Here is a 70,896-nt window from a genome sequence, read left to right as displayed (position 1 = left end):
AACGATAATTCTAATGTCATTTCAGGTTATAAACTGCAGATTGTGTTTAATTAATTTAACAAGAGGATGATGAGGAATCCTTGAAAAATGTTCTCCCTGTAAGAGGTCCCTGGATAAGAAAACTTTGAAAACTTAAGAAATAAAGTTAAATCCAGGTTTTCATTTGTCAGACAAGGATCTTTTGGTTTATTAATAATGTAACATTTGATTTGGAGATAATCATCTTCATTTGCATTTGTTTATTTTGGTATTAAATTAGAGAGTGCTTTGCTTATTATTTTGTTTATTATTTTGAGGAATATGTTGTTATTTTCTGTTTATTTCTTACTCTGCTCAATGTTTGAAATAACGGTTCTGGTTTTCTATTGTTTTGTAAGAACTTAATTGAGACGCAGGTTGTGTGAGTTGATAATAAACCTGCTAAAACCTGTCCTGCTGTTTTGGTGACATATTTATTGGTGTGGCAGAAAGCAAAGAAACAGCGGAGGCCCGGTACCTGTAACCTGCTGAACCCACTGCCCTGGAGACGGAGGAGACGGAGATTTTTAAAGGGGCTGTATCATGCAAAATTCACTTTCACATGTAGTTATGTACTCATCAAAAACACCCCAAAGCGTTTTTTTCCTTCGTGCCTGTGTGTTTGAGCTTTCCTCGTTTTTCTGCTGCTCAGAGAGGCAGCCCCTCCGGCACCCGTGAAAACGGTCCAATGGGGAGAGCGGTCATCTCACAATCAAATGTGCAGGAGTGAAATTAATGCCAAAACCTCTCCAACACAAAAAATGTGTTTTATTCACAGCCAATGATTCACAAACAAACTCAGTGTGTTTTGCAAAAGCAAAATGTCATTCACAACTAATGCACTTCGGTTTGTTCATCAAAAAAAGTTCCACAAATTAAACAAAATATATAACTGCACTTACATTAAAATATCTTTCAAGATTAATTATTTTTTTCCGAGTACAAAAAACAATTCCGCGGGTTGCAGAAACAATTCCGCGGGTTGCAGAAACAATTGGCTCCCCAGCGTCACTGATTTTGCACCTTCCTGATTCGCATCCGCAGGACTTAGGATTTATTCACAACTGACAGTGCGTAATTTGCATGCCACAACAGGAAGTGGCGCTGTTGATGCCGTTTAACACACAGCACCCACCATCCACCATAGCCAGGACCACAACCGAGTCAGTCAGTCGCCCCAGGCACCCTGAGCAGCCAACAGGTGAGTTTGTGGTCATTGTTGATGAAAAATTAAATTATCTTTCGTGGCTACATGCAATTTTTGTCACTGCCGGAGCTAACCCATGTTGCGGTGTCAGTTGTGCTAGCTGGTTGCTAGCGTTAGCCACACTAGCTCGCACTCTTTCAGAATTGTTTTTTTGCACTCGGAAAAAAATAATTAATCTTGAAAGATATTTTAATGTAAGTACAGTTGTATTTCTTTTAATTTGTGGAACGTTTTTTTGATGAACAAACCAAAGTGCATTAGTTGTGAATGAAATTTTGCTTTTGCAAAACACATTGAGTTTGTTTGTGAATCATCGGCTGTGAATAAAACACATTTTTTGTGTTGGAGAGGTTTTGGCATTAATTTCACTCCATATGGAGTTGTCCTCAGTGTCAAGTGGGCGCGTCATTGGTACACGGAGACGTACCTAAAAAAACTCCACTGAGGAGAGCGACGTATTAAAGGGGAACGGTTGTTTTTCCAATCTGGACCTTATTTCACATTCATAACAACAACATTTACTCACCCGTTTGACTTTCGTGTGGTTTGCAGTTGGTCGGAGATAATTAGATGCTCCCATATCCATATAACGGCAGCGGGCGGGGCACCGACATGCAGCCGTTACAGACGCTCTTTTCTCTTATGTTTGTTGTGGGGTGGTAGATACATGTAAATTTATTAAGTCAGCATCACTTGGCGCTATTGGGAAGTCTGTAAACCGGCTAGATTGAGCAACTCTCCGGGAACTCTGAAGCGATGATGTCATCACACTGCGCCGCTGCACACATTCATTCTGTTTGTTTACATGGAAGTAGCGTCTCTGCTCTGCAGTCAGACCACGGCATCTCGATCGGCTTTTTTAGGCAGTCAGAGTTTATTTTCAGCTGGTTGTAACTTTGGTACAATGGTTCCAGTGTGCATATATCCTGGCTGTGAAAGTGAAATGACCAGCTGGACGTCACTGAGCTCACAGGCTCCCACTTCGTGACCGGGATTTATTGAAGCTATGGCTAATAGCGCTCAACACGGACCCCAGCATCAAAGTTCAAACTTTACGATGTTTGGATTATCGGGTGTGTAGTGCCCACTTCACATCTGAGGACTTCTTCCCAGTTCAGGAAAAAAATGAAGGCCAGAAGATCCAGAGTATGAACCTCAAAAAGAATGCCATTCCAGCGGCTGCAGGAGGAGAACAGGTCAAGGTAACAAGACGCTAACGCTATTCATTCTTTTCTTTACTAGTGTTAGCATCTTGTTACCTCGACCTTATAACCTCATAACAAAGTGATTAACCCAAGTACGCACATATGCACATATTTACAAAGGAAAAATGAACATACTGCTTTGGCCTGCTTCTGGCTAAGGCTTAGTCTTCTTTTCGTTCACATCTTGACTTTACAAACAGCTTTACACAGTGAGGCGATCTTCTGCCATCAGCTGTTCAGATGCGTACCTTCTGCTGACATGACACCACCCGGAAGTGAAACTCGTACAGTTAAATACAGTTTTCCCCTTTTTAAATGACTGGTAATTGGACTTCACTTGTATAGCGCTTTCTACCCTGCATGACAGAGCCCAAAGCGCTTCACACTGCAATATCAGATTAACCCATTCACTCCATACTGGGTGGTGGTAAACTACGACTGTAGCCACAGCTGTCCTGGGGCAGAGTGACAGAAGTGAGGCTGCCAATCTGCGCCATCGGCCCCTCCGACCACCACTAACCATTCACTCTCACACTACATTCATACTTGGGCACGGTGGGTGAAGTGTCTTGCCCAAGGACACAACGCCAGTTTTACGCCTGCGGGAGCGGGGATCGAACCGCCAGCCTTCCGGTTATAAGACGACCTGCTCTACCATCTGAGCTACAGTCACCCTAATGAAAATACTTAAAGGTGCATTAAGGAGTTTTACAAAAATCCGGATAAGCGGTAGAAAATGGATGGATGGATGGACAACCTTAAAAATACTTATTTTCCACCATAAATATGTTACACATTTTTAATGATGTGTACAATGTGCCCTGACATATTCATTGCAAGTACCTCTAACAGTGCTAAATTGTCACTTGAAAGTCACAGTGCCGGTCCGGCACCAGAATTTTTTGGGGGAGAATTTGAAAGGAATGACGTAATGCACGCTACGGCTGGATAAGTTTCGCTTTGTCCGCCATTACTCCGCCAGATGTTTAGTGAGCAACAACTGAGCAGGATCTTCCAGAAAGTAAGAACAGACTGGCTTCTAGCACTGCCACAGCTCCAGCACAGACTCCACCAGGTAAAAGACACTTAAATCTTACTTGAGCGCTAGCAAAGACGGAGTTCCCCTCTTCCGTGCACGCGAGCCACAGGGACGAGTTTTTTCACTAAGCTGCGTTACGCCCAAGGCCTGCTGTTTTGCATAAAACGTGCAAACTCCTCAATGCACCTTTAAGTTAATATGCAAAACAAACAATATTTACCGTGACCTTTTATAAATACAACATACAAATAAATGCAGTATAAAATCCCATACAGTGCAACACCACCACCTATTGGATTTTCAATGACATTTCATGCTCTCATAACACCATCAGTTACAGTATCTAATAATATCAGTTGTTACTAGGTAGAATTTTCAGACTTAGAAGAAAACAAAACAACGTTGACCCTTAGCGGGCAGCAGACCCTTCATAATTTTGACCCTGCGATGTTGTGCTGTGGATAGCATTGCACCGACAAGGACATCTCCCAGCCATGGAGGTAGGCTCCTATGACGAGGGGAGAAGCCAGCTCTGCTAGTGTGGCAGCAAAATGTGTTCCCTTAACAACAATAAGATTTCCAGTGGCTGAACTCTTAAAGGAGTCATATTATGCTATTTTTCAGTCACGTCATATAGGTCACGGACGCCCAAAAACATAGTATATAAGTTTGTTTGCCCCAAATTCATCCTATGTCCGGAGTTTGAGCGGTCTAAAAAGTGGCTCTGAGGAGCCTTCTTCAGAACAGCCTGTTTTTGACAGCCTATTTTCCGTGATGAACTTGAATGCATCTGGCCACGCCCACCTCGTAAATTCACTGTCGTTAAGAAAGCACCTTACAGGAAGCTACACCGGAAGTTTCAAAATAAAACACAATGCACTACCTCACGGACGTAAACTTTTTCCTATATGTTTTTATTCCGCCGCCTCGGGAGCAGTGTTGCCAGATTGGGCGGGTTCCCGCCCAATTGGGCTATTTTAAAAGTCATTGGGCTGGGAAAAAGAGCCTTGGGCGGGCATGTAAAAATTGGGCTGGTTTTAACTCCTTGGGCTGGAAAAATCAGACTTGGGAGGGAGCCCAAGTTCCACAATAGCGGAATTTTTCACGGAAATTACGCCTGTCCGCTCTTCCACGGCCGGTGCAGAAACGCGACACGCCCCCCTCCACTGTGTACCTGCCGAGCTGAGACGACTGCAAGGCGGCAGATACGGAAAACCAGTAGTCTGCAGCAACCATTGTCATCCTCCACAGACAGTTACTGTGACGTTCAATGAACAAGTCGTTCGTTTGAACGGCTCTTTTAAAGTGAACGACGAGAGCCGGTTCACAGCTGTCGGAGAGCCGTTCCTTTCTGCAAATTGTCCACGCTTCCTTCTCGTGTCTCCTGAATGTCTCCTGAGTTGAGCTGTGTTATGGCAATTTTATTTAATAAAGGGCATCAGCCGGTGAGTTCGTTTTGGTTTCTTTTATTATGCTGTACAGCAGGAGAAGTCACGCAGTCAACAGAGTAACAGAGTGAGTTCTGCCCTCGCAGGGGCGTGCAAGCCTCTAATAACTATCTGCTACGTTCACTCCCAGGGGCCTTGACTGCACCCAGCCATAGGCTGGACACAGGAAGACTCCCACGAGTGCCCACAGCTGCTACGCTAAGATTATCAGGAAAAGTAAATTCTAGACAAAGCATTCGCGGTTCCCCACACATCTGAGTGTGTGAGAGCTACGGGTATTTATAACAAATAAATCTAAGCACTGCAAAACAGTTAAGCATGCACTCAATAGAAATTTCCACCACATATTCCCCCCTTTTGATTAAATCAATCACGTTTCAATTAACCTTATGGGAAATTTCACCTGATCACCTGATCACTCAACTCCAAATCATCAAACCATCAAGATCATCGGATTTGTGTGTGAAAGAGGAATCAGAAGGTTCAACAGAATGAAACAAAGAATACTGAGCCAATGTAGTCATGTTAGCCATATCAAACAATGAATCATGAGAATAATGCTGCAGGAAAATGAAGACAACACAGATAAGGAAAAAGCAAGCATGCCAGCAATCTTTGTAAGCCAAGCTCGCCAGCTGTCCTCGGTCAGCCATCCCAGAAGTCCCATCCGGACGAGGGGACACCCGTTTCCTGAGAGTGCAGTTCAGCAAGCAGGGAAGACAGCCGAGTGTCCACATTAGTCATGTTCTCTGAGATGTCAGGAACCCAGGAGCAGTGCTGATCACCTATGAGAGGGCAAACCCCCCTTTCTTTTCAAGAAGGAGGTCCAGGGCCACTCTGTTCAGCAGGCCCAGGACACACAGCCTTCTGCTCCTCCATGAGGAGGTCAAATCCATCAGTAACAAGACTAGTGAGGCTCTCATGCTCTCATGCTGGTTATGAATGGTGCCATGCTAAGGGAAGACACCTCCTTAGAATGCTGCTGAAAAGGAGAGGGAAAGGGTAAGGGGAAGACTGAGGCTAAGGGTAAGGGTTAGAGTGAGAACCAAGGATGTTGCAGCTCTGTGCCAGTGCTATTCCTGCCTGCATGCAGAAACGTGTAGAGAGAATCCTGGAGAGGAACAGGAACAAGGAACAAGGAATGGTAAAGTGTAAGCGGAGGCAGCATAAGGCTTAAAGCACAAACAGTACAGTTGGCATCATGTGACTCTGGAGCTACCGTAGGGGCAGCTCTCCACCACAGGCTGTCCTGGAGTCCTGTGAGGTCCACCATACGTCTGCAACGAAGCAGGGGGGCCACTGCGGTTTGGGCAGCAGCACCCTCAGGAGCAGGAACATCTTCACCGTTGCCTGGTGGAGGGTGGACTACCTCACACAGGAGCTGATCTCAGGGATTATTCTGCCCTGTGGCTGGGAGATCAGCTGTTGGAGTCAGGGTGGTGCTGGGAAAGGCTTACAGCGACTCGCCTGGCTCCAGGTAGCTCGCTTTGCTACCTTAAAAGCAGCATGAGTCCAGCAGGACCTGGACCTGGTCACTGCCTGGCCTTCCAGTGTTTCCTGCAGAAGTCCTTCACCTGGATCCAGTCACCTGGGTTCAGCCAGCGAAGAGTGGAGAGGCCCTCCAGCCAGGAGGGGAAGGGCCCTGTGATGGTCTGTCTGATCTGAAACAGAGTCAGCTCCACGAAGTCCACCATCAGGTGGTCACAGGGTACTCAGGTGGCGGTGAGCAGCATTCCCCATGGCGTTCTCCTCGCCTTACCTTGTGAGCTGCATACACCAAACACTCTGTTCTGCCACCACTGAGAACTTCCCAGAAAACCACAATGATGTAACCTGGTGGGAATGATAAGGCCTGATGTACCATTCCCCCCTCAGAACCACCATGTACACCAAGAATATATCACATCAGAATGGGTTAGTCTGTTAATCAAAGCTCCGAGTGAGAAAAAAAAACTGTCCTCATTCCCCAGAAAGTTGGTGAGAGTGTAAAGGAGGGGCTGAGCAGTCTGAAGAGACAGCTCAATGAAAACAACCTCAAACACAAGCTGCATGTTATCAACATGTCCTTCAACGCCGTCCATTCCCCCGGCGCGAATCCCAAACAACCTGAGCCTGGCGGTCAAAACAGCGCATCGTGAAGCAAGCTGCTAATATAGAAGGAACATTATCATTTTACCAGAACTATCAGAACCATAACATCACAGTTTGTTCAATATCAGAAACAACGAAATGACAGGTCGAGACAGAAAAGTGAAGAAAGACTGCAGGGCCCGGGACGCTTCCAGTGCATCTGGAGTCCAGGAAACCTGCAAACATGCAGTCAGAGACCTAATGGGAGCAATAAAATCAAAATCATTTGGAATAAACTGTCGGCAGCAGGAATACATTCCCAGGAAAGAGACAACCTGTTTCCTGGTGAGCGGTTTTGGTGTGAAATCAGGTGTATCATATGGACCGTCCGTCTCAACTAAACACCTTCAGCAGTTATTCACGCCATAACACATCCAATACCTGTAACCACTGTCAACATCCAGGACGTGTTAATGTGACACTTGGCCTCAGTGTTACTCAGCAAGGTTTAGCTGAGCTTATTAAGCTACATAATCTATGTTCGGTCCACAAATATTCCAGCTAAAACAGATGGAGATGGAAGTTCCATCTGTGTCAGTGGATCTTGAAACTGACATTTGATTGAGGGTTCTTGTAGCCAATCATAAACAAACCTTCACTTAAAGGTCTAATACACGATTTTCTCGAAAAGACGAAGCCCCACGTCTGTTACTCACTTTTTGAACAACGCGCATGCGCCAGACCATCCGCCCGGCTCTCCTGCTTCTCCCAGGAAACGCGGAAGTGTACGAGCGCGATCTCCTCTTCTCCGGCGTGCACGGCTCTGTTTACAGTTTCTGCGATCCGCCTCGCTCATAAATAAAGCTTTTTTCCCGAAACAGTTCCAGTTTCATTATGTCAGACTCGCCATCGGTCAGTACTAGCTCAGAAGCTCACGGCTACAGAAACACTCTGAATGCGCAAAAGGGAGAAGCTGATTGGGCGCAAGCACGTAGAACCGCCTTACGAAAGCAGCTCGTCAGAATGATTGACAAACAGAACCACCAATTATTTAGGTGATCCACCCAGAAATCAAAATCGTGTATTATACCTTTAAATAAGTTCTCTTGTGTGTTTAGCATTGGTATATTTTCTCCATAATACGTACAGATAAACATAAAGTTCACAATATTAAAGCCTGACATCTTAAATTTAAGTTTTATATTCAACTGTCCTCAGCTCCTCAGCTGATAAAGATGCAGCTACTGAATGAACTGTTTGTTTTACAGTTCGCTTTGGAGGGTCTGAAATAAAAAAAACCCTCTCAAGATTAAATTAATATGGTTTTACATTCTGATCCTAACAAAGTGAACTTTTGTTCCGTTTGTTCTTGAAAACACAATTGCATATGTGGTTATTCAAGCATGCTCATTGGCATATCATGTCAACAGCACAGATTGCAGAACATGTACTTCAGCGTAGGTCTTACGATATGCTGAGAGAGATGGCGAATATTGGAGGGTTGGATCAGCAGTCGGCTGAAATCACGCGTTGTCGCACGAACCGTCCCAAATCATTCCATTGCCCATCGCGGGGTTTGGCAAGGGAACTTTGGAAATATTTGTGAGAACCTGAAACATTAAACAAAGACATCTGGACAGTAGACAGACATACAGACGCTGCGCTTTGAGTCCTGTTAAAAAAACGTTGATATAGTCAAATCACTGTCAAAGTCCTGGAAAAAAACATTGTTCATAGTCAACATCATGTCCTGTATGCACAGTGCATATAATATGTCTGAAGTTTTAAATTTGCGGTTGATGTGAGCACCATCTCCAGTTTGATCATCGACTGTCAGTCAATCAGAGTCATCGGGCAAAGTTTAGACAATAAGAACATGTCGCATCTCAGTGGACATGGAAAGCTTTCTTCTATTACCAGGAGTCAACATCCAATTCACCATCCCAGAATCAACCAAGTTTATAAAAATAAACTAAAACAAAAATCCCACAGGTTTCCGTGTTATCTTGAGCGTGAGCATGGGAAACCTCAAAACCCCACATCACTAATTGTGCATGAAATACGATTAATCAGTGTGTTGTTGTTTGTATTCTTTTGAAGTCCTGCTATTCTGTCTTGACCCTGTGCAAGCTGTGTATCAGTGCAAAGCGCTTCTTCATTGCGGTTAGCGGGTTGGGTGTTGTTTTGCGTACGTCACCCATGCCATCAGTGAGTGGTGATTTCATCTTCTCAGTCCGAATGTCCTCCGTCAGTCGGATGAGAATTCAGCGTGACCTGGTGTCCCCCCTTCTTGTGCTCCTCTGCCTGGTTCTCCACACCATCGTCCATGTCCACAGTTCTTATGTGGGCAGTTACGGACCCAGTGTCCAGTCTGTCCACCAGCTTCACCCTGGCGTCCTCCGTCCCCGTCAGGGTGGTTCTTGTAGCTTGAGCCCTGAGGAGAGTTGCTTCGGAAGAACCATGAATGATGTTGTGCTGTTGGCTCGGTTTTTACTTCCATCGTTCATCCAGGAGGTGGTGCTTTCCAGCGCCGATGTGTTGGGAGTGTCTGACAGACCAGACCACTCCTTCAGCAGGAAGTCGATGCAGAGGTGGAGTTCGACACGTCAGAGAGGGTGGGAGTAGAGTAGAGCAGAGGCCATGGTGGTTGGATGGATGTTTGAAGGGGAGGAGTCCAGTCACTTTCCTCACACATCCGACGTCCAGTACGAACCGACCTCGAAAGAGAGCAGATGGCACGGAGACACATGTATCTGTAGTAAAACCTTCTCATGTCCCTCACAATGTTTTCTCTCCCTGTTCTCTCCCTAAGCGGATGTCCCTCTGCTTTCTAGCTCTGCTTCCAGCTTCACTCATCCAAAGTGACTTCTCAATCTTATTTTTCTCTTCCCCGGTTTTCCTGTTTCCCGGTAAACATTTTAGCAGAACCAGTCACTGTCTCATGCTCAAACTTCCCCCCTTTGGGGAACCCAAACCATTCACTCAATTCTCTCACACGTCCCACACACTCGGGCCCATACTTTCCTGACATGTCATTACATATTGGGGTGTCTGGAGGACTCTCCACTAGGAGACCAGGTCCCTCCAACCTGTCTATCAGACATACTCTGACAAACAGATGAGCCTGGGCCAAATGACTCCTCTCCCGTCCGACACCGGTACAGGGGACAAATGACCCCTTTCCGGTCTCCTAGTGGTCAACAGATCTGTTATCCATTTTCAATTGGACGTCTCCAACGGCCTTTTCGCCTCTACGGTCCCAGTCCAGACCCGAGGGTGCAAAAGTGCTAAAAAAACCCTCTCCAATCTCTCTCCCACTCCAAACACTAAACACTCTGGGAGGATTGAAGTTTTATGCTGTGTATTATAGTGACCGGCACTACATCAGTCACTCGCCCTCCAACCAGTCCAATATGGAAAGAACTCACCGGGTGCTTGTAGGAGTTTCCCCGAAAAGGAGGGAAACCAGTTCGTGGATCCTAGCGGTGGTCCGGACGGTAGGCTCAGACCCAGTCCCCATAGAGTCCGTCAATGGCGGCGGGGCTGCAGCAATTTGTCCGCAGGATGGCCAATCACCAGGTCTCTGTCCTCCGCCGGATTCCACTCGTAGGATCCTGTTCGTGACGCCAACTGTTATGGCAATTTTATTTAATAAAGGGCATCAGCCGGTGAGTTCATTTTGGTTTCTTTTATTATGCTGTACAGCAGGAGAAGTCACGCAGTCAACAGAGTAACAGAGTGAGTTCTGCCCTCGCAGGGGCGTGCAAGCCTCTAATAACTATCTGCTACGTTCACTCCCAGGGGCCTTGACTGCACCCAGCCATAGGCTGGACACAGGAAGATTCCTACGAGTGCCGCAGCTGCTACGCTAAGATTATCAGGAAAAGTAAATTCTAGACAAAGCATTCGCGGTTCCCCACACATCTGAGTGTGTGAGAGCTACGGGTATTTATAACAAATAAATCTAAGCACTGCAAAACAGTTAAGCATGCACTCAATAGAAATTTCCACCACAAGCTGTCACCGCTGCCTTCATGTAAACGACCGAGTTTCAGTTTTCCGCAGCTCGCTCCAGTCACCTGAACGCAGCAGCTAACTCGCGGAGGAGAAGTGTGCAGAACCCGGAGAAGAGCCCAGCCGGTGTTTCGGAAGAACTGGTTTCCCTATTAATTGGCGAGTTCAACGTTCGAAGTAATAAAAAAGAAGAAATGGAACTTCAGCCCGATTCTTCATGAAGGTAAGATAATTTCATTAGGATGTGCGTGTGTGTCCGCGTGTGTGCGTGCGTGCATGTGAGAGCCGTGCTGTGCACATGAGAGAGAGCAGCTGCTGGTTTTGAAATGCATTGTTTTTGTATTGTGGCAACAGAGAGGTGTCACTTGTGTAGCCGAGTGGCGTCAGAAGTGGGATGATATAAACATTAACTTAGAACTGTAAACAATGACAACGCCAGCTGGTATAACCAGCAACTAAACGAAAATAGCCCCGCAGTTAAATAAGGCAGCACAAGTAGGTGGACTGAAGAGGACAGAGGCAATTTAGAAAAAAATATAACCTTTACTTTACAGTGTATTAATCAAATAAGACATTTCCGGTTGGTTTAAAATATTTTCCACCCAAACACTTTCACACAACAGTTTGTTTTGGTTTCATTTTGTTTTAGAGCGCACACTTAGTCTTTGTGGAAGGCACCAGCGCCCTCAAGTGGTCGCTCGGTCCAAGAGTCTATACGTCACCCTGCTCACAGTGCTCCGCAGCGGCAGACAAGGAGCCAGTAGGAAGTGGGAGAGGAACGCGAAAATCCAGAGAGGAGTACCAAATCAGGGTAGAAGAGGAGGCCCGGTTGGAAACCAAGGCGGCGCTCTGAACCAGGAGCAGCAGGAGGAAAACAAACCTCGCACTCAGCTGTAAGTCAATAAAGCGCTTCACGCAAGATTAGAGAGCGAGGAACTACAAGGCAGCCCACACATACGAGACCGGAGACCACAAAGCTCATGAACAGCCGCAAGGTCACCAAGCCTGAGCTAGGAATCTGTGACCAGCTCTTTTAGCGTTAAGGAGAAGTGTCTGTGTCTCTGGAATCGGCTGCATGGAGTGTGGACGCCAGAGGAGAGGAGATGCACAGGTGAGGCGAGTTACCTTAATCACAACTCCGCCGCAGCGGGATTGGTTACTCGGTGGGCGTGCTGGAGGCCGGTGCACGCCTACCACTACACTTGCGTTGTCTTATACAGTTGTTTATCCTCGTTATGGTCACTATATGAAGGTTTGTATGCTTAGGAAGTGTTTTCTGTTGTGTGTGTAATGTTTTGGCGCTATCTCATGGGTTTGGCCGAATTGGGCTGGTTTTTATAAAAATGGGCAGGTTTTCAGTCGTGCTTGGGCTGGAAACTACCATGAGGATCTGGCAACACTGGAGGCACGAGAATCAGCTGAACAGGGTCCCAGACAGTAGCAAACGCGGAAATTACTGTTTTTATTTAGAATGAACCATACAAAAGGAACTATTGGATAAAGAAAATCACTCATTTGAGATCAAAACATAAACCATGAACTCATCCTTGCTGGAAGTACTAGAAATTACAGATCAATGTGGCTGGACGAGCAGAGCGACCTTGCAGAAGCGGAATGAGGTGTGTTTTTTTAAATTTTCTGTTTATATCATGTGTTGTTCGTGTGATATCGAGAGCAGAGAGCCTCTCAGAGGAGCAGCCCTCCTCATCCGGACGGCGCTGCCGGTGTGTGGTGACTTTGCGCCCCGGGCGCAGTGCGCCTCCGCTGGGCACCGGAGCTTAGCAGCCTCCCTGCGAGGAGAGGAGCGGCCCAGCGGCCGCGCGAGCCGTGCGTCTCCGCCGGCTTCGGGACCAGCTTCCGTGGAGCAGCTCCGGGCCGTTTACCCAATCGGCTCCAACTCGGCTCTTGGAAGTCAGACGCCCGGGCGCCGTCACAGCCGCGGCCGACTCAAAGTGCCTCTCTGCTGGGGAGAGGAGCTCCGCTACGCTCCCATCCGAGCTAATTGTGGCTAAGTTAGCAAAAACTGTCGGGGGGGGGGGGGGGGGGGGGGGTGTTCCTCTTCCTGACGTCAGAAAGAGGGATATTTCAGAACCGCGTGTTTGAGTGTATATTTTCTTAAAAGTGGAGTGTGCAATTGAGGGAGGTGACTGAATTTTTCACTTCTGGGGGATCATACAGAGGCTCTGGAAGGCAATATGACTGTAAAGACACCTTTTTAAAGTGAATTTTGCATAATATGACCCCTTTGAAACGGCGGTGGTGAAGCCCCTTCTGAAGAAGAGCAATTTACACCCCAGTGTTTTTAATAACTACAGACCAGTATCCAACTTACTATTTTTAAGTAAAGTTTTAGAAAGACTGCTTTTTAACCAAGTCAATGACTTTTTAATGATCAATAACATTTTAGAACGACATCAGTCTGGTTTTAGAGTGAACCACAGTACCGAGACGGCCCTTTTAAAGATTTTAAATGATATCAGGTGGAATTTAGATAATAAAAAACTCACAGTGATGGTTCTACTGGACCGAAGTGCCGCTTTTGACACAGTAGACCACCACATTTTAATAAACAGATTGAGTCACCTGGTGGGCCTCTCTGGTACTGTTCTTAACTGGTTCAGTTCTTTTCTCACAGATCGATGTTTTTATGTAAGTATGGATACTTGTTCCTCAAGAACCCATGAAATTAGGTGTGGGGTTCCCCAAGGTTCAATTTTAGGTCCCATACTTTTTAATCTCTACATGCTTCCACTTGGGGACGTCATCAGGAGACACGGCATCAGTTTCCATAGTTACGCTGACGACACTCAGCTGTACATCGCTGTGTCTCCTGATGACTCAGGGCCAATAGAAACCCTTTTTAACTGTATTTCTGACATCAAGTCATGGATGGCAGTGAATTTCCTACAGCTCAACCAGGACAAGACTGAGGTTTTAGTTAGCGGTCCTGAAGGTCAGAGAGAGAAGATTTTACCAAAATGATCAGATTTTAAACCAGAACAATCAGTTAAGAACCTGGGCGTGATTTTTGACTCTGAGCTAAATTTTATTCCACACATTAAAAACATCACTAAGATTGGATTTTATCATCTTAAGAATATAGCCAGAGTCCGCCCGTTTCTCTCTCAGGCCAGCAGGAGGCGCTAATGCAGCTTTTATCTCCTGTAGGTTAGACTACTGTAATGCCTTGCTCTCTGGTCTTCCCAAAAAGAACACTTCAAACCTACAACTGTGACAAAACTCAGCCGCTCGCGTGTTGACGAGGACCAGGGGGCGGAGCCACATTACACCGGTTTTACAGTCGCTGCATTGGCTCCCTGTCCGCTTCAGGATCGATTTTAACTTCTCTTATTAGTTTTTAAATGTATTAATGGCCTTGCGCCTTCTTATTTAGCTGATCTGTTTTTACTCTATCGACCCTCGCGGCCCCGAGGTCCTCTGGCAGCGCCTTATTGTGTGTTCCTAAAGCCAGAACCAAGACTCATGGTGAGGCGGCTTTCAGCCACTACGGCCCCCGCCTGTGGAACAGCCTGCCGGAGAACCTCAGGACCGCAGAGACTGTTGATATTTTTAAAGGGAGTTAAAAACACACCTTTTTAATCTGGCTTTTAATTAACCTTTTATACTTCTTATCTCCATCATTTTTATTTTTGGTCATTTTAATTTTTAATCTACTTATCCTATTTATTCATTCTATTTTTATTATGTACTTTTAATTCATTTTACTTTTCTATTTTATAATCTTATCTTACTTATTTTTTATTAACTTCGTATCATGTCTTTTTATGTTTTTAGCTGTTTTAACTCCAGTGTTTCCTCAGGGGGGGTTCTTTACTCCGGGAGTTGGTCCTGGTCCTCTGCTGGGGTTGCTGCGCTCGAGTCCTCTGGTCCTGGCTGACCTGGGGGTCTCCACACCTTGGTGTGCGGGGTCCCCTTGGTCTGATGGGGTCGGGGGTCGAGTGCTGGGGCCCCAGTATTAATGACCTTCGCCTTCTCCTGGTGTGGGCGGCCCCACTGGGAGTGTTTTCTCATGATGCTTAGTACCATGCCATGTCTCCTCTGCCTTGCTATGGGCAAAAATTGTGTGTGTGTGTGTGTGTGTGTGTGTGTGTGTGTGTGTGTGTGTGTGTGTGTGTGTGTGTGTGTGTGTGTGTGTGTGTGTGTGTGTGTGTGTGTGTGTGTATACTTATTGATGGTGCGGTTTTTATTCTTTGGTTTTTATGACTGTTTTTACTGTTCAGCACTTTGCGTTGTTTTTATTATCATGAAAAGTGCTGTACAAATAAAGTTTGATTTGATAATGTGATCATAAATAATCCAATCAGATTGTTTCTCTGCTGCCCCCTGCTGTACATGTGTGCTTACTGTCCTTCATCGACACAACAAACAGCTTAATCATTACCTTCTACTGAATCATATACGCTTTAATGCTGCTTCAGGTCAAAGTCATGACCCAAATCAATCATTACCTCATGAGATCTCACCTTCAGCTGATATAAAACTGTGTCTGATGACCCACTTAGAAGGTTTCAGCACAGATCATTAACAAAGACAACGATACATGAGAACTGGTGGCAGTTAAACCTGTTCCTGCTGCTCATTCTAATCCAGGTTTTTCTGCGTCTTCAGAGCCAAAAGCTTCAGAGAAAACTCCTCCAGACACTGATCAGGTATGAGCCGCTGTGAAAACACATCCAGGTGTGTTTTCCTGTTTGTGTGACTGTTTGTGTGACTTCCTCTGATAAACGCTGTGTAACAGTGACTGATCTGTTACTGTCAGAGTTTAGTTGACTTCACGTGTTTTTGTCACTGATTCAGTGTGTGAAACAGCCACATTTTAACTTAACACGATGTTTCCAGCGAAATCACTTCATTTTGAGGTTTTTGTTTCAGAAGATTTCTGTTACCATGGCAACGCTCTAAAACCTATGAAACAGCAGAAACACTGAAGATGATGGAGTTAGTTTGTTGAGCAGGTGACGCCTGAACTCGTTCCACATATTTTGGTTGTTTTCATGTTTCTTCCAGAAGACGCAGCGTTCAGAGAGTTTTTACTGACATGAAAAGATTTTGTTATTTGGATCATTTGTATGATTCATATCTGTTAATCAATATCCAATCATATCAATTTGATGAATGAGGAAGGGAGGTGAGACGGACTCTGGTCAGGTGAAGATCACCGCCCTGAACATGGAGGGAGGAGGGGCTGCTGGGAGGAGGAGCTGCAGAGTGTCCACCATCTGCACTGAGCAGAGCTCCAGCATCTCCAGAAAGTTTTGTTTTCCTCAGAGACGGAGTCAAAGCGTTTTGAGAAAGTTGTTTTCAGCGTCTCCGAGCAACATTTCATGGAAACAAACAAAACTCTGCTGAACTTTAGTCTTTTCCCCCTAAATGGTTGCAGAGTGAAAGCTGCTCTGAGCGTCTCGTTCAGGAATCCACAGTGTCCACTCGTCCACTGCTTCTCCAAAGTGGAGGACACAGCTGCTCACAGTTTTCTTTAACATGGAAGAATGTCCTGTTTATCGGGTTTATTTCAGTTTTCAGGATGTTTCTCTGGTGGACCAGACGTCTGTGGAGCTCCACTGTCAGTGTGTCGGTGTGTTGCCATGCAGCTGTTTTTCTTCTTCTGACAAGAAGCTGTGAAGGTCAGTAGAACTCTGAGAACCACTGGGGACTTTCTGGACTCTCTTCTGAAAGAGATCATGTGATCTCAAACAATCAACTGGTCAAACAACAGGAGAATGATACACTTTCTTAACACAATTGTCATCCAGATGATGGAACATCTTCCTCCTCTAACTTATTTAAATTCTCTGGATCTAGATAAATACTAAAACAAACATTTCAGAACAGACCTCCACACCTTTCCTTTGCTCCAATAATCCATCTCCAGGACTGAACTCACCACCATGAGCGTCCGGCTCGTCTGTTCAGTGGCTTCTGATCTGTCCAGTTCACCTCCGTTGCACCTGCAACCGTAGAGTCTTTAGAGAAAGGAACCCAGAACATTTCTGTTTGGTGCTTCTTGTGACATGGGCTGATCTTTATGGTTGTGATTCTTGTTGTTTTGATGAATAAACTTTGTCTTCCTGTTGCATGACTGCTTCCTCCTCAGGTCAGTATCAGATGGTCGGCCCCTCCACGCCGGTCCTGGCAATGCTGGGTGTGGATGTGGTTTTGCCTTGCCACCTGGAGCCTGCTGCTGATGAGACTAAAAGCACAGTGGAGTGGTCCAGGTCAGACCTCAGCCCTCGATTTGTCCATCTGAGACGTGACGGCGTGGATTTGCCGAAAAAGCAGCATCTGTCGTACGCTGGAAGAACACATCTGTCCTCGAGCAGACTGAAGCATGGAGACCTGTCACTGCGACTCTCCAACGTGAAGCTGTCCGATGAGGGAAAATACAGCTGCATTGTTCCAGGAAAGACTTCCACCGAGGTTCATCTGCTTGTTGGTGAGTGGAGTGAGGAAGCCTTGACCTCACTGAGTCTTTACCAGTCACCATGAGGAAATAGACAGATCCAGAAACACCTGGTTCAATATCTCTGTCTGAATGAGTAGATTTCAAGAAATAATACTCTTCATTGTGAAGTAAAATGACTAATATGATTTTCTTCATGATCAGTGCACCGTTTGTGCTTTTTGTCTTGGAATTTGCTTCCTGGTATCCAACTGGGTCATTCTGGAGTTAAAGGGATACTTCAACATTTTGGCAAATTTGCCCATTGAGCGCAATTCCTTCGTCATTTCGAACAGCATACTTATTGTTTTTTGTGAGGGCGAGCTGTTGTTTATTCTGTGGTGAGCCGATGAGGGCTTCACGGCGGACATAATGGAAGTGAATGGTATTTTTGCTTCCCCTCGTCAAAGTCATCAAATACACAATCTAAAAACCCCAAATGGAACCTCTTGTTCCATGTGTCATGTGTTTTGTCTTCATTTTGTTTCAACTGTTAAACTTTAATGTAAATGTTTGTTTCTTTTATGTATTGTAATCCCTGACCCCAGCCCGTTGGGACTACAGATGGAAATTAGCCTCTTGGCTACAATCTGGCATGTTTACTTTTATGTTCATTAACATGCACTGTCCCAAACAAATAAATAAATAAATGAAATGAAAATGAAATGAAATGAAAACACTTTGGTGGACACGTTATAATCTGCACTTTCACTACGCTGTGAAATATTAATGTCAAATTACGAGATTGAGTTGTTTATGCGACGATTGCTAAGACGGAACTACTTACTAAACATGGCGTCTGGGCGTAGTGATTTCAAAAGAAAAAGAAGTTCCCAGTATTTGCTGCAATGTCGTAACGCTACAATATTATTTGTTGGTGTTCCTGAGTGTAGTGAATGTGCAGATTATAACGTGTCCACCAAAGTGTTTTGGGGTTGTAGGATTGTGTATTTGATGAGTTTGATGAGGGGAAGCAAAAATACCATCCACTTCCATTGTGTCCCCTGCGAAACGCTCCTCGACTCACCACAGAATAAACAATAGCTCGCCCTCACAAAAAACAGCAAGTATGCTGTTCGAAATGACGAAGGAATTGCACTAAATGGGCAAGTTTGCCAAAATGTTGAAGTATCCCTTTAAAGCCACCACCTGATTGGAGACATGGATTTCCTGCCTTGAAGGAAGTCCACAGCAGAGATCACATGGACTGATTTTTCCATTTGAATGAAGCTGATTGAATCCAGTGTCTGTGCTTCATCTGCAGGCGCTGCCCCCCCGAACGTGGCCGTCTCAGCAGAGGCTGATGGATCCAGTGGAGGAGTGGTGCTGTGCTGTGAGTCTGCCGGCTGGTATCCGGAGCCCGAGCTGCTGTGGCTGGACAGTGAGGGGAAGCTGCTCTCTGCTGGACCTCCACGGACCCTCAGAGGTCCTGATGGCCTCTACTCTGTCAGCAGCAGAGTGACTGTGGAGACCAGACCCAGCAACACCTTCTCCTGTCGAGTCCAACAGAGCAACATCAGCCAGAGCAGAACTGCACAGTTCAGCTTTGAAGGTGAGTCTAGTTTGGTTTCAGTTCGTCTGAAGTCTTCCTCTTGAAACCTCCTGCTGGTTTCTGTCGTTTCAGGGGAGTTTTTCAGGGATGAATCCAGCCCTGCTGCTCTGGCCATCGTCGTCGTGGTCTTGGCTGTTTGCTTCATCATCTCATCTTCAGGTTTATTTGCCTTTTGGAAGCTGAAACTCCACAAAAAGAGTGAGTCACTTTCAGTTTAGTTTATTTACATTAGTACTGACCTGCATTGATGCTGCTCTCGCACTGTTAAAAAGAAACATAAAAAACGGTAATTTTCTGGCAGCTGGGGCGCCAAAAAAATACCTTCAAATTAGAGAAATTTACTTTCTCATCAAAAAACTAGGGCTGTCAAATGATTACAATTTTTAATTAGATTAATCGCAGCTTACAAACTAATCATGATTAATCACAAATAATCGCAATTTGCAACTATGTCTGAAATATACCCCTTTTTCCTGTATTGCATTAACAAAAACAACATGACATGTATATATATCCTTTATTCTTTTACCTGGAGGTTACCCACGCACAGACGGGGAGAACATGCAAACTCCACAAAGAAAGGCCCGGATCCTCGGCCGGTTCTTCAACTCAGGACATTCTCGCTGTGAAGAAAGAGCGCTAACCATTGCTCCACTGTACAGCCCTGCAGGTATGAGTGAGAGGTGTGTTTACACCATTAGTTCTGATGTAATTTTAATGACTACATATAATTTAATGATTGTAATGATTTTTCCCTCTTTTTCTCAGAGCTGTAAAGTGTAATTTTACAGTTAATTTCCATAAATAAAAGAAAAATATTTCTGAAATTAACGATATTTTTACTTTAAATTTGTATGTAATTTTAAGAGATTTTTCCTTTTTTTTTTTTTAGAGTTGTAAAATTTAGTTTTACAGTTTACTCCCTTAAAAAACAGAAACATTTTTGTGAAATTATGACACACTTGTTAACATATTTTAACAATAAATATCCGTATTTCTAATTGGGTTTCTTTGTAAAAGAACAGAAATATTACCTTTTTTTCACAGTTACAGGGATTTCCTGTTATATTACATATGACATGTAAAATCACAGTTATTTTTTGTGAATTATTGGCATTTTGAAAATAAAAAAAAGTAAAATAAACAGTAAAATGCTGTTATATTATAATATTGTTTTTTTGCAGTGCAGTGTTTTCTCTCTTGGCCTCAGTTTGTGGGTGGAGCTCTCCTCGGGAGGAGCAGCAGCTGGTGGTCAGCAGTCTCACATCACAGTGGAAAGATCCTCGCTTTGACTTTTCCATGTGAACATCTGATTTTCTCACTGCATGTTAGAGTATCTGGGCCCGACAATGTTTCAAGTGAAAGTATTTCACAGTTTTAAGAAATGTTCTACATTTACATGAGGTTTTCAAAATGATGTCCATTGACATGGAAATGGCAGAAATTGAAGAAAACGATGACTTTAGCATGCCAGGCCATGAGGTGGTGCTGTTTATGTAATCAGACCACAAACTAAGGGAGTCTGCAGAACCAGACTCAGGTCAGTGCAGGTCTCCCAGCAGTCTAAAGCTGCAGCAGCTTCTCCAGAAAACGGTCCAGAGTGTCTTGAAGCAGCTTAACTCCATAGAAAACCTGACAGCAGAGACTGTGTCAGCCTCCGTAACTCAAACTGGGAGCTGGTTCCACGTGAGAGGATCCTGAGAGCTGAAAGCTCTGCCTCCTGTTCTGCTTTTAGAGAACCTGGGAACCTCCAGTAGGCCAGAACTCTGAGAACGGAGTGTTCAGCTGGACCATGTGGGAGAAACTGATCTTTAGTTTTCTCCTGTTTGCAGGTGACAACAAACCACAGAAGGATGAAGAAGAGCAGCTTGTTGATCAAAGCTCAAGAACGAAGGATTTGGAGGAAGAAAATTTGAGACTGAATGAAGAGATAAAGAAGAAACAAGAAGAAGAGAACGAGTTGGTTGGTGTGATGGAGATGATGGAGAAGATGGAGATGTTGGAGAAGTGGGAGAAGGAACTGAAGAAGATCAAAGGACAGAAGATGGTCCGGCTGACAGAGGTGGAGAAGACGATCGAAGAGAATAACCAGAAAGTTCAAAAACTCAAGGATGGTTTTCATTTGTGGAAAGATCAGCAAAGAAATCTTGCTTTACAAGGAAATGAAGTCCTGAAAAGACAACAGAAGGATTTGAAGGAGTTTTTAGAGTCCACTGACAACAAAATAAAGCTCATCGAGGACATAATAAAAATGTTAAGAAAGCAGAAAGAGAGAGCTGAACCTGAGAGCAGCATTGCTGCTGCAACAACACATCACCAGTAGGGTGAAACTAACCTGTCCCAACACGGTCTGATCCCAGCTCATGTTCCCTGTTAGTTCTTATAAATAAATAAAGCTGAAATGAACCAAGATCCAGAAAATGAGACAACAGATAGAAACGGTCAGAGAGAGAAAACAGGAAGCAGTGAAGGAGTCTGATGGAGGAAACTGCTGAGTCAGCAAACAGGGAAAATCATGGAGTTCAGCCTGATGAGAGTTCATTCCAGACTTTAATGTCATTTCTCCAGTTTTTAGAGACAACATGTCAGAGTGAAGAGATGTGGAGAGCCTGGCTCTCCTGGAGGTTTGGTTTCTCTGTGGCGTTGTCAAGAATTCAGCTGACTCAGATGTTTTCAGAGCTTCAGAACTCCTGAGGTGGAAACAGAAAACCTTTGACTCATCCAGAATGGGACGACCAGGAGGATTTTTAGTCTCCTCTGAGTAACCTGTAATGGATAACATCTTTTTCTTTCCTTTATCTTTCTGAGTAGGGCTACACTGGTTCAGCAAGTATAATCAGCAACGTGCTTTCGAGCAACCAATCTGCTTTGGTGATCTCTACGGGAATCTCTGGGACACATGCTAAATGAACTTTTCTTTGTTTTTTATTCTTTATAGCTACAATAGGTGGAGGTGTGATTACAGGATGCATGGGAGAGGTCACCGACCTGTCTGGTACTGTTTTAAGTGACACAGATTTGGAAGTGATAACTGTGACCTCTGACCTCTGTTGGGCTGAGAAGGCTGAGGCTCAGCGAGCTGCAGCCAGGTTAACAAGTCTGTTAACATTGAGCAGTTAGAGTGGATCATTGGAGATTCTTCTCAATTTACATTAAATGGAACAGTATAGTCAGACATGAAAGGTCTAATACAGGATTTTCTTGAAAAGACGAAGCCAAACGTCTGTTACTCACTTTTTGAACAACGCCATGTGCCAGACCATCCGCCCGGCTCTCCTGCTTCTCCCAGGAAACGTGGAAGCGTGCGAGCGCGATCTCCTCTTCTCCGGGCGTGCACGGCTCTGTTTACAGTTTCTGCGATCCGCCTCGCTCGTACATAAAGCTTATTTTCCGAAACAGTTACAGTTTCATTATGTCATAGTCGCCATCGATAAGTACTAGCTCAGAAGCTCACCGGCTACATAAACACTCTGAATGTGCAAAAGGGAGAAGCTTATTGGGCGCAAGCACGTAGAACCGCCTTACGAAAGCAGCTCGTCAGATGATTGACAAACAGACCCACCAATTATTTAGGTGATCCACCCGGAAACCAAAATGTTGTATTACACCTTTAAATGTCAGTGTAATCTGTTTTGGAGAGCTTACCTCTCACATCCGTTGGCTTGCTCTTCCCAGCATGCATTTGGTCACGTTAGATGTGAGACTACGAGCTCTGATACCTGAACACTCAGTGGAATCAGGCACAAACATAACAGTTGGTTTGGTTTAGAGAGCAGGACGTGTAGTTACTGTGTCTCCACCACAGATTCCTGGTGAAATGGTGTTTGGCGTTGGCGGCTCATCTAAATAAAACTGGGTGAAAGATCTTTGGGGAATCCAGTGGAGTCACAGCATTTTCTTATATTGTTTTATTTAAGCTTGTAATCTGAGCTGTTTCATACCGAGCCTTGTAAACCAGCCCCGCCTGCTCCACATCCACATTTGGATTTTAGAGCTGGGGAGGGTCTGGAGACAAGCCAACACAAACCTTTGTGCAGGGGGCGTCGGTTACTCCTGTGACTGACAGCGCACTTCAGCCAATCAGAGCTTCAAAACCAATACATCATCAAAATGTGTTCGCTTCTCTAAGGTTCTACGCTTCTTCTTTAGCTCTTTAGCTCTGGCTTCTCTACACGCAGCGACACGCGAAAACGTCTTTTCCTGTTACAAACTCACCAGGCGCAGACTCTTGCTCTTGCTTGATTGTTGTAAAACTTGGTATTTTGGCTGTAACTTTACGTATTGCAGCTTTCAGACGATTGACATTACTCAAATTCAATTTTGTTAAATTCATTTGTACTCTACAGATCTTTAATATTTCGGTTTGAAAGTTAAAAAAAAAAAAACGATAATTCTAATGTCATTTCAGGTTGTTAATTGCAGATTGTGTTTAATTAATTTAACAAGAGGATGATGAGGAATCCTTGAAAAATGTTCTCCCTGTTAGAGATCCCTGGACATAACAGCTTTAAGAAACTCTGGTTTATAAAGTTAAATCCAGGTTTTTATTTGTCAGACAAGAAGCATTTGGTTCATTAATGATGTAACATTTGATTTGGAGATAATCATCTTCATTTGCATTTGTTTATTTTGGTATTAAATTAGGCAGTGCTTTGCTTATTATTTCATTCATTGTTTTGAGGAATATGTTGTTATCTTCTGTTTATTTCTTACTCTGCTCAATGTTTAAAACAACGATTCTGGTTTTCTCTTGTTTTGTAAGAACTTAATTGAGACGCAGGTTGTGTGAGTTGATAATAAACCTGCTAAAACCTGTCCTGCTGTTTTGGTGACATATTTATTGGAGGCCCGGTACCTGTAACCCGCTGAACCCACTGCCCTGGAGACGGAGGAGACGGAGATTTTTAAGGTTTTCAGTAAAATGGGACTTTCTGCTGTTAGCTGGAGATAACTAGCTGTGACTAGCAGCGGTGCTTACTTTCTTGAAAAAGTTTCTCATATCCATCTATCACCCATCTATCCCTGTTCTTTTCCAAACTTCATTTATTCGGCTCTTTGTGTTTCACAGTCGCTGCAGCCTGTAAGGTCACCGGGAAAACCTGGACTGGATTCCCAGTGTTGTTGTCCTTCTCTATGACTGTGTCTGTAAGATTCCGGTCAATCCAGTCTAAATTCTTACTGTGCATTCTTTAGTTGGGGAGAGAACCACCAACAGCAGATCTAAAACCAAGCTGACATTTACTCAGCTCCATACAACAACACCCAGAATGTCGAAGCCCAAATTTCAGGACTCGATCTCCTCTGGCGTCTCCGATGGTGCCAGAGCACAGAGAGCCTGATCCTTTTATAGTTCAGCTTAAAAACCCTTTTGTGGGAAAAGTTTGAATGTGTTTTTTGTTTCTTCAGTCACTCCATCTGACTCCATCTCCAGTTGAGACAGATCCAGCAGCAGAAAGAAATTGGGGGCGGGCATTATATTTTTTTTCAGGGGGGCATACTTTTCCAACCTACATTTTATCTGCTCCAGTCCGAACTGTGGCTCTGAGGCCACTCCTAGAGTATGTTTTCTCAGTTAAACAGGGCTGTTCACCCTAAAATATGTATATCTATATATATTTTTAAAAAATAAAGCTGTGATTTGGTCACAGAAACTTGGTGAAAAGTCATGGAAAAGTCACTGGAAATCACTGGTGATAAAGAGTCTGAACCCTGATAATAATGCCCCCGATAGCGACACACGTTATGCGCCAATCAGAACATTGAACAATCAAAATAAATGCTTTCGTAAACCAAATCATGTTGGGCGTGATGTGTGTTGAGTTGATCTGCCTGGATGAAGGCTTGGAGCTGAAACACATCACAGCCGATGCCTCCTCAGTGTTCCTCTGTTTCTGTGCGACTCTGAGTCTCTTCTTCCTTCTGGTCTCCCATCTTTCCCATGGCCTTGCCTTTCCCCGGTTTCCTCATCTTAGCCCACCTCACTCCTCCAGTCTTCCTTTGATGTCCTTGTCCAATCGTCTCTCGTCTCCTCCCCCTTCCTGGAGGACATAAGCAGTCTTCCTCCATGTGCCGGGTGCTTGGACGTCGGTGTTCTTCTGTTCCTGCTTCCTCATGTTTTCCAGTGTTCTGGACTTCTCTGGTTTTTGGGCTCTGGTTGTTGTTTTGACCCGCCTCAGGATTCTCCCCTGGGATTCAATCTAGATATAATCTGTCCAAGTTTGAATTCAGGTTCAAATCAACTAGAAAATGTTGAGTTTTAGACAAAATTAGTTGAAACCAGACCTTATACTGCCCAATAATAAGCAGAAAAGGGAAAAAAAAGGTTTCTTTCAAGAAATACGTATATTTCCTTATCTGTGGAGAATCGAGCTTTAAAAACACGACATGTTTTACTTTTCAGGTAAAAATGACAGCATTAGCACAGTGGAATTCCACTGAGTCTTGATCAGCATTGAGGAAGTTACTTTAAATTAGTAACTTAAATACAGAATTACAGATTTACTTATTTCAAAAGTATCCCTCCACATCTGCTGTTGTTGATGTTTTTGTTTTTTTTATTGCACAAATATGCCTGTCTGTTGCTGGGTTTGTTGTTGTGTGTAGTTTGTGTTTCTGTGTTGTGAGCAGGAGCTGTGGCCCAGTCCAGCCAGGTCCCCTGGTGGTGGGGGTCTCCTGTGGCTCTGAGGTGTTCTGGGTTTGTGGTGTGTGGAGCTCCTGTTGTCTGCTGGCTGCCTGGTTACCAGTTAACCCAGTCCTGCTGCAAATAGACAAATTATTGGGTTAACCAGCGATTTCAGATGTTTTAAATCTGCTTTTTTTTTTCTTGGGAATTTACTTTTTAAAAGTGTTCTAAATAAAGGTTACTGGTATTTTGGCGATCATGTCTCTGGCCCTTTCTCACTTGGGAAATGAACCTGTGTAATGTTTCTTTTTTCTTTTCTCTGTTGGTTAACATCCATGGTGAAATTCCCCAGGTGGCGTTGTCTGAAGCTGAATCCCACCTCCTTTCCATACATACCTGGATATGAAAATGTTTTTCTATTTGTTTGATTTACTAAGTGATTTCCATTGTCACTGTGAAGTTTCTCTGGAAGGTCAAACGGTTTTATTCTTCTTCTCCTGAAGCTTCTGTGGCTGCTGGAAACACTTCAACTGGAGAAAGAGTCAAAGGTCACTGAACAGTGTTTTTTACCTTGATGCACACATGTTGGGACGGATTCTGAGGTTCAGGAAGTTTACTTCTCTTGGGTCTCATAAATCCTCATGACTTTATTCCACCTCCTAGAGGTCAGTCTAAACTAAATTTATTTAAAATAGATGATTCTTGATCCCATCCTTCCTGCTGAGACATGGATTTATTTATTCATTTATTTTTGGTAAAATTGGTCGTCGTCTGGTCAGATGTGTCCTCTTTTTTCTCCTCTTGTCTTGGTCATTTGTTTCTGTAGCAGTTTCATCTCAGTCTTTAGATGTTCTTTGGATTTGAGTTCAGTTTCTTCTTGAGTCACATTGTAGTCGAATATATTCACTTTATTCATTCAACAGTTGTATCTCATGATTTAAACCTTTTGACTCAGTTTTTGGTAGATACTGAAGTGTTTATTAGCTCAGTGAACAAATCAATAAATCAAGTACACTTTACTCTAAAAACCATAACTCAGTACAAAAAATTAAAAAAAAAACAATTTGATCAATTCATAATCAAAATAATCCATCACAATTACAATGAGACACCTTTGTTCTGATTTCATGACATTCTGCAAATTTAGTGTCAATCTGGGACCATCAATAGTCTTTTTGACTTGCAAAGTGGAAGAATTAAAGACAAGGATTTGATCAGTCAATCAGGAACCATTCATGATTACTCATTAAATTAAGTTTTCAGGGCTCCTGTCTCATGAACACTGTTCTCACTGCTGTATTCGTCACAGTTTTATGTGCTATCATTTTTCATCCTTGTAAAAGTTTAACTATTTGTGTGTCGGGAGACACGAACATGAGCACAATCTGTGGACATTTCAGAGTGTGTGTGTGTGTGTGTGTGTGTGTGTGTGTGTGTGTGTGTGTGTGTGTGTGTGTGTCCTCTACTGAGGCTTCAGGAACTCTACAGACGTTCCTTTCCTCAGGTTCCAGAAGTGCACGGCCCAGGGATAAATGTTCACTCCAGCGTAGACAGGCTGCGTGAAGGCGACGTGGACTCTGTGGAGGAGAGTCATGGTCGCCATGGAGACGCTGTAGAAAGCCAGGACCCCTGCTCTGTGGTCCAGGTACACTCCCACCCTGGAGGAGGGAGAGCGGGGACCCGAGAGGGGAGTTCTGATCTTCTTGTGGCGGAATGTGAAAGTTTTGTCGTAACAAATTAAACCCCAAGATTTGTCGTTGCATCTGTTACGGGTACCGGGCTGCGGCTCCCGTGGGCAGTTATATGTTGCTGAAATGATAAAGACGAAGTGATCACACGGGAGCCGTGGCTTCTCCTTCTCCGGATCATGCAGCTATCTTTATTAAACATGTCATTCTATTTACTATTCATTGACATTGTCCATTTTCAAAGGTAACAGCAAATCACTGTTTCTTTTTATCTCTGAAGACATATTCACAAGTTCACAGAACATGTGTTTCTTACACCAGGTCTTTTGCAAAATATAAACAAATCTTTCACATCTTTCAAAGTCATTCATCCAAAATCCACATCACATAATGTCATGGCAACACATGCACTTGATATGCATCTCATTAAATACTGTAAAGTATATTCATGGACTTTTGCAACACCGAATCATGTAAATAGATGCAACCTTGAAACTTTTTAACCAAATCATCTTTACAACAACGTGAATTTACTTCTTTTTAATCAACATTTTACTATTTAACCTCTTTTTAACAGTTTCTTTAAATGCACACCGATTAAACTTTATGAAATCATGTCATGGAGCCAGTCAAATCATGAAAAACACTCTTTACCCAACAGAAATGAGTCGTGCTGCCCATATAAAGAAATATAAAGATGTCTTTTAACTCTATCTGCGTGCCACACCGCCATCTTTGTCACTTCTGGCTGACATGTGGTCCCAAAAACACAAGATTAAGCACTCTACTGATCATCTGAGTCAATTGCATCTCGCCCAAACCAAACTCAAAATATTTACAAGTCTTATGGACACTTTCACTAGTTTTTGATCATGTTTCATACCTGAAATGATAAAGACGAAGTGATCACACGGGAGCCGTGGCTTCTCCTTCTCCGGATCATGCAGCTATGAGAGTGAACCGGAGGGTGAGGCGACAGATACCACAGGCTCACAGTACCTCCTACTGGTTGGAGTGCTGCGACTACATGTCAGTTTCACAGATCATACCTTTTATAGGTCTTTTTCACAAAATAATAAACACATCAATGAGAAAAACTCAAATAGACACAAAAATATATTCACACAAGTGGGCACACACTGGTGGGCGTCACACATCCAAACCCATATTCATGGTCCGCCTTGCTGATGTTCTTGTACGTCACTGCTACATCCACTCCTCTCGCCGTCCACTCCACCTCCCAGTAGTGACGTCCGGTCAGACTCTGCCGGCCCAGAACCTGAAAGGTTCCGATGAATCTGTCTGAATGATCAGAATACGGCTGATGCAGCAGCACTAAAGTGGCTTTTCTGTCCCCGCTGGACAAAGACAGCCTGCTGTTTAAAGTGTTTCCATCCAGAATGATCTGAGTCGAATACTGCAGGAAGTCTGCTCTGCTCTCTGGCTGAGGCTGCAGCAGTGAAAGCTCCTCTTCAGAGGTTCTCAGTGAGACGTTTGTCTCCGTCTCTCTCAGGACGTCCTGCAGTTTGTCTCTGCTCTCTGCTGCAGCAGCTTGGAGTCCAGTCTTCTTCAGATCCTCCACTAACTCTGCTAACAGGAGGTTCTTCTCCAGGTCAGGTCTCTGTCTGAACTCCTTCCTGCACTGAGGACAGCTGTAGATTCCCTTCTTCTTCTCTTCATCCCAGTGGCTTTGAATACAGCTGCTGCAGTAGCTGTGTCCACAGGGAGCCGTCAGCGGATCCTTCAGGAGATCCAGACAGATGGAGCAAGAGAACTTTAGTGGATCCAGCTGAGATCCTCTCTGAGCCATTTTCTCCTCTCAACAACAGCCAGAGTTTGAAGAGTTTCTCTTCCTGCTCAGCAGGTTGAAGCTGGACCCTCCTCTGGTTTCCTGTTTCCTGAGTGAGTAAAGCAGCTGCTGTGTTTCTGGTAAATCCCCCTCAGTGAGTCCTGTCCTCATCCAGCTGCCAGCATCAGTTTTACTCACATCAGTAGAAATCCTCAGAAGAGTACAGACTGTCTCTGCTGTGGCTCCACCTGTGGAGAAGTGAAAGTAGTTTGTCGTCTCACATGTTTGCTCCACCCACTGCTGATCTGAAGGGAGGGGCGGAGCAGATGAGGAGAGGAGTGTTTAGACTGTGAGACACACTCCGGGCTGAACTGCGTCACTTTGTCTCCGATCTTTGAGAGTAAATCAATACAAGAGCAGTTTAGAAAATAAATAAGTTAAATGTGGGTAAAATGGTGACTTTATTTCTTTTAAAGAGATTTTGTCAGATTTAAATATCAGGAATTTATTTCAACACTTAAAACCTTCAAATCACTGTGTGTCTGAGTACTCGGGGTGTCAGCTGGGTGTTAATTCACCCAGATTCCAAAATAGACCTTCTTTGGTGTCGGTGCAGGTTCAGTCTTTTCCTGTTTCCTCTCTCTTCCTGCTGTGGTCACTATGTTGATGACTGGCTGTTTGAACGTCACATGAATCTCAGAGGATTTGCAGCTTTTATGATGGACTGTGTGGTGAAACTTGTGAGGCGGATGTTCCCGACATGTTTTACCCACAGAGTCAGATTCTGACTCCAGGTCAAGCTTCTCCTCAGTCTCATCCGTTGAACCAACCCAGAGAAACAAACACTACGTCCAGCAAGTCTTTTATGTTCCTTCGTTATTTTATTTTGAAGCCTCACAGTAGAGATGTCACTTCCTCTCTGAGTCTGTCCTCTGTTCTGGTTTCTCAGTTTGAATCATATGGAAGCAACAGTCACTTTACCTCTTTGTTACTTTGTGGCTTTCAAACACTGCTGGGTGGAACTGGTGACCCATTGTGTGTTTTCTGTGCATGTCTGAATCCAGCTGAGTGTTTTCAGTGGTTCACCAGGTTCACACAGTCTGGGCGGTTCTTCCAGCGTTCAGCTTGATTTCCAGCTCTTCTCTTTAGCTTCTCTTTCTGAATTCGCACCGCTGCATCGTGTTTGACCTCCTTGTTGCCGCAGACACTCCTCCAGAGGAATTCAGCTCCTCTGATCAGACTCAGCTCACGAGACAAAGGTGATGTCGCAGTCTGCGTCCACTAGAGGGAGCCAGAGAGCAAAGGGATCAAACACATCCTGTACAGCCCGACATGACCACACTGCTGTTGGTTTATTGTGTCTCTGTTTGATTTGACTGTTGGCAAAGTTCTTGTCAGATGTTTTCAATGTTTATTGTTTTATTGTCTCTCTCTGTGCAATTATAGTGTTATTATGAATATTAGTAGTGTTTCTCCTGTATTGACAGCGCACACAGACACTGTTCTGAGTACAGTATATATCTAAAATTCAGCACATGCTGATGTAAATACTACATTTTACTCATTGACATTGAGATCTGTTCCAAGTTGTCCCTAAAAGTCCTATAAAAACCTGCATTTAACTTGTCAAAACCTGTTCGCTTTCTCAGGGTTTTTATTGAAAAAGTTTTGTCAGTCGCCGTCCAGTCCTCCCACTTATGATTTTCCTAATTCTTCTCGTCACGTTATGACGTGACTGTACTGTATGATCGATCAGAGTAGACTACATCTGACTATCAGATCTAAAACTGAAGTTGATCCAAGAGAAGCGGATCCACTCAGGTGATATTTTCAGTCTGCTTGACCATCTGCTTGTAAGGAGGCTTTTTGGAGCCAGTTAAAGGGAGACAGCTGATCAGTACAGAGCTTCAGGGTGGATGAGAGAAGTTTTTTCTTTTAAATAATCACATCAGGTACATCCTGTGTTTCTGATACAAGCCATGGTGAACAGACAACAGTACTGTGAAGGTGATGCATCCATGTGGAAGATGTGACAGCCTGAAAGATTAGAGCGCAGGTTTCAATGCTTCAGTCCACAAACGCGTGTGTCCAATGTGTGCATTTTTGTGTGTTTTTTTCTTGTTCTCATTCAAATGTGTCTTTCTTGTCTCCGTCTTTGTAGCCTGCTGACCCGGGCTGAAGCTAGCAGCAGCTAACAGCAGCAGCTAGCTTCAGCTAGCAGCAGCTAACAGCAGCTAGCTTCAGCTAGCAGCAGCTAACAGCAGATGGCTTCAGCCCGACGGCAGATCGGACTGAATACATGAAGTCTTCTTCCTGGAGTCTTCAAAGTAGAGAGTAAGATAAATTAATATGATTCATTACATTGTGTGTTTTCTGTACGATGTGGTTAGAATTCTGCTGCTGGTCCCTCAGACTGTTTTTCTGTTCCAGCAGCTCCGCGGTGCTGATAGAGCTTCATCTTCCCTCAGAAAGAAGCAGCAGCCCGGGAGCTGCTTTCCAGACCCGCTGGTGGGAAGAACAGCTTTCTTCAAAATCTTTGTTTTCGTTGAGACTATTTAATAGACCGAAGCCAGCGAGTGCTTTATAACGGCTCTCTGTCTAGTAGCACTGGTGTCCACTGCGGCCTTCCCCAAGACAGTTGTCTGGGGCCATTTCTGTTTTCTGTTTTTACGAATGATCTACCTCATGTATTAGAGAAGGCATCTGTTGTTATGTATGCGGACAATTCGACAATGTACGATGCTAATCCTGACGGAAATGTGATCTCTAATGTGCTGGAAGTGGAGTTGTCAGCTTATCTCAGCTCGAGGATTGTCATGTCATTTGGTCCGCTGCAAATAAAACTGACTTAGCTAAGTTGCAGGTTGCCCAAAATAAGGCTGCCTGTTTAGTTCTGAAATGTCCTCATACTACCAGAGTGAAAGACATGCACTCCACTTTGTCTTGGTTAATGTTTCTTAGTAAAGTGCAATATAGCTTGTTAATGTGGTTGAAGAAGATCATTATAACTAAACAACCTGACATTTTATTTCAGAGAGTAACGTTTGTAAATCAGACCCATGTTCATCCCACACGAAGCACCTCTGGAGGAGACATGGTTGTTGACCGCCCCAGAACCTGTTTTTTGCAGAAGTCATCTTTATACAGGGCTTCTCAGCTATGGAACAAACTACCTCATAGAATTAGAGACTCCAAGTTACAAGCATTTAAAACATCTGTCAGACTTCGGGTGAGTGACATGCTGATTGAGTTGACCTAAAGATTTGTCAAGGTGTACGGCGAGAAAGGTCTATGTAAACTTTTGCCATACTTCTTTTTTATTGTAATTTTTAGTCAATGTTTTTAATTGGGACCCCAGGAAGATGAGCAACCATCACGGTGGAAGCGAATGGGGATCCCTAAACAACAATAAACAATAAACACCCAGACATCTGCAGAGAGAACAGCCTGACTGGGTGAAGACTAATAAACACGACTCATGTCTCAATGTCATTGATTGTAGGATGTAAGTTAACTGTGACACATAATTCACATCGTGCCTTTTGAAATATAGAAAAATAATTTATTATATACTGAAATGGAAACACAAAAAGAAATGTTTGAAATGTGGAAACAGTTCCTCAGTTGCACCTGAGTAAAGTGGTATCAGGAAGAGTAGAACAGATATAAAGAGCAGTGCTGATGGTCCAGGTCCTGCAGCTTCTGTTACTGAAGCTTCTGTAAATTTGCTCCTCAGCTTTCAGCCCACCATTCTCACTGTTCTTCATCACGCTCACACTTTCTTTCCTCGAGCCCCTCAACAGTTTCTCTGAACTATTTCTGCAGCTCCGGTTCTGGTTTCCGCTGCATGTTCACCATGGCGTCACGTTAGCAGTCGACCACACGTTTTAAAAAGTGCTTCATAAAACCGGAGCTGTTTCTTCTCCTGTGAGTCTCACTTCATGAACATTCACACCGATGCAGAAACCACAGTGCTGATCATAAGAGCGGCGAGCGCAGATGGTGATGATGATAGAAACAAAAATGAGACGCTGAGACGCTGCAGTTGGTTTCAGGCTTTTATTGGAATGAAACTTAAAAAAACGGATCTTCAGTTTTAGAAGAAACGACGTCACCAAACAGGAAATTCAGTCAGACGTCGTCTGTTCTCACAAACTCTCCAGCCTGGAAGGTTTGAATTGAAATGTTTCAGAAACAAACAAAGATTCCAAAAACAGAATTTAGCTTGTTTCTTATCTTTACTTAAGTTTTAATTTTAAATTGTAATTGGTGAGCAACATCTTGAATTTCACAGAAATGTATATAATTCTAATGAATTAATGTTTATTAATGCACTGAGGTTGATCATGTTTCGGCTGTTTGTCACAGCTCAGCAAAAGTAGAATTAAAATAATAAAGTTCAGAACACTTCATAATACTACAAAATGAAGTCAGACGAGAAGCAGATATGAAATAACTCAAATATAATGAAAAGCTTATCGTTACATCTAATCATTAAATCATTGCAGAGTCACTGTGTTGATTCAGTTCATAAAATGAGTGGTTGATGTGATAACTGAAGGCACTGGAGAGCCGTCTGAATGACTTCCTCACCTGAGCGACGCTGTATCAAGGATAATCTTCCACTTCCTGAAATTGGTGGTCATGTGACGAGGGAGCGCTGGTGGCTGGCCTCACTCGGGACTCTGCCATTGAAACAAGTGAGATTAGCTTGTTAGCATGCAGCTATTTCCCTCATCAGAACTCAACAAATTCAAGAGGAGCTTATCCAAGCTCCTCTTGGAAAAGCAAATCTGTCGGGCACATAACAGCAGCCAGACTCCCATTCTGCTGCTTCCATGCTGGAAAGGACAGGTTAAAAAAAAAGAACTCGACAAATTCTGTGAAATCATCTTAATCTCATGAATGAGCATTTCACCCTGTCTTCTCCGAATAAACTGATTCTGCACCTTTTCTGTGCTGAGTTTGCAGGTTCTCCCTGTGCGTGACTGACCAGGTAAAAAACAAACCGCAAACAGGCTCATGAGGCGGGCGTCCATTTATATTTCAACAAGAAGTGTTTGAATGGGCTCAGAATCAGCAACACATAAGAGCAACAGCTGGATTTGACCAAATGAGTTTGATAGAAACACAATAGAATCCATTGGAGCTGACGAGACAGTTTCAGCTTCATCCAGCAAACAAAATTCCATAAATGGGCTCGATATTGGTAAATACTCAATGGAGCCACATGGACGAACCATGTCAGTGCAACGTGGATGGATCCCGTTATTACCTGATTAGATGGATTTAAAGTAGTCTACAATAAGGTTACCTGCAAATGGGCTTAATATGGGTCAATACACAATGTTCCCACTTTCCTCTGGTGGCTCACATCCTGCTCCTCCCAAAACTCTGCTCAGCCAGAAGGGCCATGACGCAGAGTCCTCGTGGGTTTTAGAGGAAAATCCAGTGATGACCTGGTGAATATTCCTCAAATCCCTCAGCGACTGGTCCACTGAGGTCTGAACTGCACTGTCAGTGTCATGTCACCCAGTTCTGATCTTTTACGCCGGGCTCACACTGGCTCCGGTCTGTCTCCAGTACAGAATTGCCACAGCACTGTCACTCACACCGTCTCCGGTGCGTCTGCGGTCTGCTCCGATCCAGATCCGTCGCTTTCTCAGCCCAAACAAAATGTAAGACCCGTTTACCTCAACAGAAAGCATCCCAAACCTCCACCTCTGTTGAAAATGCACATTAAAACCGTAAAAACCGTATTTTCATTATAAAATCATGTCGCAAGCACAGAACCATTTCATCAACCTGCCCAACGTGTTCAAAAGAAGCATGATTGTGCAGAAACCCTCCCAATCTGGCAACACAGAGCTGCTCTGGGTCTGCAACGTTTTCTGTGCCATTTTGGTGTCGTTTGACTTTCCTGCAGTGACGAAGTACAAAACCGTTCATTCTTCTACTGCTGATAATGACGACATTACGTTGTTTGTTCTGTATTCTACCAGAAGAATTAAAAAAAATAGAATATTAAGGGAAACACGACACACACTTTAGTTTGAAATCACTAATTTTGGAAGATGTATCGACTTTCTTTCCGGCACCCGACCACTCGTGTCCAGATTGACGCAGTAGGGCTCCGGCATCCGGAAAAATAGGATAATTGCAGAAAGTTACCGGGCTGCCAGACAGGCTCTGGAGGAGGACCGGAGCAGGTGTGAGCCACAGCACTGATTTTAATGACTACTGATTAGTCGCGGTGTCCGGACCGCAGCCGGAACGCATCCAGTGTGAGTCCGGCATTACTCTCATTCATCACAGATGGGATCTGCTTCTGCACAGTATGAGCAGCACAGAGACACATGCACTCAGATACTTTGAGATCAGACACAGGCCTCATTCATATGTGTGAATAAATCAGATCTGAATCAGATCTGTGTCGATGTGACCGCCCTGTAACCAGGCTGATCTCATTTTCTTAACACGGCGTCTCTAATGTCATCAAATCTGTCATAATCTAGATTATTTGGTCACATGGTGAACACATGACGAAGAGATGGCCTCAGCATCAAACATCTGTCATCATCCCTTCTCTGGATTCACAGTTGGTTCTTTGTTCAGAAGGATCCTGAAGTTTGTGAAGTATGAACACCTGAATAGAGCTTCAGTCTGGAATCAATCCAGGGTCTTCTTCCTGAGTGTCAACAACTGCAGACTTCCACCACTCGACAGACAGAAACCACTCCAGGACTCGTGATCATGTGGTCTGTGTCTGTTGAGTCGTGTCAGTTCCTGAAATAAACCCAAGCTGCAGGTGAGAGCCTCAACCACAGACCTCAGACCTTTGTGACGCCTCCGATAGAAACAGCAGCTCGCTGAGTTTAGACAAAGTGAAAAACTTACTTTTGGTGGTGAAGTCAACTTCATCGTCGATGGTTTGTTCTGGAAGGTTTTTGTCGTCAGGGAGTCCAGACACTGAAAAAAAGAGAGCCACGCTTCAATCAGACTGCAGAATGAGCTTTGTTTGGGGATGTTCACCATTCTTTACAAGGTTTTGATGCCTTTCAATGATCTATGAAACCAAATTTGAATGATTTTTATGACAGATGAAAACAAAAGATCCATTGAGGCTTCAGTCCAAAATACTGGAGCATCACTGCTCCAACAACTGACCACCTGGACATCAGATCTCCTTCTCATCGTCACTGAATGACAAATGTTTCATATTTTTATCAGACGTCATGACAGTCGGATCTCAGCTGTAGGTGGAAGCGCTGCTCCTTATCCTGGTTCTCTGACTCTCCAGTCCTGGTCCTGCTTCTGGTCCTGCGCCTGATGGCTGTAGTAAACTGTTGTTGTTTCAGCTGCTGGTGCATCCAATCCCAAATTCTTATGGTCTGTGTTTTTTCTTAAATTTGTTTTGTGTTATTTTTCAATCAATCACAACAACGCTCAGAATCACTGAAAACAACTTTTTGCAACCAACTCCCGAGGTGGAACTTTTAGAAAACACCCAGATCCCATCCTCAGTGGATGGCGGAAGGCTTGCTCCTGGTCCTGGTCCTGGTCCTGGTCCTGGTCCTGGTCCTGCTCCTGGTCCTGGTCCTGCCCTTCATGTCCGCAGTAAACGGTTGTTGTGCACTTGCTCAGTTGACAAACATTAAGAACTTTATTTTCCTCCTGAACGTCATGACTCCCAGTCCAGATTCTCCCAGACTGAGGATTTTATCATTGACAGTCACCATAGCAACAATCCAACTTGGTGTTCTGTCTACATGAATGTCAGTGTTCTCCATTCCTAATGTTTGGAGTGTATTGTTCTCTGCAACATGTGCAACAAAAACAATCAGCAGCACCAACTAGTGGACCAACATGAAAACTACAGCTTTCAGTCTTGCTGCCGTTGTCATGCCGTGGCGATTTGAACGCACACACACAAGAAAATGAAGATTTTGTTCCAGTCTGATGACACTGAGGAAATCACAAATGACCTGGGGACTACAGACCAGTTAAAGAAGTTTAACATTCCATGACAAAGATAATCAATTGATAGGGATATAGATTATGGCAACGATGGCAAAGCATTACTAGAGTTATGTAAAAAACTTCCACTGTATACTCAACGGGAGGTGTGGCGGTGACGTGCACCAAGCAAAAGCAACAACTACTGAAAATAGTGTGATCGACTATATGATGGGGTCACCATTGATTCTAGGTAAAGTTAAACATTTTTATGTACATGAGTTCGACTCCCTTTTGTCTGATCAGCACTGTCTGGTGGAAATCACTTTCAATGCAAATGTCTGTAGTCAATAGCGGAGCAGGTGGGGGGGCGGAGGGGGCGGCTGCCCCGGGCCCACTGTTGCGTGGGGGCCCATGAATGGGGGGGGGAGAAAAGAGTGCTGAAGAAAATGGTACGAAAGTAAAGTTGGACTCTTTAACAGTTGCATTAATGAGGATAAGGTATTAAAAAAAAAGAAATGAAAAAGTTCTCGCCCATGTTGTCTGTTGTTTAGTTTTCCCGGAGGTGCAGCCTGTAATCCTCTCGGTTTCGCTTTTACCGTAATGCGGAGAATTTGTGCGCACCGCGACCCCCGCTCTCCTCTCTCCACCTGCCCGCAGGTAAGCACACCTTTTTATAACTTCCTGACAGTCACCGCCCATCACCGCATGCGTCACGTGACCAAGCACCCGTGCATCACCATAGAAACCTTAAAGCAACACTAAGGAACTTTCAGTTTTCGTTGATTTTGGCGACACCAGTGGACAAAAGCGGTAGTGTTTTGCCTGAACGAATACTCCAGTTCCCATGAGGACTAGCGCGTGGCGTTGTAAATTGCTGCTCCCGGTGGTGTGCTGTCGGACTGAACTCGCCTACATTTGTTTCCAGTGGCTGTGTGAAGAACAGATAGCGACGAGGTAATGAATCTAATGATGGCTAAACAATGTTATATCATGATGTGACGCATGCCGTAAAGCAGTCCGCACATTTGGAGTTTTTTAGTGTGCAGGGTTCCTACCACCCTCCTCACAGCTGCTCAGTCCAAGTGAAAGCAATACTGACGCCCTCAGCCCGTGACAGAGGGGTCATTCAACTAGTGAAAGTCGATGTATCATCACAAAAGACATTAAAATGTTTTATTAAGGTTGAAAATTTCCTTAGTGTCGCTTTAAACACCCAGTGACACATACACACCCCATATTATGGCTCCGACAACGGTAAAAGCCAAAACGAGAGGATTGCAAAACAAACGTTGATCACAACCTTATTCATAATTAATAGAAGATGCATGAATAATGTTGACAAAAAACTAAACTGAACAACAGAGTAAATTAAGGAAAGCTTGTCCTAATGCTGCTTTTCAGTCAACAGGTCAAATGAACTGAGAGATATTGAGCTGATACTGCATTTCTCTTACAAATATGAATTTTTTTTTTTCTTTGCAATATTTAAAGCGAGAACAAAGAGGTGTGTCTGAAAGAGACACTACAGTAATGGGATTCACAAGAGATTTGGAGTCAATAGGTCAAATAAACTGGGAGCTTTTGATAAAAAAATCAATTTTTTATACAAATATTAATAAAAATTATTGAAATGTTAAAAGCTAAAACAAGAGGTGTGTCTGAACCAGACAATGTAGTACATTACGTACATTGTACGTTGTACATTAAATTATCTGCGGCATTTTTTTTTGAAGCGATTATGATTTAATGGGGATGTTTAGGCCACAAGGGCCCATGGAGAATTACTTCGCCCCCCCTGGGCTGGGACCCCTGCTCCGCCCCTGTCTGTGGTGATCCTGAAGTGAAACAGGCACATACTGCAGTTACTTCACACTTGGAAAGAGGCAGATGGGCGAATGAAAGAACATCCATGTCTGTTGAAAATATAGAGATTGAGCAGGTTGATGAATGATAATTTGTAATAAATTATCTAAATAAATTATAATAAGAAATAAAAAAAGTATTTGTGAAAAAACAGTTAAAAGTGCAGAAATTACATTTCCAAAAAGAAGGAAGAAAGTGAAAACCTGAAATGAATCAAATAAAGGCTAAATGGTTTAACTGGAAATGTAGATTAAAAAGAAAACATCATAGAGCTAAGAGAACCAATTGGAAGCAAAAAACAGTGGCTCGTGGTGAGCAGGTTGAGCATGGATGTAAAGAATTTAAGAGAACGATGCGAAACGCTAAAAGAGACGACTGAAGAAAATTTAACAGAGACCTATCAAAACTAAAATCAAAAAAGCCAAAACTTTATTGGAGGAAACCGAATGAATAATCCATCCATCCATCCATCCATTTTCTACCGCTTATCCGGGGCCGGGTCGCGGGGGCAGCAGTCTCAGCAGGGATGCCCAGACTTCCCTGTCCCCAGACACTTCCTCCAGCTCCTCTGGGAGGATCCCGAGGCGTTCCCAGGCCAGCCGAGAGACATAGTCTCTCCAGCGTGTCCTGGGTCTTCCCCGGGGTCTCCTCCCAGTGGGACATGCCCGGAACACCTCCCTAGGGAGGCGTCCAGGAGGCATCCTAAACAGATGTCCGAGCCACCTCAGCTGGTTCCTCTCGATGTGGAGGAGTAGCGGCTCTACTCCGAGCTCCTCCCTGGTGACTGAGCTCCTCACCCTATCTCTAAGGGAGCGCCCAGCCACCCTACGGAGGAAGCTCATTTCGGCCGCTTGTATCCGGGATCTTGTCCTTTCGGTCATGACCCAAAGCTCATGACCATAGGTGAGGGTGGGAACGTAGATTGACCGGTACATCGAGAGCTTCGCCTTTCGGCTCAGCTCCTTCTTCACCACGACGGACCGATACAACGACCGCATCACTGCAGCCGCTGCACCGATCCGCCTGTCAATCTCACGCTCCATCCGTCCCCCACTCGTGAACAAGACCCCAAGATACTTGAACTCCTCCACTTGGGCTAGGGTCTCTCCACCAACCTGGAGGGGGCAAGCCACCTTCCTCCGGTCGAGGACCATGGCCTCGGATTTGGAGGTGCTAATCCTCATCCCTGCCGCTTCACACTCGGCTGCGAACCGGTTACGTCGCCCGGTATGGCGCAGCCGGGGCCCCACCCTGGAGCCAGGCCTGGGGTTGGGGCTCGTAAGCGAGCGCCTGGTGGCCGGGTCTTTGCCCACGGGGCCCGGCCGGGCTCAGCCCGAAAGGACGACGTGGGCCTGACCTCCGGTGGGCTCACCACCCACCGAGGGAACCGTAGGGGCCGGGTGCAGTGTGGATTGGGTGGCAGCCGACGGCAGGGTGCCCGGCGACCCGATCCCCGGACACAGAGACTGGCTCTAGGGACATGGAATGTCACCTCGTTGGCGGGGAAGGAGCCCGAGCTTGTGAGGGAGGTTGAGAGGTACCGGCTAGATATAGTCGGGCTCACCTCCACACATAGCCTGGGCTCTGGAACCCAACCTCTTGAGAAGGGCTGGACTCTCCACTTCTCTGGCGTTGCCCGCAGTGAGAGGCGGCGGGCTGGTGTGGGTTTGCTTGTAGCCCCACAGCTCAGCCGCCATGTGTTGGAGTTCACCCCAGTGAACGAGAGGGTTGCATCCCTGCGCCTTCGGGTCGGGGATAGGTGCCTCACTGTTGTCTCGGCTTACGGGCCGAACAGCAGTGCAGAGTACCCGGCCTTCTTGGAGTCCCTGGGAGGGGTGCTGGACAGTGCTCCGACTGGGGACTCCATTGTTCTACTGGGGGACTTCAACGCCCACGTGGGCAGCGACAGTGAGACCTGGAAGGGGGTGATTGGATCGCACGGCCTCCCCGATCTGAACCCGAGTGGTGTTCTGTTATTGGACTTCTGTGCTAGTCACAGTTTGTCCATAACGAACACCATGTTCGAGCACAGGGGTGTCCATAAGTGCACTTGGCACCAGGACACCCTAGGTCGGAGGTCGATGATCGACTTTGTTGTCGTGTCATCTGACCTCCGGCCGCGTGTTTTGGACACTCGGGTGAAGAGAGGGGCAGAGCTGTCGACCGATCACCACCTGGTGGTGAGTTGGATTCGCTGGCGGAGGAGGAAACCGGACAGACTTGGCAGACCCAAACGTGTTGTGAGGGTCTGCTGGGAACGTCTGGCGGAACCCTCTGTCAGCATGGCTTTCAACTCCCACCTCCGGGAGAGCTTCTCTCATGTCCCGAGGGAGGCTGGGGACATTGAGTCCGAGTGGACCATGTTCTCCACCTCCATTGTCGAAGCAGCTGCTCGGAGCTGTGGTCGTAAGGTCTCCGGTGCCTGTCGTGGCGGCAACCCCCGAACCCGGTGGTGGACACGGGAAGTAAGGGCTGCCGTCAAGCTGAAGAAGGAGTCCTATCGAGCCTTGCTGGCTCATGGGACTCCCGAAGCAGCTGACGGGTACCGGCAGGCCAAGCGAACTGCAGCCCGAGCAGTTGTGGAGGCAAAAACTCGGGTCTGGGAGGAGTTCGGGGAGGCCATGGAGGAGGACTATCGGTCGGCCTCGAAGAAATTCTGGCAAACCGTCCGGCGCCTCAGGAGGGGAAAGCAGGTCTCTGCCAACACTGTTTACAGTGGAGGTGGGGAGCTGCTGACCTCAACTGGGGATATTGTTGGACGGTAGAAGGAATACTTCGAGGACCTCCTCAATCCCGTCGCCACGTCTTCCGTGGAGGAAGCAGAGGCTGAGGTCTCAGAGGTGGACTCGTCCATCACCCAAGCTGAAGTCACTGAGGTGGTTGGCAAGCTCCTCGGTGGCAAGGCACCGGGGGTGGACGAGATTCGGCCTGAGTACCTTAAGTCTCTGGATGTGCAGGGACTGTCTTGGTTGACACGTCTCTGCAACATCGCGTGGCTGTCGGGGACGGTGCCTCTGGATTGGCAGACCGGGGTGGTGGTCCCCCTGTTTAAAAAGGGGGACCGGAGGGTGTGCTCCAACTATAGGGGGATTACACTCCTCAGCCTCCCCGGGAAAGTCTATTCCAGGGTACTGGAGAGGAGGATCCGACCGATAGTCGAACCTCGGATCCAGGAGGAACAATGCGGTTTTCGTCCTGGCCGTGGAACAGTGGACCAGCTCTATACCCTCCATAGGGTGCTCGAGGGTTCGTGGGAGTTTGCCCAACCAGTCCACATGTGTTTTGTGGATTTGGAGAAGGCATTCGACCGTGTCCCTCGTGGTGTCTTGTGGGGGGTGCTCCGGGAATACGGAGTCCGGGGCCCCTTGTTAAGGGCCGTCCGGTCTTTGTATGACCGGAGTAGGAGTCTGGTCCGCATTGCCGGCAGTAAGTCGGACCTGTTCCCGGTGCATGTTGGACTCCGGCAGGGCTGCCCTTTGTCACCGGTTCTGTTCATAATCTTCATGGACAGAATTTCTAGGTGCAGCCAGGGGCCGGAGGGGTTCCGGTTCGGGAACCACAGGATTTCATCTCTGCTTTTTGCAGATGATGTTGTCCTGTTGGCTTCATCGAACCCGGACCTACAGCATGCACTGGGGCGGTTCGCAGCCGAGTGCGAATGAATAAAAAAAAAAAAAAAAACAGAACACTTTCCATTTCTATTGAAGCGTTTACAGAGTATTTCAAAGATTCAGATGTAGTGTTGTAGTACTCGAGATCGGTCTCGGTCTCGAGACCACTTTTTGAGGATCTCGGTCTCGTCTCGCACTCGACCACATTTTCACTCGGTCTCATCTCGGTCTCGGGCACAGAGGACTCAGGATTTTACGGCGAGACCAGCCGAGACCACGGCTACAAAAGCGCTGAACTGGCTGTCAGCTGTCTCGCCTGTTCAGTGATTGTACGCTGTGGATGGACGCGCGCGAGCTCCATTCCTCTGGCCCGCGATTCAAGTGCCCCAAAAAAAGGCCCGATGCCAAATCTAGTTGCCGACCGCTGCACGCCAGGATGATCGGGCTGAATTTTGCTCCGATCTTCTCCTCCCGATGGAAGCCGACAAGGTCTGATTGTCGCGAGTATGCAAATGAGTTCGGGTCCGACCTTCATGTGGTGTGCGGTGTGTTCAGAGAGATTTTTTTCTGATCGGAGGCGTCGGAAGGGGAGATCGTAGATAATGAACATGTTTAATATTTCCAATTGCAAATCCTGTGGTGTGTGGTGCTCTGAGAGGAGATGATCAGCTCTCAGAGCCGACCTGTCCACACCCTCGGAATAGAGCTCCCTGATTGGCTCCGTCTCACCAGGTGTTAATGCGCTGCTTTGAAAAAAAAAAATTCCGTCTCAGCTGTCAGAGCTGGAGACATGAATATATATCAGTGAAATATATTCATTATATGACAGTAAAAAAGAAAAGCCAGAATAAAGAATAAATGAAATAAATAAAATGAATTTCTTGGGTAAAACTCAGAATATTCTGTGTGTTCAAGTGAGCATTAGCATTACTGGAAACATATTCCAGCTGTTTATTTTCTCACCTGTTGGAGTTTCAGCTGACCGCCCTCTGAGTCGTCGCCTCTTTAAAGAAACGTAGGCTACTGTTAAAGAGAAATCCTGTCAAACAGAAATCTTAACAAATCAAATCAAAGTAATTTATAAATGTCCAACGCTACCTCCCAGTGTCAGCAACAGTGGAGCTACGATGGTCACACTGATCCGCCAGGAGGAGAGACGCTGGTCAGAAGGAATGTGGTCTGTGAGGAGAGATGAGGAGGCTGAATATGTGGAGCATCAGTATTTACTCTCATAGGAAATGAAGCTTTAAAACAGAATATCAGGAGTCTGCTTTTAGAGTTCCCCACCTCGAACAACCAGCCAGCTGGTTGCTGACTCTCCACAACCAGACACGGCACACTGGTAGAATCCACTGTCCTTCACAGACACCCTGTAAATCACCATGGTTCCTCTGTAGCCCGTTTCCAACAGACTGCCGTTCCTGTAGAAGTCCGCTATCAAGTCCGATTCATTGGTGTTGGTGTGGCACCGCAGGGTCACATTTTCTCCTGCTGTCACAGGGAGGACAGGACTCTCCAGGATCAACGGACCAACTGAACGGGCAGGAGGACAAACTTTTATCACAATGAGACAGAAAGATTCTGATTCTGAATTTGACATGGACAAGATAGCCTTCGCATGTCATTTGTTTATGGAGTATGAATTAGGCTCTATAGTATTGAGTAAATACTCATGATCCGTATTTGATTTTGGAATGTAGACAACAGTTAGTACTCATATTAGTACTCGTCCTTTAAACCAGAGGTATCTGTGCATCCCGGGTTTTGACCATTTCGTACCTGTAACAGTGATGTTGACAGAGTCGCTCCTTTCTCCTCCTTTGCCGAGGCACCAGTACTCGCCACTGTCAAAGATGAAGGCTGGACAGATCTCACAGTGTCCCTCTGAACTCTCCGGATCCGACCCACAGGAGGTCTCCACACCTTCGACTCTTCGCCTCACCGTCCCCGGGCTGGACGGGCCGAGACCCTCGCAGTCAAAAACCACACAGTCGTACTCGAAGAGCTGCAGCCGGCTGGGAATGATACGCAGAGAAGACTCACCTGATGGATGGATGGATAGACAGATGGACGGGCAGAAAGACATCCAGGTGTACCGGCCAATGGAGGGACAGAAAGAGAGACAGGGACAGAGTTTTTTTTTTTAATCAAAAGAATTCAATACAATTTGTTTAATTCATTTTAAAGGGATTTTTTTTAATTAAAATAACTATAATTGATATAATAAATATAATTAAATGTAATTTTAACAATTATATGAAATTATATTCATTTCATAATTTAAATTGAATGCCTCACTGCCTCAGTAACGCAGTTTTCTTCATCAGTGCCGCTCACCGTCTCTGTGTGCTCCACAGCAGGAACCTGCCAGCAGAGTCTGGAGCAGCAGGAGGAAGTCTGGAGACACAAGAAGAAGAGAGACGAGTGACTCCAGGCTTTGGTCAGTGGCGTTGTGAAGAAGGAGAGTACTCACACACTGCTGGGACGTCCATGCTGCCTCGCTGCCGACGGACGGACTGAGGCTGAGAGAGAAGCAGCTCGTCCTCCAGTTCCTCTGAGCTCGGTCTGTGGTGAAGAGCTGCTCTGCTCAACCACACAGACAAACGTGACACAACCACAGCTGTTATATATACCATCACCTCATCTGTCAGTTCAGACATTTACACACACAGAGAGTCATTATAAGGTCATTCAACCACAAATAAATATACAGCAACCTTTCTCTTCTTCTACAATTCAACTAATGTTTAATGTGTTTATAATTAAAATTTAATGACTAATATAAATTTAAAGACTTTAAAAAATCTTTCCTCTTTCCTCCGCTGTCTTTACCACTCATTTAAGGCTTTTCCAGTCTCTCTCTGTACAGCTGGTACACCAGATTGTCAGGACACTTTCAGTGCTGCCCTGGTAAAAAATCTGCACTGAAGTTGTCCAGACTCTCTGGTGTCTTAGAAAACAAAGTCGCTGTTGGGCCAACATCCAGATTATAGAGCATCTTCCTTCCTCTAACATCCTGATTATAGAAATGCAAAACATGCAGAGAAGCTCTGAAATGAATTGTTCTTCCTCAGTGTCGTTACAAAATAAAGTCGCTGTTGGGCCAACATCTCGACTACAGAGCATCTTCCTCCCTCTAACATCCTGGTTATAGAGCGTCTTCTTTCCTCTTATATCTGTCAGTGTTTCTGCCATGTTCCAGTGAAATATCTGAGGGGTGCTCATTATTCCAAAAGGGAGACGGCGGAAAGCGGATCTCCTGACCAGGCCAATAAATGTTGTGAACCTCCTGCTGTCCTTATGTGGGGGAATTTGGTAAAATCCACTGGCAGCATCCAGCGAGGTAAACACCTGAGACCCGACAAGACGTGACATTATTTCCTCCAGTGATGGCAGCTTGTATTTCTCCCATTTCACTGTTCGATAGAGTCGTCAGGTGAGCACAGCTCCTGACTTCCTTCCTGTTGGGTTTAAGAACTGGCACCGCTCTGTTGGTTCAGTTACTTCATCAATGAACCCGTCACTTTCCATCCTTTGCAGTTCATTCTTTCCAACCCACTGTCACGCCCTGTGCCCCTGCGGCCATATGCGGGCACTCAGGGTCAGTTTTGTTCTTTATGCTTGCCCTGCCCCACCTGTTTCTGTCTGCTTCTCATGTTCTCCTGCCTCGTTACCACCCTAATGTGTGACACCTGTGTTGCCCTCTATTTAAGCCCTGCCTCCCTCTCTGTTTCTTGTTGGTTCCTTGTGGGTTTGTCAGCATGTCCTGTCTGTGTTAGTCGCTCAGCTCAGCTCAGCTCAGTTCGTCCCTGTGAAGCTTGTTTTGGGAAATAAAGAAGTTCTACAAAACCTGGGCTGCCTGTGCATGGTTCCTTCCACCCCTGCACTGTGACACCCACTGAGCAAAAGTGGTTCAAAACACAGTAATAAATCCCGAAGATTCCTGGCAAATCAGTTTAAAACAAATAAGGAGAAAAACACAATCTCAGCTATCAAGGATTATACCAATCAAAAATAGACACAACAGATGAGGAAATAAAAACTTTTTTTTAATGATATCAATCTTCCAAAATCTAAAGATGAAAATAGAACAGTGCTGGATTCTCCTCTTTCACTGGGTGAAGTCCATAAATCTTTGCAGCATATGCCCAATAATGAAGCTCCAGGTCCAGATGGCTATCTAGCAGAATTCTATAAAGTATTCTGTACCATGTTGGCTCCGACTTTCCATAAAATGGTAATGTAAATAAAAAAATTAATGAAAAATACCCTCAAATATGAACCAAGCCAAAATAACTTTCATACTTAAACCAGGGAAAGACCCCAGACTTCCATCCAGTTATCGTCCAATTTCATTAATAAATATAGATCTCAAAATCATCAGCAAAGCTTTATCCAGGAGAATAAAAAAGATAACTTCTCTCATAATACATCTTGACCAAACAGGGTTTATTGAAGGCAGACATTCATCCACTAACATGAGCAGATTAGTTAATATAATAGATTACTCTACAATACATAATCGAGAATCCATAATTATCTCTTTAGATGCCGAAAAAGCCTTTGATCGAGTAAACTGGAAATTTTTATGTGTAACATTAACCAGATTTGGGTTTGGGACGTCTTTCATAGACTGAATCAAAATCTTATATGACAACCCAGCTGCATGTGTAAGACCAATTAGCAGACTTCTCCAAGATTTTGTCTGCAGCGAGGAACCAGACAGGGCTGTCCACTCTCTCCCTCACTGTTTGCCATCTTTATTGAACCTCTGGCAGCTGCTAAAAGACAAAATAAAAACATCAGAGGGATCCTGGCTAACAACACTATAGAACATAAAGTAAGTCTTTATGCAGATGATGTATTCCTTTTCCTGCAGAAATCTCAAACCTCTATCTCCCAGACAATCACACTAAAATTCTCACTAATATCTGATTCTTCTGTCAACTGGTCTAAGACAACAGTCATGCCTACAAACTGTGAGTTACAAAGCAAACCCAATACGACAATCCAGTCTGGAAACATTAGATATTTAGGTATAAACATTTCTCACAGGATATCAGAACTTTCAAAACTAAGTTATGTTCCGTGACTGAAATCAACAGAGGATGACCTCTTACGTTGGAGACACTTACCTATATCTCTTATGGGGAGGGCTGCCACCATTAAAATGATGATTTTACGTATTGATACCAACCAAACCATCTTCCGGTTGGGGTGGCAGTCGTGGGTGGTGGGGGGTCTGGATGTGGGGTTCAGTGTTCCCTTGCCTTTCCGGGGGGCGTGGAGGGCCTCCCACAGGACGTGACGGATGTATGACGTGGGAATGTTAATGTGCTTGGCTTAGGGTTGACTGACTGTGTGATGTGTGTGTGTGTGTGTGTGTGTGTGTGTGTGTGTGTGTGTGTGTGTGTGTGTGTGTGTGTGTGTATGTGTGTACACGTTTTTCCATCCTTGTGGGGACCAAATGTCCCCACAAGGATGGAAATTCCAGCAAAATGTGCCTCGTGGGGACATTTTTTGGGTTCCCATGAGGGGAAACAGTGTTTTCATGACCATGTTGTTGTTACTGAAAAAAGTAAAAGTGCAAAAACGTTTCTTTAGGGCTACGCTTTGTTTTGGTGTGGGTTAGGGTCAGGGTTAGGAGTTAAATATGAATGGGAGTCAATGGAAGGTCCCCACGAGGATAGGAAGACAAAAGTGCATGTGTGTGTGTGTGTGTGTGTGTGTGTGTGTTGTGGGGGGGCTGGGCTGGGTGGGGTTGTGGGGGAGTGAGGTGGGGCAGAATGGGAGTGGAGGGGAGTGGGTGTCAGAGGTGTGTGGGGGATGAGGGGTGGATGGGTGGTGGGGGTTAGAGTTAGGGTAGAGGGATGGTGATAGCCTGGATCTCGGGATACGTGGCTCGGGGATATTGGCCTGGGGCGAGTAGCCGCCTGTGTGGGCTGGTTCTCCTGGGTATGGCCGTAGCCCTCTGCCTGAGTTGGGGGGTTCGGCTCTTGGGCCCTGGGCTCTTGGCTCTGCCAACCCCGGGCGTCTGGCGCCCGGGTAGGGGGATGGCTCCTGCCAGTCTTGGCTCACCGGGGGTCCCGGCCGGAGCTTTCCTCTGCCCTCTTCTGGACCGGCACGTGGGCGTCTGCCTGGGGGAGAGGCTCGGATCTGGGCTCTGGGATGGCCGCTGGTTATCTGGGCCCTAAAGGCCTCTCTGACCTGCTTCTGGTCTTCTCAGGGGTCAGAGGTCATATATGCATGATCAGTATCACTGTCACATTTCATGATCACGCTGATTTTTGATCACTCTTCACATTCTACCTGTGGACTCAGTTAGCTTGTTCTCTTGTGGAGGGTTAGACTAATGGTGATCGGTAGTCGACCTCTCCTGATGTTCTGGTGTAATTTCATACTCGAATCTTCAGTTTGCACGCCCCAGTTCACTCCCAGCTACATTCTACAACAAAAAGTCAGTAAGTTGCCCTCTGTCATGTCTTTATGTAGGTGCAGTAGCTTATTGTCTGGAGTTAAAAAAAAAAAAAAAAAAAAGATTGTCTATCATTGCACTCTCTTCCTTTTCTTCACCCCCTGTTGGTGTTGTTAGCTTGTCTGTTCCCTCATTTCTTTCACTTTCTGTTTCTTTAACTTTCTGTCCCCCTGTCATTTCCAGCAATATCATGTATCAGCATTCCAAATAAATCAATAAATTTCACATCCAGAAGATGTCCTCAGAGGAGCAGAACAAACACACTGCACAACAACACAGCCCAAAGACGTCTTTTTGAAATCATTTTCTGCACATCCAGTTTTGGTCCCACGAAGGCAGAGGTGGTCATTAACCATGTAAATTTACTTAAGTACTTTACTTAAGTACATTTTCTGAGGATCTGTACTTTACTTGAGCATAATTTTTTCTGACTACTTTTTACTTTTACTCCACTACATTTGGCAAAAAAATATCATACTTTGTACTCCACTACATTTCAGGAAAGGCTCTCATTACTCGTTACTTCATTTTTTCTATTTTAGATCAATCACAAAGCAGTGTTATTCAAACTCCAGACCAGTAGGTGGCACTGAAACATGGATTGTGAGCAGGAAGTGTTGCCATCTGGCTCGAGCGTGCGCTGTTTGAGGCATGAGCTGTATACTGGATGAAAGTATCAAGGACCCGAAGACAACGACTTGTGTTGTTTTGGTGGTGCCATTTGGTGAATTGTTTTATTTACTGGTGTATAAGACCCCTCACTGGCTTTATTTGTCTATTAGCCTTATTTGTAATATGTTGCACAAAGTTGGAGGTGGGTTATCTGGTTGTGATTACCACTGGCTGGTAATTGACAAAATATAAATAAATTTCTGTTTACAGTTTACCTACATTTCTTCTGTTCATATATATATATATATATATATATATACAATGGGGGAAATAAGTATTGAACGCATTAACTGTTTTGTCATTACATTTATTTCCAAAGATGCAATTCATGTGACATTTCTTCCAGACACTGGTATTAACTCAAATAATCCACACATGAAAAGAAATCACAACATTCAAATCCATAAATAGTGATTATGTGGAATTAAGTGCAATAACACAGGAAAAAAGTATTGAACACACTATCTGAGACTCGTTTAATACTTTGTGGAGAAGCCTTTGTTTGCAATGACTGCTTCCAGACGCTTGTTGTATGTATGAACTAATCGCCCACACTGCTCAGGTGTGATTTTTGCCCATTCCTCCGCACAGATTGTCTTCAAATCCTGAATATTCTTTGGTGCCCTCTGGTGAACCCTTATCTTTAGTTCTTTCCACAAATGTTCGATCGGATTTAAGTCAGGTGATTGACTGGGCCATTCTAACACATTGATTTTCTTTTTTTTAAACCATTCGAGAGTCAACTTTGCCGTGTGCTTCGGATCGTTGTCCTGTTGAAAGGTCCAGCCCCGTCTCATCTTCATCATCCTGGTGGATGGCAGGAGGTTCATCTCAAGAATTTGCCGATAGATGTTTCCATTCATTGCTCCTTCAATTATATGAAGTCTGCCAGTACCACGACATGAGAAACAACCCCATGCCATGATGTTTCCACCACCAAACTTCACTGTTGGTATAGTGTTATTTGGGTGATGTGCAGTGCCATTTCTCCTCCAAACATGGTGTGTAGTATGACAGCCAAAAAGTTCAATTTTGGTCTCATCTGACCAGACAACATTCTCCCAGTATTCCACAGGCTTATCCAGATGCTGTTTAGCAAACTTTAGACGAGCTTCAACATGCCTTTTTTTGAGGAACGGAGTCTTGCGGGCTGAGCGTCCATAGAGGCCATGGCGGTGGAGTGCATTGCCTATCGTTTTCTCTGTAACACTTGTACCTGCTGCCTCCATGTCTTGCTGGAGTGCTTTCCGGGTGGTCCTTGGCTCTTTGAGAACTCTTCTGACCATCTTTCTGACTCCCTGGTCAGAAATCTTGCGAGGAGCTCCTGTGCGCGGCCTGTTGATGATAAGGTGATGCTTCTTCCACTTGCGGATAATGGCCCCAACGGTGCTTACTGGAATACTCAGATTCTTTGAGATAAGTCTGTAACCAGTTCCATTCTGATGCTGAGCAACAATCAGGCTGCGAAGGTCTTGAGAGAGCTCCTTGCTTTTACCCATCATGAGATGTGTCTTGTTTGACTACTTGGTGAAAAAACAACCTGTTTATAGGGCCATCAATTAGCACTAACCCAGCTGATGTTGGTTTGCACTTATAGGAAGTACAAAGACTAATTACTTTCAGGTGTGAGATGGTATGGTGCCTTTCCTTGACAAACTATACAGCTTTCCCATGGTCTGTTCAATACTTTTTTCCTGTGTTATTGCACTTAATTCCACATAATCACTATTTATGGATTTGAATGTTGTGATTTCTTTTCATGTGTGGATTATTTGAGTTAATACCAGTGTCTGGAAGAAATGTCACATGAATTGCATCTTTGGAAATAAATGTAATGACAAAACAGTTAATGCATTCAATACTTATTTCCCCCATTGTATATACATATATATATATATATATATATATATATATATATATATATATATATATATATATATATATGTCTAAAGTGAAGTGCTGAATTATGTTTGACAGTATTAAACGATTTACTTTTTGTACTTAAGTGTTTTCTAACGCAAATAGCCTACTTCTTTCCTTTTACTTAAATTTTGTAAATTTTTGATTTGCCAACTTTTACTTTTAGTGGACTAGTATTTCACTGGTACACTGGTAGTATCTGTACTTTTACTCAACTAATGAAATTGAGTACTTTGACCACCACTGCATGACGGTAACTGTAACATCAACATTAATGTTGTTTTCACTGTGATTAGTTCATATGAGTTAAAAAAAATCATAGTAAGTTCAGCTCACTTCAAAAAAGTTGGACAGTGAAATCAGACTGCAATTCTTTTCCAAGTTGTGTTTATTTTATGTCTACAAGCAAGGCCGCTTTAATGCTCGGGCTTACCTGGGCTGAAGCCCAAGTTCAGGGGCCTATTAATAAGCTGGAAAAGTCGCATTGTTGTTACTGGTCATTTTTTCTATCAGTCATTTTAGACTTCACATTTGTGGCTGCAGATTGATCCAAATTAACCCTTCGCTAGACCCGGCCCGCCTCCCTGTTTACTGACCGTTTCTACGTCTATCAAGCTTCACCCCTTGAGTGTCAGGTAGAAAATGACGGGGAAAAGAAATTTGAGAGCGGTGCTCACAAGCAAAAGGTGGTTCGCAAGAAAGAATCAGGAGAAAAGGAATTACTGAAGAGCATCCTAAAGCTCTCAGAATTCTTTGTGACTAATTTGTGGCGAGACCGTAAATTTAATAAGTAATGACAACAAAAACTAAAACAAAATCTCTGGACATTATGAACTGACGAGTAAAAATGTGACAAAAAAGCTGTCGCTGGCTGCCGGACAAGCTGGGTTACAACCATCCTCACGCCGGACTCTCTGGCTCCGGTCCGGCTCCGGTATGGAGACGCAGCACCGCAGCACTGTCAGTGCCGTGTCTGTTGTGCTTCTCTTCTTCTCCTTCTGTGATGTTTTAGGGCAGCTTGCATCCCGCTGGTTACATTACCGCCACCTGCTGGTCGTTATGATTGGAGCTTTTTTTCTTGCAGGCTTTCATTTGTTGTAAGAATTTACAGAAAGAATCTGAAGTTCATGTATTTAATTTTTTTCTAACAAGCCGTAGATATTGTTAGATATCATTTATGATACAAGAGTTATATGATACATTCTAAATTTAAATATCTAAACATAATTAAAAATATGCTTACAACGGAGTTTTTACAACAGTGACAAATATCCTTTTGCACTTCTGCTACTGTGGTTTTACGTTGTGTTGTTTTTATATGTATATGTATGTTGACGTAGCACTTTGCCCAAGACACATTTCCCACTGGGACAATAAAGTTATCCATCTATCTATCTATCTATCTATCCATCTATCTGTGGCAAAGCGGGGAACCTAAGTATTATATAGGTGTTGCCAGACAACGCCACCTGGGGAATTTCACCCCAGGAAATAAATTAAACTGTAAAAACAAAAAGGCTACACAGGTTCGCCGGATGATAAAAAGGAGTACAGAGGTTCCAGGTGAAAATAATTTATTCTATTCCTCGTTAAGTTCAGTTACATTCGTTCAAGTTATTGTGTCAAACAAAAACACTTAATTGACAGGAGCGCGCGCATCATTCCGGTCCAAAGTCCCATGCGTGTTTGGGCTGGCCCACACCAACACGCCACCGTGCGGAGGACACGACACAGAATAACATTTAACATGGCAGCAGCTCCAGGACGGACAAACACAAGGACAAAGAACAAGGACAAAGACAGCCGTGGTGTGTCTGCGCTGGAAACAGGGCTTGAACAGAGCAGAACCTAATAAGAAAAGGGTTTGTTACAGTCTGCACACCTGTTGATTACCAGAAAGTTAAACAATGACATACCGCTTCCGACTTCCGTTAGCGGGACAAATGCTCAGACCAGCACCGGACCATCGGGACCCATGCGCCCGATCTACAACTGCTGCGGCATGCGCTTGACGCGCTCCCCCCGGAGCCCTCGTGACACTGCAAGGCGTAACTTTCATCAAAACCAATACAATACATTTCATGTGGGATGTTAGCCTTTACCTGCGCGCACGAACCACCGCTACCAGCCAGCACCAACCCGGAAGTGCAAGAACCAGAGGGCGGCTCAGACGTGGGAGGGGTTTTTATAGCGCCCCCAGCCAATAGGCTGAGAACAACCACAAACACACCCATCCTGCCACACATCTATCTATCTATCTGTAACCCCTATGAAATGTAGCATTTCATATTTTGGGGTTGTTGTTTTTTTACATAATGGAAATTCAGCATATTTATGTTGTAGTTGCCATGCATTTCTTGTATTGTATTTTTTTATGTGTACGACAGTGCAAAAAACGGGGGCTGTGTTCAAACCCGCATACTGCCTCCTACATCCTTCCATACTCATACTATCCATCCTGCATCCTGCATACTCAGTCCATCAGACAGTCTGCAAAGCGTTTACACTACATTCATAATGTTATATTGTTTAATATAGTATCTTATCCGACTGAATTTTGTATTATCATACATCATGTGATACTTTACTATATCAGATTGATTACTGTTTTTTTTCTGATTGGATTATAGCATCATGGGTGGATTTTATGAAGAGAAGACAGTGACGTGCAGTCAGGGTAGACAGGGTAGGCACTGCCTACCCTGGGCTGATAGGAAAATGAAATCATTCCATTTTAATAATTAGTTTTTCTAATTTTTTTCAATTGCTTTATTATTATTATTATTTTATATATAATTTTTCAAATTTTAATTTCCGATATAGTACTATATATAGTACCTTTCGGTTTGAAAGTGACAGCATTTCGTGCTTTTCACAGCCCAGTAAAAATGGCTCAACACCGCCTCCTCCTGGCCAAACAGAGAAGCTGCACAAGTAACTTGCCCTCGCGCTGTATTACAGTGAAGGCCACGCCTTCTCCTGAAGGCACAGCGCTGCTCTGCCTTTATCTGTCATGTCGTCGCAATGATTTGTGTTCGCGCAGGCGCAGTCAGTTTCACCATCTAAAAATCATATACGCAAAAAGGCAGATCACTGCGCTGCCTTTTTTACGTTACTCTGCTATGCCAAAGCTCTACGTACGTTCACAGAGAATTAGTGAATCGGTCCTTTTCAAGTGACGTCACTCTGTGCATTGTGGGATTGAATCACCATTTCACAGGCCACGGTTTCACTCTGTGATTCACGTCTTTGAGTGCGGCATTATTTGTCAGAAATGGGAAGATCATGCTGCGTGACAGGCTGCCATAATAAGTCGCATCGACGGAATGGGAGCAGGACAGAAGGCAAGCTCCATTTTTTCCAGTTTCTCACCTGGAAAAGAAATGACGTGGAGCAGACTGAGGAAATAAGGAAGAGGCGTCAGACGGCGGGGGTCGCAGCACTTTCGACTCCATATCTGCCAACATGGTTGTTTGCTCTCGACATTTTCATAAAGGCAAGTAAGCGAGTTCATTTGTTTTTAAGCAGTGTTACTGAAAATGTGGTTTCTCTCTGAATGAAGTCACGTTAGCTGCTAACGGTTAGCGCACCTGCGAATTAGCTTCATCCAGCTGGGAACCAACTTCACTTGTGAAATCCAGTCAGCGGAGGAGGGCAGTGGAGAATCACTTCATGCTACAGCTGTTCACTGTGATAACTGTGTGAATGGCATGAATTAGGGGCAAGAGGAGCGGCACATATGTGCAGTAGAGCTTTGAGCATGTTGTTTTTGGTTGTTGCTTTCAGGTGTTCTTTCATTAAATGTGTGTTGGGGTGTGGGCCCTGCAGAGAGAGACGTTTCGGCACCGCAGACAGCTCCGCGTCCGAATTGTCATTTTCTCACTCATTTTGCGTCTCGATCACAAAGAATGCGCTGTGTGGTCATGAGATATAAAGTTAATTGGGAGAGTTTTGGGACTGCTATTAAGTCATTGTTTAAGCTTTTTTTTTTAATGGTGTTATGCATCTTGATTTTGTTAGAGTAAGCTGGCACTTACCTGCCTACACATGTAAATTGTCATTGGCGTGTCCATCGCAATTTGCTACTGTCTGCCTACCTAACCCTGGAGCTCACAGCACGTGCCTGAGAGAAGGTCGTACCGCCTTGATGATACCCACTCCTGTCAGATCTGGGAAGCTAAGCAAGGTAGGGCCTGGTCAGTTCCTGAATGGGAGAGCACGAGGGAACACCAGGGAACCTGGGAGAATGCAGTGTGAGAGCGAGTGGTTGGAAAAAGTCCGATTGGTGCAGCCTCGCCTCCGTCAATCTGCCCCGAGGCAGCTGTGGCTACATGTGTAGCTTACCTATAAGTATGGAATGAAATTCATAATGTCAAACCAATGGATTATTATTATTATAATGTGATCGTTAATGATCCAATAAGACTGTTTCTCTGCTGCCCCCTGCTGTACATGTGTGCTTACTGTCCTTCATCAACACAACCAACAGCTTAATCATTACCTTCTGAATCATATATCCTTTAATGCTGCTTCAGGTCAAAGTCATGATCCAAATCAATCATTACCTCATGAGAGCTCACCTTTACCTGATATAAAACTGTGTCTGATGACCCACTTAGAAGGTTTCAGCACAGATCATTAACAAAGACGATACATGAGAACTGGTGGCAGTGAAACCTGTTCCTGCTGCTCATTTTAATCCATTTTCAAAGGTTTCTATTTCCTTTATCGGAAGGTTTTTCTGCATCTTCAGAGCCAAAAGCTTCAGAGAAAACTCCTCCAGACACTGATCAGGTATGAGCCGCTGTGAAAACACATCCAGGTGTGTTTTCCTGTTTGCTTGACTTCCTCTGATAAACTCTGTGTAACAGTGACCGATCTGTTACTGTCAGAGTTTAGGTGACTTCACATGTTGGCAGCGGGGCCATTTTGCCTTTTGGTGCATATCTTCCACAGCGGGGCCAAATGGCCCCAAGGAAGGTGTGAAGGTGCTTTTGTCAAGAAAACAAGGCTCTTCAGCAGAGGACAATGGGGACATGCAGAGCCACTGCAAGGCAACTTCTTTTGTTCGATTGACTGACCAGTGTGTGTGGGGGAGGGAGGCAAACTTCCCTCCCTGCTCTACTCTGCATGTTGTCTGCAGAAAGTTAGGAGGAAGAGCAGCGATCCTGTGTGTCAGTGTGCAGCCAGTGACACAAACCGTTTTTAGAAAAACAACAAAACGAGTTTTATAGAACACCATCGACTCACACCCTTTTTTACATTATCATGGAGTCATAATACCAGGAGTGGTTTTACTATTTTAGATATTTTCATGTCATTTATTTCAGCTCCACCAGCTGTTTGTCTGCTCTTTTATTACAGATTATTTAGAGAAAATGAGGCATATACATTGTTGGTTTATCATTATTTAGTATGAAGAGCTTTTTTTTCTTTTTCTTTTTGTGTGTGTGGGGGCATGCGGCACATCATACTTAATCAATGAGTAATCTATACAAACACACATGCATACAGTCAAGTTACCGGTTGAGGGGTCTTCCACGGTACAAAACAGTCTTTCATTTATGAGCAACATGACTCTAAACCACAGATTTGCAAAATCACAAAAACACAGAAATCAGCCTCCTGTCCTCTGTCTGTGGGCCGTGGCAACACAGCATGTTGTTCACAGCAAAACGTAGGAAAAAGGAGTTAATCATATCTGCTTAATAAAAATTTCAATACAACAGTATTTTGACCAGAATTTGTCCTGAAATGCATCTTTTGGAAAATGATCCGTCTGATATGGACGGACTAATATTTAAATACTGCTATTTTTAAGGCTTCCTGGTAATGGGCCGAACAATTCAACAATTCTGCTGAATAAATATATGATACAAAAGTATTTTGACCAGAATGGACCGGTCCGTCTGGGATCATATCTCTCTGTAATGTCTGTAAATTCAAGTAAAACTCAGGGTTTTCTTGAGAATGCACTGAAAGAAACAGACGTGTTGAGCCACCGGCCACTGAAATGTGATTCATTTCTTCCCCTTCTTTATCCGTATGGCTCATTAAAACGTCTCCCAGTCACAAATGTTAATTTAGCAGGATAACTTATTTTATCACAACATTATCCAGCTGACAATGCAAGATCAGGACAAACTCAACAACTGGTCAGTGAGGCTCTTTCTGCAGTCAGGTTCAGGCATCCGTTGGGTTGGTAAATTAATTATTCCTCCATAGGTAGAGGAGAAAAACCTGAGACTTGCAGTTTGCCAAAACTAGTTTTGGTCATGCTTTTCTGTCCCAACAAAAGTAAAAAGGAAGGTGATTATCTCTCATTGCAAAACAGGATATCTGTACAATATTTCGATGGCTCTGCAAACTCTCACCACTCAAACCACACATGTTCAAAGCCGAATCACAGGTGTGGAAAAAATGTTTGAAACAGTCAATAGTTTTTTTAGACTATTTCTAATGACTAAAAAAGTTCACTGTGTTTAGAAAGAATCTTCTCTGCCATCCTCCAGAGGAAAGCTCTCAGTCGTTCCTGGCTCTTTTCACTTCAAGCTTCCCCCTCCCCCTCAGAGGTCTGCATGAACCAACAAACTGGAAGGCATCGACTGCATTTACAAATGAAAAGAAGGGCCAACAGTGGCTGCTGAGCTGCGCATTTAAAATCAGGGGCCATTTGGCCCCACTCTGGGTTGAATGCGTTTTCAAGAAAAACGTGGGAGTTCTCGTGTTAACACGTTTCCAGTGAAATCGCTTCATTTTGACGTTTTCTTTTCAGAAAAGATTTCTGTTACGATGGTAACGTGCCTAAACCTATGAAACAGCAGAAACACTGAAGATGATGGAGTCAGTTTGTTGAGCAGGTGACGCCTGAACTCATTCCACATGTCTTGGTTAATTCCATGTTTCTTCCAGAAGACGTCGCATTCAGAGAGTTTTACTGACATGAAACGATTTGTTATCCGGAACATTTGTATGATTCATATCTGTTAATCAATATCCAATCATATCAATTTGATGAATGAGGAAGCGAGGTGAGACAGGACCCCTGTCAGGAGAAGATCACCTCCATGAACATGGAGGAGGAGGAGCTGCTGGGAGGAGGGGCTGCTGGGAGGAGGGGCTGCTGGGAGGAGGAGCTGCTGGGAGGAGGGGCTGCTGGGAGGAGGAGCTGCTGGGAGGAGGGGCTGCTGGGAGGAGGAGCTGCTGGGAGGAGGGGCTGCTGGGAGGAGGGGCTGCTGGGAGGAGGGGCTGCTGGGAGGAGGAGCTGCTGGGAGGAGGAGCTGCTGGGAGGAGGGGCTGCTGGGAGGAGGAGCTGCTGGGAGGAGGGGCTGCTGGGAGGAGGGGCTGCTGGGAGGAGGGGCTGCTGGAAGGAGGGGCTGCTGGGAGGAGGAGCTGCTGGGAGGAGGGGCTGCTGGGAGGACGAGCTGCTGGGAGGAGGGGCTGCTGGGAGGAGGGGCTGCTCGGAGGACGAGCTGCAGAGTGTCCACCATCTGCACTGAGCAGAGCTCCAGCATTTTCAGAAAGTCTTGTTTTCCTCAGAGACGGAGTCAAAGCGTTTTGCGAGCGTGTCAGAGCAACATTTCATGGAAACAAACAAAACTCTAAACTTCAGTCTTTTCCCCCTGAATGTTGCAGAGTGAAAGCTGCTCTGATCGTCTCGTTCAGGAATCCACAGTGTCCACTCGTCCACTGCTTCTCCAAAGCCAAGGACTCAGCTGCTCACAGTTTTCTTTAACATGGAAGAATGTCCTGTTCATCGGGTTTATTTCAGTTTTCAGGATGTTTCTCTGGTGGACCAGACGTCTGTGGAGCTCCGCTGTCAGTGTGTCGGTGTGTTGCCATGCAGCTGTTTTTCTTCTTCTGACAAGAAGCTGTGAAGGTCAGTAGAACTCTGAGAACCACTGGGGACTTTCAGGACTCGCTTCTAAAAGAGATCATGTGATCTCAAACACTCAACTGGTCAAACAACAGGAGAATGACACACTTTCTTAACACAATTGTCATCCAGATTATAGAACATCTTCCTCCTCTAAATTATTTAAATTCTCTGGATCTAGATAAATACTGAAACAAACATTTCAGAGCAGACCTCCACACCTTTCCTTTGCTCCAATAATCCATCTCCAGGACTGAACTCACCACCATGAGCGTCCGGCTCGTCTGTTTAGTGGCTTCTGATCTGTCCAGTTCGCCTCCGTTGCACCTGCAACCGTAGAGTCTTTAGAGAGAGGAACCCAGAACATTTCTGTTTGGTGCTTCTTGTGACGTGGGCTGATCTTTATGATTGTGATTCTTGTAGTTTTGATGATTAAACTTTGTCTTCCTGTTGCATGACTGCTTCCTCCTCAGGTCAGTATCAGATGGTCGGCCCCTCCACGCCGGTCCTGGCAATGCTGGGTGTGGATGTGGTTTTGCCTTGCCACCTGGAGCCTGCTGCTGATGAGACTAAAAGCACAGTGGAGTGGTCCAGGTCAGACCTCAGCCCTCGATTTGTCCATCTGAGACGTGACGGCGTGGATTTGCTGAACAACCAGTATTCGTCGTACGTTGGAAGAACACATCTGTCCTCGAGAAGACTGAAGCATGGAGACCTGTCACTGCGACTCTCCAACGTGAAGCTGTCCGATGAGGGAAAATACAGCTGCATTGCTCCAGAAAAGACTTCCACCGAGGTTCATCTGCTTGTTGGTGAGTGGAGTGAGGAAGCCTTGACCTCACTGAGTCTTTACCAGTCACCATGAGGAAATAGACAGATCCAGAAACACCTGGTTCAACATCTCTGTCTCAGTGAAGAGATTTCAAGAAATAATACTCTTCATTGTGAAGTAATATGACTGCACCTTCAGACTCAGAAACACAAATAACAGCATGAACCTGTTGAACTCTGAGCTCACCGGACTCTTTTTAAACCTGCTGCTACAAAATGACATGCCCATAATGAAAAGAGTATATCTCTGCAACTTCAAGATGTATTTGAATCATGTTGGTGTCACAATAAAGGGAAGACTTGTGAGGTGTGTTTGTCAGAACCAGTGAGGACCCAAAAGCAGATGGAAACACTGATGCAGACATTCCTTCCGTAGAGAACCATTCATTGACTTGATGTTGGAGTTTTGTTTCGTGTGTATAAAATGTTCTTGTTCTTGTTGCAGAGTTTATCCTGTGTAATCTGAAGGGCAAAGTGACTCCATTTCTTCATGATCAGTGCACCGTTTGTGCTTTTTGTCTTGGAATTTGCTTCCTGGTATCCAGCTGGGTCACTCTGGAGTTAAAGCCGCCACCTGATTGGAGACATGGATTTCCTGTCTTGAAGGAAGTCCACAGCAGAGATCACGTGGACTGATTTTTCCATTTGAATGAAGCTGATTGAATCCAGTGTCTGTGCTTCATCTGCAGGCGCTGCCCCCCCGAACGTGGCCGTCTCAGCAGAGGCTGATGGATCCAGTGGAGGAGTGGTGCTGTGCTGTGAGTCTGCCGGCTGGTATCCGGAGCCCGAGCTGCTGTGGCTGGACAGTGAGGGGAAGCTGCTCTCTGCTGGACCTCCACGGACCCTCAGAGGTCCTGATGGCCTCTACTCTGTCAGCAGCAGAGTGACTGTGGAGACCAGACCCAGCAACACCTTCTCCTGTCGAGTCCAACAGAGCAACATCAGCCAGAGCAGAACTGCACAGTTCAGCTTTGAAGGTGAGTCTAGTTTGGTTTCAGTTCAGCTGAAGTCTTCCTCTTGAAACCTCCTGCTGGTTTCTGTCGTTCCAGGGGAGGTTTGCAAGGATGAATCCAGCTGTACTTCTCTGACCATCGTTGTCGTGGTCTTGGCTGTTTGCGTCATCATCTTATCTTCAGGTTTATTTGTCTTTTGGAAGCTGAAACTCAACAAAAAGAGTGAGTCACTTTCGGTTTAGTTTATTTATATTAGTACTGACCTGCATTGATGCTGCTCTCACACTGTTAAAAAGAAACATAAAAAAACGGTAATTTCCCGGCAGCTGGGGCGCCAAAAAAATACCTTCAAATTAGAGAAATTTACTTTCTCATCAAAAAACTAGGGCTGTCAAATGATTACAATTTTTAATTAGATTAATCACAGCTTACAAATTAATTAATCATGATTAATCACAAATAATCGCAATTTGCAACTATGTCTGAAATATACCCCTTTTTTCCTGTATTGCATTAACAAAAACACGACAGGACATGATTATATATACTTTTTTCTTTTACCTGGAGGAAACCCACGCACAGACGGGGAGAACATGCAAACTCCACAAAGAAAGGCCCGGATCCTTGGCCGGTTCTTCAACTCAGGACATTCTCGCTGTGAAGAAAGAGTGCTAACCACTGCTCCACCGTACAGCCCTGCAGGTATGAGTGAGAGGTGTGTTTATACCATTAGTTCTGATGTAATTTTAATGACTACATATAATTTAATGATTGTAATGATTTTTCCCTCTTTTTTTCAGAGCTGTAAAGTGTAATTTTACAGTTTATTTACATAAATAAAAGAAAAATATTTCTGAAATTAACGATATTTTTACTTTAAATTTGTATGTAATTTTAAGAGATTTTTCCCTTTTTTTGGAGTTGGAAAGTTTAGTTTCATAGTTTACTCCCTAAAAAAACAGAAACATTTTTGTGAAATTATGATACACCTGTTAACACATTTTAACAATAAATATCCGTATTTCTAATTGGGTTTCTTTGTAAAAGAACAGAAATTTTGTCTTTTTTCACAGTTACAGGAATTTCCTGTTATATTACATTTGACATGTAAAATCACAGTTTATTTTTACGAATTCATTGGCATTTTGAAAATATAGAAAAAAAAGTAAAATAAACAGTAAAACACTGTTATATTACAATATTTTTTTTCCAGTGCAGTGTTTTCTCTGTTGGCCTCAGTTTGTGGGTGGAGCTCTCCTCGGGAGGAGCAGCTGGTGGTCAGCAGTCTCACATCACAGTGGAAAGATCCTCACTTTGACTTTTCCATGTGAACATCTGATTTTCTCACTGCATGTTAGAGTGTCTGGGCCCGACAATGTTTCAAGTGAAAGTATTTCACAGTTTTAAGAGAAGTTCCCATTTCATGACAACGTTTTGAAAATGATGTCCGTTGACATGGAAATGGCAGAAATTGAAGAAAACGATGACTTCAGCATGCCAGGCCATGAGGTGGTGCTGTTTATGTAATGAGACCACAAACTGAGGGAGTCTGCAGAACCAGCCTCAGGTCAGTGCAGGTCTCCCAGCAGTCTAAAGCTGCAGCAGCTTCTCCAGAAAACGGTCCAAAGTGTTTTGAAGCAGCTTAACTCCATAGAAAACCTGACAGCAGAGACTGTGTCAGCCTCCATAACTCAAACTGGGAGCTGGTTCCACGTGAGAGGATCCTGAGAGCTGAAAGCTCTGCCTCCTGTTCTGCTGTTAGAGAACCTGGAACCTCCAGTAGGCCAGAACTCTGAGAACGGAGTGTTCAGCTGGATCATGTGGGAGAAACTGATCTTTTGTTTTCTCCTGTTTGCAGGTGACAACAAACCACAGAAGAATGAAGAAGAGCAGCTTGTTGATCAAAGCTCAAGAACGAAGGATTTGGAGGAAGAAAATTTGAGACTGAATGAAGAGTTAAAGAAGAAACAAGAAGAAGAGAATAAGTTGGTTGGTGTGATGGAGATGTTGGAGAAGGTGGAGATGGAGAAGTGGGAGGAGGAACTGAAGAAGATCAAAGGACAGAAGATGGACCGGCTGACAGAGGTGGAGAAGATGATTGAAGAGAATAAGAAGAAAGTTCAAAATCTCAAGGATGGTTTTCATTTCAGGAAAGATCATGATATAAATATTCTTTTACAAGGAAATAAAGTCCTGAAAGGAGAACAGACAGATTTAAATGAGTTTTTAGAGTCCACTGACAACAAAATAAAGCTCATCGAGGACATAATAAAAATGTTAAGAAAGCAGAAAGAGAGAGCTGAAGCTGAGAGCAGCGTTGCTGCTGCAACAACACATCATCAGGAGGGTGAAACTAACCTGTCCCAACACGGTCTGATCCCAGCTCATGTTCCCTGTTAGTTCTTATAAATAAATAAAGCTGAAATGAACCAAGATCCAGAAAATGAGAGAACAGATAGAAACGGTCAGAGAGAGAAACAGGAAGCAGTGAAGGAGTCTGATGGAGGAAACTGCTGAGTCAGCAAACAGGGAAAATCATGGAGTTCAGCCTGATGAGAGTTCATTCCAGACTTTAATGTCATTTCTCCAGTTTTTAGAGACAACATGTCAGAGTGAAGAGATGTGGAGAGCCTGGCTCTCCTGGAGGTTTGGTTTCTCTGTGGCGTTGTCAAGAATTCAGCTGACTCAGATGTTTTCAGAGCTTCAGAACTCCTGAGGAGGAAACAGAAAACCTTTGACTCATCCAGAATGGGACGACCAGGAGGAGTTTTAGTCTCCTGTGAGTAACCTGAAACTGATTACACCTTTTTTCTTTCCTTTATCTTTCTGAGTAGGGCTACACTGGTTGAGCAAGTATAATCAGCAACGTGCTTTCGAGCAACCAATCTGCTTTGGTGATCTCTACAGGAATCTCTGGGACACATGCTAAATGAACTTTTCTTTGTTTTTTATTCTTTATAGCTACAATAGGTGGAGGTGTGATTACAGGATGCATGGGAGAGGTCACCGACCTGTCTGGTACTGTTTTGAGCAACACAGGTTTGGAAGTGATAACTGTGACCTCTGACCTCTGTCAGGCTGAGAAACTGAGGCTCAGCGAGCTGCAGCCAGGTTAACAAGTCTGTTAACATTGAGCAGTTAGAGTGGATCATTGGAGATTCTTCTCAATTTACATTAAATGGAACAGTATAATCAGACATTAAAGGTCAAATACAGGATTTTCTCGAAAAGACGAAGCCAAACGTCTGTTACTCACTTTTTGAACGACGCCATGCGCCAGACCATCCGCCCGGCTCTCCTGCTTCTCCCAGGAAACGTGGAAGCGTGCGAGCGCGATCTCCTCTTCTCCGGCGTGCACGGCTCTGTTTACAGTTCCTGCGATCCGCCTCGCTCATAAATAAAGCTTATTTTCTGAAACAGTTACAGTTTCATTGTGTCAGACTCGCCATCAGTAAGTACTAGCTCAGAAGCTCACGGCTACATAAACACTCTGAATGCGCAAAAGGGAGAAGCTGATTGGGCGCAAGCACGTAGAACCGCCTTGATGGTGATCCACCCGGAAATCAAAATCCTGTATTACACCTTTAAATGTCAGTGTAATCTGTTTTGGAGAGCTTACCTCTCACATCTGTTGGCTTGCTCTTCCCAGCATGCATTTGGTCATGTTAGATGTGAGACTATGAGCTCTGATACCTGAACACTCAGTGGAATCAGGCACAAACATAACAGTCGGTTTGGTTTAGAGAGTAGGACGTGTAGTTACTGTGTCTCCACCTCAGATTCCTGGTGAAATGGTGTTTGGCGTTGGCGGCTCATCTAAATAAAACTGGGTGAAAGATCTTTGGGGAATCAAGTGGAGTCACAGCATTTTCTCATATTCTCTTATTTAAGCTTGTAATCTGAGCTGTTTCATACCGAGCCTTGTAAACCAGCCCCGCCTGCTCCACATCCACATTTGGATTTTGGAGCTGGGGAGGGTCTGGGGACAAGTCAACACAAACCTTTGTGCAGGGGGCGTCGGTTACTCCTTTGACTGACAGCACACTTCAGCCAATCAGAGCTTCAAAACCAATACGGCATCAAAATGTGTTCGCTTCTCTAAGGTTCTACGCTTCTTCTTTTGCTCTTTAGCTCTGGCTTCTCTACACGTAACGACACGCAAAAACGTCATTTCCTGTTACAAACTCACCAGGCGCAGACTCTTGCTCTTGCTTGATTGTTGTAAAACTTGGTATTTTGGCTGTAACTTTACGTATTGCAGCTTTCAGACGATTGACATCACTGAAATTCAATTTTGTTGAATTCATTTGTACTCTACAGATCTTTAATATTTCGGTTTGAAAGTTGGAAAAATAATTTTCATGGCATTTCAGGTTGTTAATTGCAGATTGTGTTTAATTAATTTAACAAGAGGATGATGAGGAATCCTTGAAAAATGTTCTCCCTGTAAGAGATCCCTGGACATAACAGCTTTAAGAAACTCTGGTTTATAAAGTTAAATCCAGGTTTTTATTTGTCAGACCAGAAGCATTTGGTTTATTAATAATGTAACATTTGATTTGGAGATAATCATCTTCATTAGCATTTGTTTATTTTGGTATTAAATCAGGCAGTGCTTCGCTTATTATTTCATTCATTATTTTGAGGAATATGTTCTTATCTTCTGTTTATTTCTTACTCTGCTCAATGTTTAAAATAACGGTTCTGGTTTTCTCTTGTTTTGTAAGAACTTAATTGAGACGCAGGTTGTGTGAGTTGATAATAAACCTGCTAAAACCTGTCCTGCTGTTTTGGTGACATATTTATTGGAGGCCCGGTATCTGTAACCCGCTGAACCCACTGCCCTGGAGACGGAGGAGACGGAGATTTTTAAGGTTTTCAGTAAAATGGGACTTTCTGCTGTTAGCTGGAGATAACTAGCTGTGACTAGCAGCGGTGCTTACTTTCTTGAAAAAAATTCTCATATCCAACTATCACCCATCTATCCCTGTTCTTCTCCAAATTTGAATTATTCGGCTCTTTGTGTTTCACAGTCGCTGCAGCCTGTAAGGTCACCGGGAAAACCTGGACTGGATTCCCAGTGTTGTTGTCCTTCTCTATGACTGTGTCTGTAAGATTCTGGTCAATCCAGTCTAAATTCTTACTGTGCATTCTTTAGTTGGGGAGAGAACCACCAACAGCAGATCTAAAACCAAGCTGACATTTATTCAGCTCCATACAACAACACCCAGAATGTCGAAGCCCAAATTTCAGGACTCTATCTCCTCTGGCGTCTCCGATGGTGCCAGAGCACAGAGAGCCCTGATCCTTTCATAGTTCAGCTTAAAAACCCTTTTGTGGGAAAAGTTTGAATGTGTTTTTTGTTTCTTCAGTCACTCCATCTGACTCCATCTCCAGTTGAGACAGATCCAGCAGCAGAAAGAAATTGGGGGCGGGCATTATATTTTTTTTCAGGGGGGCAGACTTTTTCAACCTACATTTTATCTGCTTCAGTCCAAACTGTGGCTCTGAGGCCACTCCTAGAGTATGTTTTCTCAGTTAAACAGGGCTGTTCACCCTAAAATATGTATATCTATATATATTTTTAATAAATAAAGCTGTGATTTGGTCACAGAAACTTGGTGAAAAGTCATGGAAAAGTCACTGGAAATCACTGGTGATAAAGAGTCTGAACCCTGATAATAATGCCCCCGATAGCGACACACGTTCAAATATGTATGCACCAATCAGAACATTGAACAATCAAAATAAATGCTTTCGTAAACCAAATCATGTTGGGTGTGATGTGTGTTGAGTTGATCTGCCTGGATGAAGGCTTGGAGCTGAAACATCACAGCCGATGCCTCCTCAGTGTTCCTCTGTTTCTGTGCGACTCTGAGTCTCTTCTTCCTTCTGGTCTCCCATCTTTCCCATGGCCTTGCCTTTCCCCGGTTTCCTCATCTTAGCCCACCTCACTCCTCCAGTCTTCCTTGATGTCCTTGTCCAATCGTCTCTCGTCTCCTCCCCCTTCCTGGAGGACATAAGCAGTCTTCCTCCATGTGCCGGGTGCTTGGACGTCAGTGTTCTTCTGTTCCTGCTTCCTCATGTTTTCCAGTGTTCTGGACTTCTCTGGTTTTTGGGCTCCGGTTGTTGTTTTGACCCGCCTCAGGATTCTCCCCTGGGATTCAATCTAGATATAATCTGTCCAAGTTTGAATTCAGGTTCAAATCAACTAGAAAATGTTGAGTTTTAGACAAAATTAGTTGAAACCAGACCTTATACTGCCCAATAATAAGCAGAAAAGGGAAAAAAAAAGGTTTCTTTCAAGAAATACGTATATTTCCTTATGTGTGGAGAATCGAGCTTTAAAAACACGACATGTTTTACTTTTCAGGTAAAAATGACAGCATTAGCACAGTGGAATTCCACTGAGTCTTGATCAGCATTGAGGAAGTTACTTTAAATTAGTAACTTAAATACAGAATTACAGATTTACTTATTTCAAAAGTATCCCTCCACATCTGCTGTTGTTGATGTTTTTTTTTTTTTATTGCACAAATATGTATGTCTGTTGCTGGGTTTGTTGTTGTGTGTAGTTTGTGTTTCTGTGTTGTGAACAGGAGCTGTGGCCCAGTCCAGCCAGGTCCCCTGGTGGTGGGGGTCTCCTGTGGCTCTGAGGTATTCTGGGTTTGTGGTGTGTCGAGCTCCTGTTGTCTGCTGGCTGCCTGGTTACCAGTTAACCCAGTCCTGCTGCAAATAGACAAATTATTGGGTGAACCAGCAATTTCAGATGTTTTAAATTTGCTTTTTTTTTCTTGGGAATTTACTTTGTAAAAGTGTTCTAAATAAAGGTTGCTGGTATTTTGGCAATCATGTCTCTGGCCCTTTCTCACTTGTGAAATGAACCTGTGTAATGTTTTTTTTTTCTTTTCTCTGTTGGTGAACATCCATGGTGAAATTCCCCAGGTGGCGTTGTCTGCACATCGAAGCTGAATCCCACCTCCTTTCCATGCATAACTGGATATGAAAATGTTTTTCTATTTGTTTGATTTACTAAGTGATTTCCATTGTCACTGTGAAGTTTCTCTGGAAGGTCAAACGGTTTTATTCTTCTTCTACTAAAGCTTCTGTGGCTGCTGGAAACACTTCAACTGGAGAAAGAGTCAAAGGTCACTGAACAGTGTTTTTAACCTTGATGCACACATGTTGGGACGGATTCTGAGGTTCAGGAAGTTTACTTCTCTTGGGTCTCATAAATCCTCATGTCTTTATTCCACCTCCTAGAGGTCAGTCTAAATTAAATTTATTTAAAATAGATGATTCTTGATGCCATCCTTCCTGCTGAGACATGGATTTATTTATTCATTTATTTTTGGTGAAATTGGTCGTCTTCTGGTCAGATGTGTCCTGTTTTTTGTCCTCTTGTCTTGGTCATCTGTTTCTGTAGCAGTTTCATCTCAGTCTTTAGATGTTCTTTTTGTTTGAGTTCAATATCTTCTCGAGTCACATTGTAGTCTAACATATTCACTTTGTTCATTCAATAGTTGTATCTCATGATTTAAACCTTTTGACTCAATTTTTGGTAGATACTGACGTGTTTATTAGCTCAGTGAACAAATCAATAAATCAAGTACACTTTACTCTAAAAACCATAACTCAGTACAAAAAATTAAAAAAACAAAACAATTTGATCAATTCATAATCAAAATAATCCAGCACAATTACGATGAGACACCTTTGTTCTGATTTAATGACATTCTGCAAATTTAGTGTCAATCTGGGACCATCAATAGTCTTTTTGACTTGCAAAGTGGAAGAATTAAAGACAAGGATTTGATCAGTCAATCAGGAACCATTCATGATTACTCATTAAATTGTGTGTGTGTGTGTGTGTGTGTGTGTGTGTGTGTGTGTGTGTGTCCTCTACTGAGGCTTCAGGAACTCTACAGACGTTCCTTTCCTCAGGTTCCAGAAGTGCACGGCCCAGGGATAAATGTTCACTCCAGCGTAGACGGGCTGCGTGAAGGCGACGTGGACTCTGTGGAGGAGAGTCATGGTCGCCATGGAGACGCTGTAGAAAGCCAGGACCCCTGCTCTGTGGTCCAGGTACACTCCCACCCTGGAGGAGGGAGAGCGGGGACCCGAGAGGGGAGTTCTGATCTTCTTGTGGCGGAATGTGAAAGTTTTGTCGTAACAAATTAAACCCCAAGATTTGTCGTTGCATCCAAACCCATATTCATGGTCCGCCTTGCTGATGTTCTTGTACGTGACTGCTACATCCACTCCTCTCGCCGTCCACTCCACCTCCCAGTAGTGACGTCCAGTCAGACTCTGCCGGCCCAGAACCTGAAAGGTTCCGATGAATCTGTCTGAATGATCAGAATACGGCTGATGCAGCAGCACTAAAGAGGCTTTTCTGTCCCCGCTGGACAAAGACAGCCTGCTGTTTAAAGTGTTTCCATCCAGAATGATCTGAGTCGAATACTGCAGGAAGTCTGCTCTGCTCTCTGGCTGAGGCTGCAGCAGTGAAAGCTCCTCTTCAGAGGCTCTCAGTGAGACGTTTGTCTCCGTCTCTCTCAGGACGTCCTGCAGTTTGTCTCTGCTCTCTGCTGCAGCAGCTTGGAGTCCAGTCTTCTTCAGATCCTCCACTAACTCTGCTAACAGGAGGTTCTTCTCCAGGTCAGGTCTCTGTCTGAACTCCTTCCTGCACTGAGGACAGCTGTAGATTCCCTTCTTCTTCTCTTCATCCCAGTGGCTTTGAATACAGCTGCTGCAGTAGCTGTGTCCACAGGGAACCGTCAGCGGATCCTTCAGGAGATCCAGACAGATGGAGCAAGAGAACTTTAGTGGATCCAGCTGAGATCCTCTCTGAGCCATTTTCTCCTCTCAACGGCAGCCAGAGTTTGAAGAGTTTCTCTTCCTGCTCAGCAGGTTGAAGCTGGACCCTCCTCTGGTTTCCTGTTTCCTGAGTGAGTAAAGCAGCTGCTGTGTTTCTGGTAAATCCCCCTCAGTGAGTCCTGTCCTCATCCAGCTGCCAGCATCAGTTTTACTCACATCAGTAGAAATCCTCAGAAGAGTCCAGACTGTCTCTGCTGTGGCTTCACCTGTGGAGAAGTGAAAGTAGTTTGTCGTCTCACATGTTTGCTCCACCCACTGCTGATCTGAAGGGAGGGGCGGAGCAGATGAGGAGAGGAGTGTTTAGACTGTGAGACACACTCCGGGCTGAACTGCTTCACTTTGTCACCAATCTTTGAGAGTAAATCAATACAAGAGGAGTTTAGAAAATAAATAAGTTAAATGTGGGAAAAATGGTGACTTTATTTCTTTTAAAGAGATTTTGTCAGATATAAATATCAGGAATTTATTTCCACACAGAAAACCTTCAAATCACCGTGTGTCTGAGTACTGGTGGTGTCAGCTGGGTGTTAATTCAGCCAGATTCCAAAATAAACCTGCTTTGGTGTCGGTGCAGGTTCAGTCTTTTCTTGTTTCCTCTCTCTTCCTGCTGCGGTCACTATGTTGATGACTGGCTGTTTGAACGTCACATGAATCTCAGAGGATTTGCAGCTTTTATGATGAACTTTGTGGTGAAACTTGTGAGGCGGATGTTCCCGACATGTTTTACCCACAGAGTCAGATTCTGAC

General features: G+C 44.4%; 4 protein-coding genes and 1 long non-coding RNA gene across 5 annotated transcripts; 3 read left to right on the top strand and 2 right to left on the bottom strand.

The window, feature by feature from the left end:
• The first annotated feature begins 17,127 nt into the window (after window positions 1–17,127).
• LOC115382721 (butyrophilin subfamily 3 member A2-like) lies at window positions 17,128–21,187 on the top strand. Its single transcript, XM_030084574.1, has 6 exons — window positions 17,128–17,455; window positions 18,726–19,013; window positions 19,086–19,211; window positions 20,749–20,766; window positions 20,846–21,060; window positions 21,146–21,187. The coding sequence occupies exons 1-6, from the start codon at window positions 17,128–17,130 to the stop codon at window positions 21,185–21,187; spliced, it is 1,017 nt and encodes a 338-aa protein (XP_029940434.1).
• Window positions 21,188–21,305: 118 nt separating this feature from the next.
• LOC115385831 (uncharacterized) lies at window positions 21,306–36,865 on the top strand. The gene is made up of 3 exons (XR_003931184.1): window positions 21,306–21,389; window positions 29,675–29,680; window positions 36,854–36,865. It is a non-coding gene; the product is annotated as an uncharacterized LOC115385831 (long non-coding RNA).
• On the bottom strand, window positions 26,774–29,380 carry LOC115385830 (tripartite motif-containing protein 16-like). Its single transcript, XM_030087898.1, has 2 exons — window positions 28,481–29,380; window positions 26,774–27,398 (listed from the first exon to the last, which is right to left on the bottom strand). Exons 1-2 carry the CDS (start codon window positions 29,131–29,133, stop codon window positions 27,098–27,100), a joined length of 954 nt encoding a protein of 317 aa, XP_029943758.1. The 5' UTR covers window positions 29,134–29,380; the 3' UTR covers window positions 26,774–27,097.
• Window positions 36,866–59,972: 23,107 nt separating the features above from the next.
• LOC115382713 (butyrophilin subfamily 1 member A1-like) lies at window positions 59,973–64,388 on the top strand. Its single transcript, XM_030084561.1, has 4 exons — window positions 59,973–60,300; window positions 61,009–61,296; window positions 63,131–63,390; window positions 64,350–64,388. The coding sequence occupies exons 1-4, from the start codon at window positions 59,973–59,975 to the stop codon at window positions 64,386–64,388; spliced, it is 915 nt and encodes a 304-aa protein (XP_029940421.1).
• Window positions 64,389–68,841: 4,453 nt separating this feature from the next.
• Window positions 68,842–70,376, bottom strand: LOC115385854 (tripartite motif-containing protein 16-like). The gene has a single exon (XM_030087942.1). It carries the CDS (start codon window positions 70,126–70,128, stop codon window positions 69,175–69,177), a length of 954 nt encoding a protein of 317 aa, XP_029943802.1. The 5' UTR covers window positions 70,129–70,376; the 3' UTR covers window positions 68,842–69,174.
• Window positions 70,377–70,896: the final 520 nt, after the last annotated feature.

This window comes from Salarias fasciatus, chromosome 3 (assembly GCF_902148845.1).
Source record: "Salarias fasciatus chromosome 3, fSalaFa1.1, whole genome shotgun sequence".
NCBI lineage: Eukaryota > Metazoa > Chordata > Actinopteri > Blenniiformes > Blenniidae > Salarias > Salarias fasciatus.
This window is presented reverse-complemented; position numbering and strand designations above follow the sequence as displayed.

Bases quoted from the DNA above. Each gene is read 5' to 3' on its own strand.
- LOC115385830 (XM_030087898.1), bottom strand. From the start codon at position 29,133: ATGGCTCAGAGAGGATCTCAGCTGGATCCACTAAAGTTCTCTTGCTCC. The intron at 27,399-28,480 runs ATGTGTGACGCC...TACCCGTAACAG, and splicing joins GACCATGAATATGGGTTTGG to ATGCAACGACAAATCTTGGG.
- LOC115382713 (XM_030084561.1), top strand. From the start codon at position 59,973: ATGGTCGGCCCCTCCACGCCGGTCCTGGCAATGCTGGGTGTGGATGTG. The intron at 60,301-61,008 runs GTGAGTGGAGTG...CTTCATCTGCAG, and splicing joins CGAGGTTCATCTGCTTGTTG to GCGCTGCCCCCCCGAACGTG. The intron at 63,391-64,349 runs GTTCAAAATCTC...GACCTCTGTCAG, and splicing joins TTGAAGAGAATAAGAAGAAA to GCTGAGAAACTGAGGCTCAG.
- LOC115382721 (XM_030084574.1), top strand. From the start codon at position 17,128: ATGGTCGGCCCCTCCACGCCGGTCCTGGCAATGCTGGGTGTGGATGTG. The intron at 19,014-19,085 runs GTGAGTCTAGTT...CTGTCGTTTCAG, and splicing joins TGCACAGTTCAGCTTTGAAG to GGGAGTTTTTCAGGGATGAA. The intron at 21,061-21,145 runs GTCCGGCTGACA...ATTTGTGGAAAG, and splicing joins AGATCAAAGGACAGAAGATG to ATCAGCAAAGAAATCTTGCT.
- LOC115385854 (XM_030087942.1), bottom strand. From the start codon at position 70,128: ATGGCTCAGAGAGGATCTCAGCTGGATCCACTAAAGTTCTCTTGCTCC.